The sequence below is a fragment of the Bubalus bubalis genome, chromosome 5 (assembly GCF_019923935.1).
Source record: "Bubalus bubalis isolate 160015118507 breed Murrah chromosome 5, NDDB_SH_1, whole genome shotgun sequence".
Lineage (NCBI taxonomy): Eukaryota > Metazoa > Chordata > Mammalia > Artiodactyla > Bovidae > Bubalus > Bubalus bubalis.
In genome coordinates this window covers 13,130,785-13,202,873 of record NC_059161.1, presented here as the reverse complement: position 1 = coordinate 13,202,873, position 72,089 = coordinate 13,130,785, and the positions used below count along the sequence as shown (strand labels likewise).

The 72,089-nt window shown below is 40.6% G+C and overlaps 1 pseudogene; it reads left to right on the top strand.

The window, feature by feature from the left end:
* Positions 1–44,607: 44,607 nt before the first annotated feature.
* On the top strand, positions 44,608–59,780 carry LOC123333602 (annotated as a pseudogene).
* The last annotated feature ends 12,309 nt before the right edge of the window (positions 59,781–72,089 follow it).

Sequence of the window (72,089 nt, the reverse complement as noted above, 5' to 3'; positions counted from 1 at the left end):
AAATCCAGGACAAGAACTTTAGGGGAGAAATAAATATGATTTGAGCATGCAAAGGTGAGAGCAGCTTAGACTAGCATATAGGCAAGAGTAGACTCACTAAGCAACAATCAATATCAAGCCTTCCAGGCTTTTGTGTCACACACAAGAATATAAATGATAACAAAAGGTTAATATCCTTAATATATATAGAATTCTTAAAGCTCAAAAAAGAAAAAAGATCAGCAATTCAATAAACATACAGACAAACACATTTCACAGAAGAAATACAAATGACCAATAAATATATGCAGCTCTTCAGTTAACTAGTATATGCAAATTACAAACCCAATGCTATATTATTTAGAGCCATCAGATTATCCAAAATTAAAGTCAGTATCTTGAGGGCAAGGATATAGAGCAAATCTGTTTGTGATGTCAACTACAAATTGGCACTTACCAAGAACATTGCCAACAACAAAGGCATTTGCCATCTGCCTCTAGGGAGACTGAAGCCCATGCTGCTATAGCTGCTGACCTCAGCGACCCCTGAGGGAGTTCAGGGTGGATTGAGGTGCCGTGTGCTCCAGGGAATCTGGTGGGACAGGTCTCTAGGTGAAAGTGAAGTTGCACAGTCATGTCTGACTCTTTGTGACCCCATGGACTGTAGCCCACCAGGCGCCTCCATCTATGGGATTTTCCAGGCGAGAATACTGGAGTGGGTTGCCATTTCCTTCTCCAGGAGATCTTCCCAACCCAGGGATTGAACCCGGGTCTCCTGCATTGTAGGCAGACACTTTACCATCTGAGCCACCAGGGAAGTCAGATCTTTAGGTAGTTGGGTGTTTTTAAGAACAGATGTTCGGAGAAGGCAATGGGGTCACTAAGAGTCGGACATGACTGAGCGACTTCACTTTCACTTTTCACTTTCATGCATTGGAGAAGGAAATGGCAACCCACTCCAGTGTTCTTGCCTGGAGAATCCCAGGGACGGAGGAGCCTGGTGGGCTGCCATCTATGGGGTCGCACAGAGTCATACACGACTGAAGCGACTTAGCAGCAGCAGCAGCAGCAAGAACAGATGTTATGATCTCAATCCTTGCATCTCCTCTAGAGAAGCATTAAATCCCTTCATGGTGACATCAGATCCTCATGTCTGATGAGTAAAATTTGTGCTTTTGTCAAATGAGTGCTTCATGATATTGAACTCCCCCTTCACCAAAATCCTATATATTGACTTTCCCCACTGCCTCTTTGGAGCAGTCTCTCAGAGCTATCTGAGATGCTGCCTCCTGGGCTGCAGTCCTCATTTTGTCCCCAAATAAAACTTAACTCACGACTCCCAGGGTGTACATCTTTTTTTAGTCCACAGTGAACTTATTTCCTTAATTTCAATAGAAACTACTGAAACATTGAAAGGTTACATAGACTTCCATAGACTCTTTGTGACTCCACGGACTGTAGCCTGCCACGTTCCTCTGTCCATGGGATTTCCCAGGCAAGAATACTGAAGTGGGTTGCCATTTCCTTCTCCAGAGGATCTTCCTAGCCCAGGGATTGAACCCAGGTCTCCCACATTGCAGGCAGACTCTTAACCATCTAGCCACCAGGGAATCCCCTACATAGACTTATTCTTGAAATTAAAAGACACTTACTCCTTGAAAGGAAAGTTATGACCAACCTAGACAGCATATTAAAAAGCAGAGACATTACTTTGCCAACAAAGGTCCATCTAGTCAAGGCTATGGTTTTTCCAGTGGTCATGTATGGATGTGAGAGTTGGACTATTAAGAAAGCTGAGCGCTGAAGAATTGATGCTTTTGAACTGTGGTGTTGGAGAAGACTCTTGAGAGTCCCTTGGACTGCAAGGAGATCCAACCAGTCCATCCTAAAGGGAGATCAGTCCTGTGTGTTCATTGGAAGGACTGCTGTTAAAGCTGAAATTCCAATACTTTGGCCACCTGATGCGAAGAGCTGATTCATTTGAAAAGGTCCTGATGCTGGGAGGGATTGAGGGCAGGAGGAGAAGGGGACAATAGAGGATGAGATGGTTGGATGGCATCACCGACTCAATGGACATGAGTTTGGGTAAACTCCGGGACTTGGTGATGGACAGGGTGGCCTGGCGTGCTGCAGTCCATGGGGTTGCAAAGAGTCGTACACGGCTGAGTGACTGAACTGACTGACTGACTGATACTTGAAATAAATAGCTTTGTAATCATACTGTTTCTGAGATACTTTAATCACAAGACTGTTTTTGCCACAAGAACAAGACGTAGGTCTATTTTATGTTTGTTTTTACTATTTTTTCATTAGCCTTTGGTACAATCCCTACCCACAGTGAGTGCTCAATAAATCTTTGTTGAATTATAATGAACAAAAATTAACTTCACGTGAAGGAAGCCCAACTTCATATATTTTGAGTGAGAATGTATTATTTCTGTGAAGGCATTTTTAATGAGTTTGTGTTTTTCCATTCTTTTTTGCCCATGGGAAGAACTTAAAAAGTGGAAAATTCCAAATCTTCAGAGACAGCATTTAAAAAAAACTACTTAATAAAACTGTGTGCTTTTAATAGTCTCAAAGATTTATTGCTACTGACATGCTCTAGTAGTTCTTACATTATAAGTAATGAAGGAAAATTTAAAGCTCAGCATAACATAGTGATTGTGGAAAGAAAATGATATTAATGAAGCTCTACATAATCTTTCCTTCTTGCAATATTTTGATTTTTTCAGTCTGGCATGGTAGATCATATATATCATGGTAGGTCATATCACTGAATCATATCTCTTTTGCCCCTGCCACCAGCTCCTGTGTAATTGTTTACTTAACTTCTCTGGGGTCTTTGTTTTCTTCTTCTTCTTTTTTTTTTTTTAACAAGCTTTCAAATCTCTGCAAATGCAAGAATTAGTTTATCTACAAGGATGTGTGGGTGGAAGAAAACTTGTTTATTATATGAACTGAATTGGATTGGGATTTTTCTTTCTGAGGCCCTTAAGATACCACCGCTGATGCTGGGAGGGATTGGGCCCAGGAGGAGACGGGATGACAGAGGATGAGATGGCTGGATGCCATCACTGGCTCTATGGACATGAGTTTGAGTGAACTCCAGGAGTTGGTGATGGACAAGGAGGCCTGGCGTGCTGTGATTCATGGGGTCACAAAGAGTCGGACATGACTGAGCGGCTGAACTGAACTGAACATACCATCGCAATAATCAAAGATGTCCCAAATCATAATTTAAATAGGAAAATTGTATTGTTAATTTTATCATTAATTTATTGTTAATGTATCTCATTCCTTCTCTTTATTCCTTCTCTGAGTTTCTATTTTGTTTCAGATCATCTAGGGCCATTGGAGAGGCATTTGATAGATTTTTCTTTCCTAATTCTTCTTGGAGGTTAAAAAAAAGAACAAAACTGTAATAAAAATCTTCTTAGGGACTTCCCTGGCTCTCCAGTGGGTAAGAAAGACTCTGTGCCTACAGGAGGTGTGGGTTAGATCCCTGGTCGGGGACTTAGGGTCCCACATGCAATGTGGCCAAAAACATTAAAAAAAAAAAAAAGTCTTACTAGAGTTACAGTGTAAATTTCCAGTTTATTTATTGGACTACGACACTTCGATGATACATTTACCTGACATTGTCCAGTAAACTTTCCCCCTACTCCCAACTATTCCAAATCTATTCATCCTTCAAAATTCAACTAAATGTTACATTATCCTGAAACACTGTTTCCTTTGCTTTCTGGTTTCTACTCTGCAGTTCTTCCATATGGTATCTTTCTTGTTAACTGAGTGTCGGCACGGCTGGAGTGTTAATCTCATGCAGGCAAATGAGGCATCTTATCTTGTTCACTATTCAACCCTCATATCAAATGACATTCGATACAAGCAATAAAAAATATTGACTGGATGAATAAATTAATGAAGGAAACAGGCAACTTGAATCTTTATTGTTTGAAGATGCTTTTCTTTGGTACCCCTGCCCCCCTTTCGAGATACTTAGCCAGTGTGCCCTTTATTCCTACTAGTCTCTGTGCCTACTGGAAAGACAATTCTGCTAAAACTGCAAGGTAATATTTATGCTCCAGCCCAATGCATTTATTGAATGAATGAATGAGAGAATGATGAAACAATCGATCAAATCTTTCCTTAAATGTTTAGAGACTTTTAAATTTCTTCTGTATTCTACTTGTAGTTCTTCTATTCAATTACATATACAAGCAAATGATGCTGAGATTAATACAGTCTGCTCTAAGTACAATGAGAGTTGTGAATTTGTAGTGTTAATAAAGGCTCTGAACTTAAGGGGGAGCTCAGGGAAACATGGGTCTCTAAGTCTGGAGTTTTGAGAGGTAGGTAGTAAGGGAATTACAAAGAGAAGTGAGTTGAAGGTCTTTTGTCCAAGTCTTTCTATTGCACTTCTGTCTCATGAAATTCTCATGGAATTGCAGGCAGTCAGAGGGTAGGCTCCTATTAAAAGAGTCATGATTCCTGTTTTTGAAAAACTAGGAAGGAAGAGAGTAGAGGCCAAGAGAAATACTGTGTAGACATGAGATAGTCTGGGTTAAATGGGACTAAACTACATTAGGGTTGCTTGAAATTGGGGCTTGGATCCAAGACTAGCACTAAAAACAGAGCGGAGAACTTCCCTGGTGGTCCAGTGGTTAAGAATCCACCTGCCAGGGGACATGGGTTTGATCCTTTCTCTGGGAAGATTCCACATGCTGCTGGGCATCTAAATCCATGTGCCACAAGTTCTGAGCCCATGTGCTGCAACTCCTGAAGCCCACGTGCCCTAGAGCGCATGCTCCGCAACAAGAGAAGCCACCACAATCAGAAGCCCCTGAACTGCAACTAGAGAGAAAGCCCTCCACAGCAATGAAGCCCCAGTACAAACGAAAATACATAAATAAACAGAGTGGAATACATTTTGTTGGTCTGTATTATGTATTTCTCAGGTATTTACCAAATGCTAGTCCAGAATTAGTGGCTTTATTCTTAATTACCTCTCCCAGGAGATAAAACTAATAATAGGATGCCTTAGGAATTCCCTGGTGGGCCAGTGGTTAGGACTCTGTGTCCTCAGTGCCAAGAGTCTGGTTCAATCCCTGGTCAGAAAACTAAAATCCCACAAGCTGTGTGATGCCTCCAAAAAACAAAACTAGGAGGCCTTGGTATTTGTTTTGGATTAAAGAATGATGTGATTAAAACAGTATGCTCTAAGATTAGTCTTGTAAGCAGTGTTCAGTTCATGGACAATTGGAAGAGGATAATACTAGAACTGGAAAATCAACCAAGAAGTTGTTTTGTTAATGCTGAATGTGCTCATGAGGAATCAAACCAGTGAGTTCATGGGAATAAAGATGAGAAAAATTAAACAGTGCACTGTGATTGTGAGAACACAGGGAAGACGAAGATTACTTGACGTAATTTACTAGTTGTGAGACAAACTAGATTCCAGACAAAAAATTCACTTTCAGCTTAAGAAAAAGTCTGAAGGAATTTCAAAATATATGCTATTTCTAAATCAATTGCACAACACACATTTTCTTAGTTTACTATGTTTCTTAATTTTAGTTCTTCTACATTTCTTTATTTCTTAATTCTCTTACCAAATTTTAAGATAAAAATACATGTCAATTTCATAAGAATTTTCAAGCAGCCACAGTGTAGCTTTGTAGTTGACAAATATTATTTCACCTCATGCTTCGTGCTTTATTTTTAAAGGGTTACAAACTTTTTTATATAAAAATCTTTATTTTAAGATCTATCTATTTATTTTTATTTTTTGGCTGTGCTGGATCTTTGTGGCTGCGCGTGGGCTTTCTCTAGTTGTGGTGAGCTGGGCTATGCTTTGTTGCGGTGCGTGGGCTTTCTCATTGCAATGGCTTCTCTTGTGGCACAGCATGGACTCTAGGTGTGAGGGCTCAGTAGTTGTAGTGCCCAGTATTTGTTAGTCCAGGCATGTGGGATCTTCCCAGAGCAGGGATTGAACCTGTGTGCCCTGCATTGGTAGATGAATTCTTAACCACTGCACCACCAGGGAAGCCCCTATAAAAAGTCTTTTTAAAAGTTAATTAATTTTGGACCCCCCTGCTCTTCACCACTGTGTGAGGGCTTTCTCTCCAATCGTGGTGAATGGACTTCTGCATGCTGACGGGTACAGGCTCCATTGGTTGTGCTGCACGGGTTTAGTTGCCCCATGGCATATGAAATCTTGCTTGCTCAGGGATCAAACACGTGTTTTCTGCATTGGCAGGCAGATTCTTTACCATTGAGCCATGCTTTGTGCCTTTTAAAGGCATTATTAAATTGGGACTTGTGGACTAGATCTGATAGATAGAGTGCCTGATGAACTATGGAAAGAGGTTCGTGACATTGTATAGGAGACAGGGATCAAGACCATCCCCATGGAAAAGAAATGCAAAAAAGCAAAATGGCTGTCTGGGGAGGCCTTACAAATAGCTGTGAAAGGAAGAGAAATGAAAAGCAAAGGAAAAAAGGAAAGATATAAGCATCTAAATGCAGAGTTCCAAAGAATAGCAAGAAAAGATAAGAAAGCCTTCTTCAGCGATCAATGCAAAGAAATAGAGGAAAACAACAGAATGGGAAAGAAGAGAGATCTCTTCAAGAAAATTAGAGATACCAAGGGAACATTTCATGCAAAGATGGGCTCGAAAAAGGACAGAAATGGTATGGACCTAACAGAAGCAGAAGATATTAAGAAGAGGTGGCAAGAATACACAGAAGAACTGTACAAAAAAGAGCTTCATGACCCAGATAATCACTATGGTGTGATCACTGACCTAGAGCCAGACATCCTGGAATGTGAAGTCAATTGGGCCTTAGAAAGCATCACTATGATCAAAGCTAGTGGAGGTGATAGAATTCCAGTTGAGCTATTTCAAATCCTGAAAGATGATGCTGTGAAAGTGCTGCACTCAATGTGCCAGCAAATTTGGAAAACTCAGCAGTGGCCACAGGACTGGAAAAGTCAGTTTTCATTCCAATCCCAAAGAAAGGCAATGCCAAAGAATGCTCAAACTACCGCACAATTGCACTCATCTCACACGCTAGTAAAGTAACACTCAAAATTCGCCAAGCGAGGCTTCAGGAATACGTGAACCGTGAACTTCCAGATGTTCAAGCTAGCTTTAGAAAAGGAGGAGGAACCAGAGATCAAATTGCCAACATCCGCTGGATCATCAAAAAAGCAAGAGAGTTCCAGAAAAACATCTATTTCTGCTTTATTGACTATACCAAAGCCTTTGACTGTGTGGATCACAACAAACTGTGGAAAATTCTGAAAGAGATGGGAATACCAGACCACCTGACCTGCCTCTTGAGAAACCTATATGCAGGTCAGGAACCAACAGTTAGAGCTGGACATGGAACAATAGGCTGGTTCCAAATAGGAAAAGGAGTACGTCAAGGCTGTGTATTGTCACCCTGCTTATTTAACTACTACACAGAGTACATCATGAGAAACGCTGGACTGGAAGAAGCACAAGCTGGAATCAAGATTGCTGGCAGAAATATCAATAACCTGAGATATGCAGATGACACCACCCTTATGGCAGAAAGTGAAGAGAAACTCAAAAGCCTCTTGATGAAAGTGAAAGAGGAGAGTGAAAAAGTTGGCTTTAAGCGCAACATTCAGAAAACGAAGATCATGGCATCTGGTCCCATCACTTCATGGCAGACAGATGGGGAAACAGTGGAAACAGTGTCAGACTTTATTTTTTTGGGCTCCAAAATCACTGTAGATGGTGATTACAGCCATGAAATTAAAAGATGCTTACTCCTTGGAAGAAAAGTTATGACCAAACTGCTGCTGCTGCTAAGTCGCTTCAGTCGTGTCCAACTCTGTGCGACCCCATAGACGACAGCCCACCAGGCCCCACTGTCCCTGGGATTCTCCAGGCAAGAACACTGGAGTGGGTTGCCATTTCCTTCTCCAATGCATGAAAATGAAAAATGAAAGTGAAGTTGCTCAGTCGTGTCCGACTCTAGCGACCCCATGGGCTGCAGCTTACCAGGCTCCTCCGTCCATGGGATTCTTCAGGCAAGAGTACTGTAGTGGGGTGCCATTGCCTTCTCCATGACCAACCTAGACAGCATATTAAAAAGCAGAGATATTACTTTGCCAACAAAGTCCCATCTAGTCAAGGGCTATGGTTTTTCCAGTGGTCATGTATGGATGTGAAAGTTGGACTGTGAGGAAAGCTGAGTGCTGAAGAATTGATGCTTTTGAACTGTGGTGTTGGAGAAGACTCTTGCCAGTCCCTTGGACTGCAAGGAGATCCAACCAGTCCATCCTAAAGGAGATCAGCCCTGGGTGTTCATTGGAGGGACTGATGCTGAAGTTGAAAGTCCAATACTTTGGCCACCTCATGCGAAGAGTTGACTCATTGGAAAAGACTCTGATGCTGGGAGGGATTGAGGGCAGGAGGAGAAGGGGATGACAGAGGATGAGATGGCTGGATGGTATCACCGACTTGATAGACGTGAGTTTGAGTGAACTCCGGGAGTTGGTGATGGACAGGGAGGCCTGGTAAGCTGTGATTCATGGGGTCGCAAAGAGTCAGACATGACTGAGTGACTGAACTGAACTGAACTGATGCCTCCATTTGGACTAGGATTTCAAGCAATAGGGAGAAGTTAATCCCTAATTTCTCCTTGAAGAATATTTGAAAAATATTTCTAAAGGGACTCTTTGGGTGAAGAATAGCTGTGCATTATTAGCTGAAGAGTGAAGTTTGAATCAAAGGCAGATACAACATTATAAGTCCACCAGAGTACTCAAGAGGAAAAAAGACCATTTGTAATTCTGGCATCAGACAGAAGAAACTAATAATAGATTATATTGGTGTCAGTTGAGTAAGGTTTTTCCTACTTCTTACTTCTGCTTTACATCCATCCTTTCTTCAACTTTGGAGGAATCAGAGGCAGTCTACTGAATAGAAAAGGAACAACAAACATTTGGGGAGGAATTTTCACTTTGAGGAATAACAGAGTAGGAAATTGAACCAGCTCATTCATCAAGAACAACCCAAAATCATGGCCAAAACACTTTTAAATGGCAAATGGCATGAGAAACCTAAGAAAGCATAAAAAATATGTAGGGCAAACATATGGGACAAGAAATCACAGAAAAATGACTCCAGCATTTGAGGCTTCTCTTAGGTCTACCAAGAAGAGGTGGCTCAGAGGATGAGAAGATGAAAAATAAATTTGGACAATCTATCTGGAAGATCTAGATCTAGTTACAAATAATGTCATTAAGTGGATAGTAGTTAAAAGTTTTGAATCTATAAGGGCGGACTGCCTGTGTTCTAATCCCAGTTCTGCCATTTACTCCGGATGTGATTTTGGGCAAATTTCTTAACCTCACTGTGCCGTAGATTCCAAATTTAAAATGAGATAATAACAACAGGATTTGGTTGAAGATTTTAAATAAGATAATATACAGAAAATGCTGCTGTACACTAAGCACTCAGCAATTAGTTATTATTAGTATTTGCTACCTATCTTACCTTGAGGAAATCCCTCTAAACCAATTTGTATAGCTCTCAATTGTTATTTTCCATGGCTACATAATAGACCATTGTATGGATGTACCATTTTGTGGAATACCCTCAACTGATGAAAATTTTCTATTATTTGCAATGAAAAACACACTGATCATGAGTTGCTGTGACTCATATACTGAATCATAGAGATGTGTTCTGTCAAGTAGTTATTGCAGTGATTTAGAATAATTTTAGTATGAATGTATTTCACGCAAGAAATAGGAGACTTATGATAGCCCTTCCCAACCACACCTTCAGCAGCATCCTTTGGGTAATTAGTGATGGCCACCATGTAGCTGTCTACTGCTTTGTAGGATAAAAGGCAAGGGGAGGGTGGGTGATGAGAGAAACTGTGTATCTTTAATGCCTATTTGCAAAGTAGAAAAATGAACAGTGTTTTTGGCATTGAACCCCACTTGTTTTCTTTGATTAAATTTTGAGGGATTTTTGTTCTTCTTCCCTTGTAATTTATTTTCTATTGTCTAGACTCAAAATTCTATTACTTAGTATTCAGATAATCAATTCTTTGGCTCATGCCTGTCTTCCAAATCTTCTATCATATATTACGCTCTTGTCACCCTGGAGTAGTTCATCTTTTCCCACCATGCTCTTTTCTCAGGTTGGGATATCCTTTCATCCACCTCCATTCAACATCAAGTTCATGGGCATCTTCTTCAAAGCCTTCTCTCTTTCTTGCTCCTTTTCAGTACAGATCTCCTCTCCTCTCATTTCATGTCATACACTAAATCTCTGTCATGACTTCTAGTATTTTCTATTTGATTTTGTGGCAATGTGTGTCATGACTTCTAGTGTTTTCTATTTGATTTTGTGGCAATGTGGCCTCTGTTAAAATACAAGCTTGTTGAAGACAAAGCATCTCTTAAATTTCCAATATTAGCATACTGCCTTGCATATATTTTATGCTTAGTAATATTTTTAAAACAAATGAATGGGGATTATAAGCTTAAAAAGTTGTAAAGTAGTTGTACTTTTAGGTAAATAATTAACAGGAATAGGAGGAACATTATCACCTTACCTAACTAATTGTTAATGCATAGCTAATTAGCTCTGGAATGTGAATGGCTATTTGAATTTCAGAAGCACCAAAAAAACACTCATTAATGAGTTCACTTAGAATATAAGACATAAAACTAAATGTATTTTGGTTAGATGAACAAATCCATTGAAATACTCCTTTATATTTAACATATTTTAGAAAACATTTCCAGGAATAGACTAGAATGTTAAGACCATGTGCAGCTGCTTTTTATCTTAAGGTCTGCCAAGACCAGTCATCTAATATTTTCTTTGCTTGCATATTTAACCTGTTCATTAGGCATCTTATATGTAAGAGATTTGCCTTGTATCTAAAATAATTCATGTGTATTATCCCCAGTGTATTCCTTTTGAGAAATGGAATGCAAATGTCTTTCAATAACTGAAAGACATTGAAAGAGTAACACACAATTTTTTTAAGACCCACATTCCACTTTCGCTTTTTCTTCTTTTATCTTCATTTTAGTAATGAAAAGAACAGAAGTTTCTGAGAATTCTGCTAATTAAACAAGTTCAGAGCAATGGATCATTTAAGAAGAAATTATTAATTAAATGGCTGGTGGCTCAGACGGTAAAGCGTCTGCCTGGAATGCGGGAGACCTGGGTTCAATCCCTGGGTTGGGAAGATCCTCTGGAGAAGGAAATGGCAGCCCACTCCAGTATGCTTGCCTGGAAAATTCCATGGACTGAGGAGCCTGGTGGGCTACAGTCCATGGGGTTGCAAAGAGTTGGACAAAACTGAGCGACTTCACTTTCACTGCCCAGTTAAAATCATTCATAACTAAACTGTGAGGTGCTGGACTGACTTGTGAATTGCTTGAAGACAAAGTTCATGACCACATTTGTCTGAATTCCTGGTACCTGATGAAAAATTGGTGTTCAATAAATACCTGCTGAATCAAAACATGAATGGATAAGTGAATGAATGAATGCTGTGCTTCCTGCAGCTTTAGAGTTGAAAGTGGCATACTTGGCAGCAGAATAAACCAATAAGTGTCTTCTCCAATTGTTAGGCTAAAATTGAATTCAAAAATGAAAGGGCTGACGTCAATGAACTGCCCAATGACATTTAATGAAGTATTAGTTTTACACAGGGAGAAATTTTACTTGTGTGTTTCATCCATCCTTCACTCCCACTTATCCAACTTGTTTAAAGATTTTTGTTTATATTTGGTCATAATTTGACTTTTGGTCATTGATGATTCATATGGGCATTCTTAAGTGATTCAGAAATGTGCTGCACCCAGGTGACCTATCACTTTTGGAATACCTTTTCTAGTTCTGACACTGCACAATTTTATCTAGAATGCAAATCTCATTCAGTCACAGCTACTGGCTGTGATACAGCTACTGGCCAGCTGTGGCCAGCTGTGGCCAGATACAGCTACTGGCCAGCAGGAAGTTATTTACTGCACATGTAAAATGGATTTGTAAAATACTAACCCTTTATATGGGCAACCCAGTGAAAGTAAAAGTCACTCAGTGAGTGTCAGACTCGTTTTGACCCCTTGCACTATACACTCCATGGAATTCTCCAGGCCAGGAGTGGGTAGCCATTTCCTTCTCCAGGGGTTCTTCCCAAGCCAGGGATCGAATCCAGGTCTCCCGCATTGCAGGCTGATGTTTTACCAGCTAAAACACCAGGGGAATCCAGAATGGTTGTTAAAAAATACGAAGGTCAGGATATTCCCTGGCAGTCCCATGGTTAGGACTTGGAGTTTCTGCTGCAGAGGGCACAGGTTCGATCCCTGGTCAGGGAACTAAGATCTCACAAGCTATGAAGTAAGGCCAATACACACACACACACACACACACACACACATGTATATATGTACTATATATATATATGAATACATGCACGTATATGAATAATGCATTCGTTCCTACATTATAAAGAAGGGTTATAAAACTTGCCATATTTTTACTCTAAAACCATCACTCATCACCGTCACTCATCAGTGATCCTTATTGGCCATTCACTAGTTACATAGTCCAGTATTAGGAACTGAAAAAAAGAAATCCTACATTTGAGGGGATTGCCAACATCTGCTGGATCATCGAAAAAGCAAGAGAGGTCCAGAAAAACATCTATTTCTGCTTTATTGACTATGCCAAAGCCTTTGACTGCGTGGATCACAATAAACTGTGGAAAATTCTGAAAGAGATGGGAATACCAGACCACCTGACCTGCCTCTTGAGAAACCTGTATGCAGGTCAGGAAGCAACAGTTAGAACTGGACATGGAACAATAGACTGGTTCCAAATAGGAAAAGAAGTACGTCAAGGCTGTATATTGTCAGCCTGATTATTTAACTTATATGCAGAGTACATCATGAGAAACACTGGGCTGGAAGAAGCACAAGCTGGAATCAAGATTGCTGGGAGAAATATCAGTAACCTCAGATATGCAGATGATATCACCCTTATGGCAGAAAGCAAAGAACTAAAGAGCCTCTTGATGAAAGTGAAAGAGGAGAGTGAAAAAGTTGGCCTAAAACTCAACATTCAGAAAACTAAAATCATGGCATCTGGTGCCATCACTTCATGGGAAACAGATGGGGAAACAGTGGCAGACTTTATTTTTTTGGGCTCCAAAATCACTGCAGATGGTGATTGCAGCCATGAAATTAAAAGACGCTTACTCCTTGGAAGGAAAGTTATGACCAACTTAGACAGCATATTCAAAAGCAGAGATATTACTTTGCCAACAAAGTTCCGTCTAGTCAAGGCTATGGTTTTTCCAGTGGTCATGTATGGATGCGAGAGTTGGACTGTGAAGAAACCTGAGGGCCGAAGAATTGATGCTTTTGAATTGTGGTGTTGGAGAAGACTCTTGAGAGTCTCTTGGACTGCAAGGAGATCCAACCAGTCCATCCTAAAGGAGACCAGTCCTGGGTGTTCATTGGAAGGACTGATGCTGAGGCTGAAACTCCAATACTTTGGCCACCTGATGCGGAGAGTTGACTCATTGGAAAAGACTCTGATGCTGGGAGGGATTGGGGGACAACAGAGGATAAAATGGTTGTATGGCATCTATGACTTGATGCACATGAGTTTGGGTGAACTCTGGGAGTTGGTGATAGACAGGGAAGCCTGGCGTGTTGTGATTCATGGGGTCACAAAGAGTCGGACAGAACTGAACAACTGAACTGAACTGAACTGAACATTTGAGGGGATTAAAATCTAATCAGAAACACACAACGCTATACAAAAAAGTGAAAATGACAAAGTATTTAAGTTCTAAATGAACATGTCTAAAGACTTACCTGTGATAAGGCAAGTGAAATCTGAGATGTTACATTCTACTGGAATAAGTCTTTTATCAGTGCTGTGGGCATTTTGTTTGTTTGTTTGTTTTGTTTTGTTTTTCTGAGCTCTTAGTTCCTTGATTAGAGATGCAACCCTGAGCCTCCAGGAACAGAATCCTAACTACTGGCCCGCCGTGGAATTTGCTGTGGGTGTTTTCTATGAGCAGTCTTAATAGGCTTCCACAGTATTTATTTACTTATTTCTGCACCAAGTCTAGGAAAACTCCTGCCACCTTAAAATCTACCATTTGGATGCAAGCATAGTCATTAAATAGGAGCTACTCCAAAGTCCTAATGTTATATTTCCAAGTTTTCTTTGTTTTATAAAAAGTATTTATTCATTTGACTGTGCCGGATCTTAGTTTCAGGATCTTTGATCTTCATTGCAGCATTTGGGACCTTTAGTTGTGGCATGTGGAATCTAGTTCCCTGACTAGGGATTGAACCTGGGCCCCTGCATTAGAAGCTCAGTCTTAGCCATTGGACCACCAGGGAGTGGTGGTCCCTATAGATTTTCTTAAGCCTACAGATTTATTCCTTTTTCCCTTCATGTCAATGGCAGAGTAACTACTTGACATTTAACTTCTGCCACTTGTACTTTAGATCCCAGTCTCTCTTGCAAGAGGCTCATTTCTCCTGCTTCCTTCTGTCAGTTCCTTCCTATCACCTTTTAGGTATACTCAAGTCAATTTCTCACCTCATCAAAATAAGAAAATTCCTCTGAACTTCTTAGCCCCAATATCTACTGCCCCCTTTCCCTTTTAGGCTCCACTTCAAAGAATAGTTTTATCTTCTTTATAGTCTCATCATTTATAAACGCACTCCAATCTGGTGTACCCCCAAATTCTTTTGCAAAGGTCACCAATGAAAGGTCCTTCTCACTCAATCCAATTAACACTTTTAAAGTCGTACCTAACCTCATCAGAACATTTCATCATAACATAATTTTTGAATATTCTGGACTTCCCTGATGGTGTAGTGGATAAGACTCTGCCTGCCAATGCAGGGGACACAGTTTCGATCCCTGATCCCAGAAGATTCCACGTGCTTTGGAGCAACTAAGCCCGGGCACCACAACTCCTGAGCCTGGGCTCTAGAGCCTGTGCTCTGAAACAAGAGATGACATGACAATGAGAAGCCCACACACCACAACAAGGAGTAGTCCCTGACTGCGGCAACTAGAGAAGGTCCACAGCAATGCAGACCCAGGGCAGCCAAAATATAAAATTAAAAATTTTTGAATAGTCCCTTCTTTTTAAAGCACAGTCTTCCTTAGTTTTCCATAATGATAGTGTCTCCTCAACACCTACCTCTTCTTTTTCGACAGGACCTGAAGTCTTCCTCAAATATCTGCTGATGCTGTATTCCAGCAGTTATCCCATTTTCTACTACCAGTAGGTTGATTTAGGAGAGTACAGATGACTTAATTATAGCTCACAAGGTATACGAACTCTGGCAGAGGGCTACTGGTCAGCCCTCTCAGCCCTTGAAGGAGTTGAAGTGATGTCTAAAGCTGTGATTTAGTCATCTTAGGTAAAAAGGAGAGTCAGTATAACGTAGTAGTTGACAGCATGAACTCTGGAGTCTGCTGTTCAAATATCAGCTCCCCAAGATGCTATTTTATAACCTGGGTAAAATACTTAATCTCTCTGTGCTGATCTTTTCCCATCTGTAAATTGGGAATGGAACTGCCTAAGAGGACTAAGGTGAGGCTTCAGTAAGTTATTTTTTATGAAACAGTGGGACTGGTACTGAAACTGTATAACTCAGACTGGGACCTGAGCTCAGCCTAAACACAGATTGGGACTTGACAGTCTTTTAACTGAGATCAGACATCTCATCTCAGGACTTAGTTAAGCTCAGCTTCTTGATGTCTCATCACAGAAAGAATTCAATGAGAGACAAGTTGATAGGTAAGAAGTGAATTTATTTAGAGAGAAACACGTTCCACAGAGAAACACACTCCACGGAGAAACACACTCCATGGAGAAACACACTCCACAGAGTGTGGGCCATCTCAGAAGGCAAGAGGCCTCAGGGTATGCAGGGTTGTCAGTTTTTATAGGGGTGGATAATTTCATAGGCTAATGAGTGAGAGGAGTATTCCAGCTATTTTGGGGAAGGGGTGGGGATTTCCAGAAACTGAACCACTACCCACTTTTTGACCATTTATGGTCAGTCTCGGACCAGTTGCGGCACCTGTGGGTGTGTCATTTAGCTAATGCATTACAATGAGCATATACTGAGGCCTGAGGTCTACTAGAAGTGGAATCTTCTGCCATATTGGATCTAGTTGGGCCTAACCTGTTTATGTCGTGTCCAATGGCTATGTCATTCTTTTGAAGGTTGTATCCTGCCTCCTTCCCTCCAGTTTCAGTATAGAGTATTTGTTTAAGGAAAAATAAAAAATACCTGAGGACAAAAGCCAATAGAGTGGAGAGTAGGCAGAGTGAGTGTGGATTCTGGAGGCCTCATGAGCCACTGAATTGCCCCCTTCCAGATAATAAGTTGTCTTGGTAAATAATAAATCCATATCTTTAAAGCTATGTTTGGTAGGATATTCTGTATCCTAAATGACACCTCTCACTCTCCTAGTTTTCTTTTATTGTATATTTAATTTCTTCTCTTTGTTGTATTTGAAAGTACCTCAAGCACAGTCTATCCCTTGGCTTATAGTGGATTCATAACCATTCCATTGCTAGGCCTGCTCCCCAGTCATCTCAGCAGGTTTCATGGCCCCAGTTACTATATAGTAATGACCTCAAAATAGAAATGTATGACACAGATCTCTCTTCTGAGCTCAACTCTTATGCAAAATTATTATTGTATCTCCATAGGTGTCTCAGAGGCAACTCAAATTCAGCATTTTCAAAAAGGGCTCATTCTCTCTCTTCCCATCAACTCAAAAGCCAGCCTTCCATCCATGCTCCCTTCCTTACTGAATGCATCACTATATCCCTAGAGGCCTAACCCACAAATTCAAGTCTTATCCTTAATTCCTTCTCTCCTTCAACCATCCAATATCCAAATCAACCATTAGATCTAATCAAGAAATTCCATAGCTGCAGCAAAGTGAGCAAAAGGGAGAGCCTAGGTGGAAATAAATTCAGAGAGATAAAGACCCTATGGCAAAGGCCCCTTGATTAAATGGGAAACCACAGGAAGGGCAGGAACCACAGGAACAAAGGCATAAAATGGGATCTGCTTTCTTTTAAAATAATAGGCTGAAGGGGGCCAAGGGAAAAAGCAGGCAAATTAGAAGTTATTAAAATAATGCAGATGAGCAATGAAAGTAGCTTTGCCTAGGATTGCTGTTATGATGTTGGTAATAAATGATTCCATTGTGGATGTATGTTTAAGGAAGAATCCATTTGATTTGTTAACAGATTTAAGTGAGGTTGAAAGAGAAAGGGATTAAAGATTACATTAAGGTTTTGGTCCTGAGTAACTTAAGTAACTTAACTTTTGACCTCTGGGTCAGAAAGATCCCCTGGAGAAGGAAATGACAACCTGCTCCACTATTCTTGCCTGGAAAATTCCATAGACAGAGGAGCCTGCCAGGCTACAGTCAATGGGGTAGCGCATACACACACACACACACACACACACAAGTATAGTGTTACCATTAAGTGACACAGGGGAAGATTACATAAAAAACAGATTTGGGGAGTGCTAGTGAGATGTCTGGAATTCCATCACCTCCACTAGCTTTGTTCGTAGTGATGCTTTCTAAGGCCCACTTGACTTCACATTCCAGGATGTCTGGCTCTAGGTCAGTGATCACACCATCGTGATTATCTGGGTCGTGAAGATCTTTTTTGTACAGTTCTTCTGTGTATTCTTGCCATCTTTTCTGAATATCTTCTGCTTCTGTTAGGTCCATACCATTTCTGTCCTTTATCGAGCCCATCTTTGCATGAAATGTTCCTTTGGTATCTCTGATTTTCTTGAAGAGATCTCTAGTCTTTCCCATTCTGTTGTTTTCCTCTATTTCTTTGCATTGATCGCTGAGGAAGGCTTTCTTATCTCTTCTTGCTATTTTTTGGAACTCTGCATTCAGATGCTTATATCTTTCCTTTTCTCCTTTGCTTTTCGCTTCTCTTCTTTTCACAGCTATTTGTAAGGCCTCCCCAGACAGCCATTTTGCTTTTTTGCATTTCTTTTCCACGGGGATGGTCTTGATCCCTGTCTCCTGTACAATGTCACAAACCTCATTCCATAGCTCATCAGGCACTCTATCTATCAGATCTAGGCCCTTAAATCTATTTCTCACTTCCACTGTATAATCATAAGGGATTTGATTTAGGTCATACCTGAATGGTCTATTGGTTTTCCCTACTTTCTTCAATTTCAGTCTGAATTTGGCAATAAGGAGTTCATGGTCTGAGTCACAGTCAGCTCCTTGGTCTTGTTTTTGCTGAGTGTGTAGAGCTTCTCCATCTTTGGCTGCAAAGAATATAATCAATCTGATTTTGGTGTTGACCATCTGGTGATGTCCATGTATAGAGCCTTCTCTTGTGTTGTTAGAAGAGGGTGTTTGTTATGACCAGTGCATTTTCTTGGCAAAACTCTATTAGTCTTTGCCCTGCTTCATTCTGTGTTCCAAGGCCAAATTTGCCTGTTACTCCAGGTGTTTCTTGACTTCCTACTTTGGCATTCAGTCCCCTATAATGAAAAGGACATCTTTTTTGGGTGTTCATTCTAAAAGGTCTTGTAGGTCTTCATAGAACCATTCAACTTCAGCTTCTTCAGCATTACTGGTTGGGGCATAGACTTGGATTACTGTGATATTCAATGGTTTGCCTTGGAAACGAACAGAGATCATTCTGTCCTTTTTGAGATTGCATCCAAGTACTGCATTTTGGACTCTTTTGTTGACCATGATGGCCATTCCATTTCTTCTGAGGGATTCCTGCCCACAGTAGTAGATATAATGGTCATCTGAGTTAAATTCACCCATTCCAGTCCATTTCAGTTCGCTGATTCCTAGAAGGTCGACATTCACTCTTGCCATCTCTTGTTTGACCACTTCCAATTTGCCTTGATTCATGGACCTGACATTCCAGTTTCCTATGCAATATTACTCTTTACAGCATCGGACCTTGCTTCTATCACCAGTCACATCCACAGCTGGGTATTGTTTTTGCTTTGGCTCCATCCCTTCATTCTTTCTGGAGTTATTTCTCCACTGATCTCCAGTAGCATATTGGGCACCTACTGACCTGGGGAGTTCCTCTTTCAGTATCCTATCATTTTGCCTTTTCGTACTGTTCATGGGGTTCTCAAGGCAAGAATACTGAAGTGGTTTGCCATTCCCTTCTCCAGTGGACCACATTCTGTCAGATCTCTCCACCATGACCCACCCATCTTGGGTTGCCCCACGGGCATGGCTTAGTTTCATTGAGTTAGGCAAGGCTGTGGTCCTAGTGTGATTAGATTGACTAGTTTTCTGTGAGTATGGTTTCAGTGTGTTTGCCCTCTGATGCCCTCTTGCAACACCTACTGTCTTACTTGGGTTTCTCTTACCTTGGGCGTGGGGTATCTCTTCACAGCTGTTCCAGCAAAGCGCAGCCATTGCTCCTTACCTTAGACAAGGGGTATCTCCTCACTGCCACCCTTCCTGACCTTCAACGTGGCATAGCTCCTCTGGGCCCTCCTGCGCCCGCACAGCCATGGCTCCTTGGATGTGGGGTTGAGCTATTTCAAATCTTGAAAGATGATGCTGTGAAAGTGCTGCACTCAATATGCCAGCACATTTAGAAAACTCAGCAGTGGCCACAGGACTGGAAAAAGTCAGTTTTCATTCCAATCCCAAAGAAAGGCAATGCCAAAGAATGCTCAAACTACCACACAATTGCACTCATCTCACACGCTAGTAAAGTAATGCTCAAAATTCTCCAAGCCAGGCTTCAGCAATATGTGAACCATGAACTTCCTGATGTTCAAGCTGGTTTTAGAAAAGGCAGAGGAACCAGAGATCAAATTGCCAACATCTGCTGGATCATAGAAAAAGCAAGACAGTTACAGAAAAGCATCTATTTCTGCTTTATTGACTATGCCAAAGCCTTTGACTGTGTGGATCACAATAAACTGTGGAAAATTCTGAACGAGATGGGAATACCAGACCACCTAATCTGCCTCTTGAGAAATTTGTATGCAGGTCAGGAAGCAACAGTTAGAACTGGACATGGAACAACAGACTGGTTCCAAATAGGAAAAGGAGTACGTCAAGGCTGTATATTGTCACCCTGTTTATTTAACTTATATGCAGAGTACATCATGAGAAACGCTGGGCTGGAAGAAGCACAAGCTGGAATCAAGATTGCCGGGAGAAATATCAATAACCTCAGCTATGCAGATGACACCACCTTTATGGCAGAAAGTGAAGAGGAACTCAAAAGCCTCTTGATGAAAGTGAAAGAGGAGAGTGAAAAAGTTGGCTTAAAGCTCAATATTCAGAAAACAAAGATCATGGCATCCGGTCCCATCACTTCATGGCAAATAGATGGGGAAACAGTGGAAACAGTGTCAGACTTTATTTTTTTGGGCTCCAAAATCACTACAGATGGTGATTGCAGCCATGAAATTAAAAGACGCTTACTCCTTGGAAGGAAAGTTATGACCAACCTAGATAGCATATTCAAAAGCAGAGACATTACTTTGCCAACAAAGGTTCATCTAGTCCAGGCTATGGTTTTTCCTGTGGTCATGTATGGATGTGAGAGTTGGACTGTGAAGAAGGCTGAGCCCCGAAGAATTGATGCTTTTGAACTGTGGTGTTGGAGAAGACTCTTGCCAGTCCCTTGGACTGCAAGGAGATCCAACCAGTCCATTCTGAAGGAGATCAGCCCTGGGATTTCTTTGGAAGGAATGATGCTAAAGGTGAAACTCCAGTACTTTGGTCACCTTATGCGAAGAGTTGACTCATTGGAAAAGACTCTGATGCTGGGAGGGATTGGGGGCAAGAGGAGAATGGGATGACAGAGGATGAGATGGCTGGATGGCATCACCGACTCGATGGACGTGAGTCTGAGTGAACTCCGGGAGTTGGTGATGGACAGGGAGGTCTGGTGTGCTGCGATTCATGGGGTCGCAGAGTCGGACACGACTGAGCAACTGATCTGATCTTATCTGATCTGAGTGAGATGTCTGTTATTAATATGTTAAGTTCAGGATGTCCTTTTGTTATTGTCTAGTTGTTAAGTCCTGCCTGACTCTTTGCTACCCCAAGGACTGCAGCACGCCAGGCTCCCCTGTTCCTCCACTATCTCCCAGAGTTTGCTCAAATTCATCTCCATTGAGTCAGTGATGCTGTCTCATCATCTCATCCTCCACTGCCCCTTTCTTCTATTGCCTTCAATTTTTCCCAGTAACAGGGTCTTTTTCAATGAGTCATCTCTTCACATCAGGTGGCCAAAATATTGGAGCTTCAGCATCAGTCCTTCCAAAGAAGTATTCAGGGTTGATTTCCTTTAGGTTTGCCTGCTTTGATTTCCTAGCTGTCCTAGGGACTCTCAAGAGTCTTCGTGTAGCATTTAAGTAGACTGTTCAGGATACAAGTCTGGATTCGGATGAAACTGGATATATAATCAAGAAATTTAGTGAAGAGATAAAAGTCTGAGGACTGAGCCTTGGAGCACCCGTATTCTTCAGAGCTTCTAAGGAACAAAGGAGATGACTCAGTAAGATAAGATAGCAGGAAAGCCAGGAGATCAGGATGTAAAAGTGAAGCGAAGAAAGGTTTACAAAGATAGGGAAACAAGGTTACTGATAGGCCAAGGAAGATTAAGAAGGAAAACTAGTTACCTTCAGGTTTAGCGGGATACCTGGGTTCGATCCCTGGGTTGGGAAGATCCCCTGGAGAAGGAAATGGCCACCCACTCCAGTATTCTTGCTTGGAGAATCCAATGGATGGAGGAGCCTGGTAGGCTACAGTCCATGGGGTCACAAAGAGTCAGACACGACTGAGCTACTTAACTTTCTTTCTTTTCAGGTTTAGCACCATGGAGGACAATGGCAGTCAGTTCAGTCTCTCAGTTGTGTCCCACTCTGCGACCCCATGGACTGCAGCATGCCATCCAACCATCTCGTCCTCTGTCGTCCCCTTCTCCTCCCACCTTCAATCTTTCCCAGCATCAGGGTCTTTTCAAATGAGTAAGTTCTTCACATCATGTGGCCAAAGTATTGGAGTTTCAGCTTCAGCAAAGTATCGGAGTTTCAGGACAATGGCGATCCTGCCTAAATTCTACTTACTTTAAGGTTTCATTTTAGACTTTACCTGGGGAAGTCTTCCATGACTCTGCAAAACTGGATTAAGGATCCCTAATGTATGCTATATCACACCTGTAATTTTACACTTAGTCTAAAGTTTTGAAGTTGCCCTTTTATTTATCAATCTTTGTCTCTAAACCATGTGTGCCTCAAAGGCAAAAACTTGTGATCACTGCTGTGCCTTGCACAATGACTGGCAAGGAGCAGGGACAATACTTGCCAAATGAATTTTTAAAGAAATGTTTATTTACTTATTTTTGGCTGCGCTGGTGTGTGTGGGCTTCCTCTAGTTGGGATAAGTGCAGATACAGTTGGTTGCAGTACTTGGGCTTCTCATTTTGGTGGCTTCTCTTATTGGGGAGCAGGGATCTAGGGCACTCCTGCTTCAGTAGGTGGAGTGCGTGGGCTTAGCTGCCCCGTGGCATGTGGAATCTTCCCAGCCTAGTGATTGAACTGATGTCTCCTGCATTGGCAGGTGTATTCTTTACCACTGTGCCACCTGGGAATCCCAGACCACCAGGGAAGTCCTGCCCAGTGAAATTTAATTGAATTGCCAGAAGGCCAGGTGAAGGGAAAAAAAAAGGGGGGATAGGATATAATAGGGAGTAGCCAGATATAGCAAGCACGAATGACACATCCCTGGATGACAAAGATCCTCATTTAGGTTACTTCCGATTCAGAGAAGCTTGTTAGGACAACCCAAAATGAGCTTCTAGTAGAATATTTAGGTGTGTCCGTTCCCTGAAGGCAGAAGAACAGCCCAAAACCAGCTAAGCAAATTAAGTGGGTAGCTGTCATTAGTCAGCCCTGCCCACTTCAACAATACCTTATCAATGGACAGCTTGTAATTCTCCTAAAGTTTTCATCAAGAAGAAAAGGAAGGCAATGAAAAGGGTACAGTTCAATTCTACACATCTACTAATTGAAAAGTTGGCCAGGCTTCACTGAAACCAAATGCTTTTTTGGAAATCAAGAAGTGTGAATTGGTTTCCTTACCGTTTTTAAAAATGTATACAATTTTTTCTCATATGTCCTTGTAGGGTGGTAATATTTCTAAAAATAAGCTGTAGGACTACAGTAATATTGATTAAATTAACAATTACATAGTGTGTGCACGTGTGTATGTGTGTGCGCACACTCAGTTACTCAGTTGTGTCCGACTCTTTGTGACCCCACTGACTGCAGCCCACCCATCTCCTGTGTCCATGGAATTTTCCAAGCAAGAATACTGGGGCAGGTTGCCATTTCCTAATCCAGGCAATCTTCCTGACCCAGGGATCAAATCCACATCTCTTGTGTCTCCTGCATTAGCAGGTGGGTTCTTTACCATTGCACCACTTGGGAAACCCAGTTACAAAGTAATATTATTCATAATTACAAGATTAAATGGTCATTATAGTAGGTCACTTCAATTTTAAGAGAATAAATGGTATATAGTAATAATGAAAATGATTCTAACCCTACATGTCTTGTTTATAGGATTTATGGGAAATTGGTTAAGTTCATTTCTACAGGCAAAAACAGACCTTTAATTTTGAAATTTTATATACGAAGTCAATTTTTAAAGGATTGCCTTTACTGAATTACCAAGTCACTCTCTTAAAAAGCATCTTCAACATATTAAAGTTTAATTATATATCTGTGCAACTACACCAATATCTCTCAGATTATATATCTATATATGTATATATGTCACATGTATTTGACAAGACTTAACCTATATAATTCTCCTTGGAGTAGAAATGGCAACCCAATCCTATATTGTTGCCTGAAAAATTCCATGGACAGACAGGCCTGGTGGGCTACAGTCCATGGGGTCACAAAGAGTTGGACAGGACTGAGGGACTGAGCATGTACATGCATACTTACCCCATATAATTCTAGGAACAGCACTGAGACAATTACAGCTGGAGCAGAGTAGAGAGATTGCATCAAAGGAGAGAGACTAGCTAGAGACTGTGTGTATATATAGAAATAGAAATTGAGTTAAAGATAATAAATTTATATATAATAAATTTATTATACATAATAACTTTTTATCTATATAAAATAAATGTATATATATAAATTAAAGTCATAAGTACTCTTTCTAGATTGAACAAAACCATTCAGTATGACATAAATAAAATATAAAAGCAAAGGTCTCAATTTTTTTTTTTTGGCCTCAGGATCTTAGTTCCCTGATCAGGGATTGAATACTGGTCTCAGCAGTGAAAGCACCAAAAGTCCTAACCACTGGGCAGTCAGGGAATTCCCCCAAATTTCCTAGCAGTGGTTATAGAAGAATATGAAGAGTGACTACAAAGTAAGATGACTCATTTTTAAATATCAGATTATCAGAAATCATTCATCTGAATGCATATCAGTCCCTTCAAAGAAGTAAATTTGGTGGTTATCAGCACTGAGCTCTGAATTGATTTATCCAATGCTTGTTCAAATTTTTCTGTCCTCTTTGGGAATTTTGAGTAGTACAGTATAATTTCAGTAAATGTTTTATATGCTGAGGGGATCAAAGTACCAGAAAATGTTCATTTGGGTGCATTGGTACTAGTGTTAAAAATCCTTTTACCCCTATACGGTTATGTAGACTTTATAGAGAAGGCAATGGCACCCCACTCCAGTACTCTTGCCATGAAAATCCCAGGGACGGGGGAGCCTGGTGGGCTGCCGTCTATGGGGTCGCACAGAGTCGGACACGACTGAAGCAACTTAGCAGCAGCAGCAGCAGACTTCTTTAAATATCTGTGTAGTGGTGTCCCGGTTTGAGAACATAATCTGATCATTTCATTTGAGAAACCTTGTAACAGAAGTCATTTTCGCATCCATTCTGCTTGCATTGCTTTTTCCTACTGCTCTCCCCTCTTTTCTAGAACTTGTGCCACAGCATAGTAAAGTGGAAAAGACTGACCACATCTGAAAACTAAAACACCAGCACAAACAATACAGGCTGTGATCTTATTATCAGAATCTAAATCGCTCAACATAAAGTAGCCTCTCCCTGAACCGTCTCTGCTTTCTGATCTCTGGAGTTCTTTTTCAGACTTGTCTCCATCACATTAGCTCATTTGTTTGCTTGCTTGTTTATTGTCTGTCTCTGTGGTCCTCCTATTTTTCTTTTTCCCAAGCATTGTTGCTTCCTGAAAGCAACAAATTTTTATAGAGATGTGACTCCTTGTTCACTCCTGTATGCTCTGTGCCCAGAAGAATGCTTAATATACATTGAGTGTTCAGTAAATATGAATTGAATGAATAAGGATATGAATGAATACTCAAATATTAGATAAAATAAAATGCTGCATACATTATTGTTTCTTTCAAAATGCTATTGGCTTCTGAAATAATACTAGAGAGCAATAAAATTTTGTAGTTATGTAGTAATCTGAAGAATTTTTTCACTTTTCCCTATCTTCTTTCCCAAACGCATCTCCAATTCCATTTTAAACACACTCCCTAATAAAAGCATCTCCAGGATACTGAGGTTTGCATGACATAGCTGTAAATTAGGCCAATATTTCAATTTTATTTCCCTCTTTCTCTTTCCTTTCTCCCTTCCTTCCATGTTTACCTCATTTTGAATCAATCCATCTCTCTTCAAAATCAGGTAGCAAGTAAATGTTTTATCAGAATAGAGGAAGACTATTCAAACTTCTTAATTAGAGACAAAGATTAGTAACTTAGTTTCTCTTGCCTGTGCTTGCTACAGGAAGATTAGACAAATATATCTGGATAAGTTTTTCAAAAAAGTGCTGAATCTACCCACCTCTACTTTTCTCCTTGGGTGTGAGCTGCACTTAGAGACTTACTTCCAAAGAATAGAATATGGGAATGGGGAAAAGTAACTTTAGAGTGGAAAAAATTCACAGATACTATCTTTTGTACCACACTGCTTGCATGGGTTCCCTGACAGGGTTCAAACCTGGATCTGGGTAGTGAAAGCACAGAATCCTAACCACTGGACTGCTAGGGAATTCCCTATGAACTTGTATTCTTAAAGGAATAGTTTTTGATGTTGATTTTTAAATTAATTAACTAATTAATTGACTGAGTCAAGTGTTAATTGCAGCACCCAGGATCTTCTACCTTCCTTATGGCACGTGAATCCTTAATTATGGCATGCAGGATCTTTAGCTGTGGCATGCGGGATCGAATTCCCTGACCAGGGATTGAACCTGAGCCCCCTATGTTGGAAGCGTGGAGTCTTAGCCACTGAACCACTAGGGAAGTCCAGGAATAATTTTAATTCAGAAAAATAATAAATAAATAATAAGAAATGATTATAGAAATATCAAGAACACCATCCTATTGATGGACATTTTACTATAGTCTATTTTTTAGGAAATCATATAAGGAATAAATATTGTAGGTAGAAAATAACCATTTATAAGTTGCATTTATAAAGCTCCATCTGTGAATTAATTGAAGAGCTTTATAGTGTCCTGGGATGGTACAAGCTAGAAAGATTTAGAACTTCAGTTTTAACCTTAAGCTAATAAGTAATATTTTTGCCATGTTCTTTTTTATTTAAATTTTTAAAAAATTTTTCCATTAGAAGGAACTTTCAGAGAAACAATTATTTATGGTTTTGAAAATTGCTGGTTTGCAATCTGGATTCATTAACTACTAAACGCTCAGGGAGTATGCGCCTCAGGGAACTGGGGTAATTGTCCATGCTAACCAAGTACAGTGATAAAATGTTTAACAAATAAAATTTTCCACTTCTACTTCCCTTGTAGGAAGTTTATTAGCATTTACAAGCACTATGATATTAGGAACCAACATTTATTAAAAACTGCTTTGTGTAGAAATACTGCCAACTTCATGCTAACTCTTGAAGCTGAAGGGACCCATTGCACTAAGCATGAATGGACTTTGCTCTCAGCTGGAGTTACCCAGACTTTAATTCAGGAGTGACTATAGCAACTGGTAGTTCATGAGACAGCTAAGGGCAGCCAGTATCTTCTAAACATTTCAGGAATGTTTGAGAATCTTGGTGAAAGGTTTTTCTTGCTGCAAGGTATTTCAGAAAGAAAGTGAGAGGTATTGACTATATAATAAAGTGGCCAGGCTTTGACCTGAAAGCAGATGGTATTGTGTTTCTTATAACAGAGAAATTAAAATATGGTGCCTTATCTGTTATAAAGCTGTTGTGTAATTATAAATATGAACAACTGCAGCTGAGTTTGAAGATGATGAAAATTTGGGAAAGTCATTGAAGCTTCCTAAGTCTCATTTGCTTACCTCTAATAAATGGGGAAAAATACAAATAAATGTTTATTAAAATGCCTTTTAAAATGTAAAGCACAAGTTGGGTCTTCTTCCTTATTACCTGATAGATACAGAAGGATGAAGAAATTGGCTTTTCATCTTCTTTTTTGACTATTGCCACCTAACCCATATGAGTACAATACCAAAAAGAAAGATTGTTGAATTGTATTAATTATGAATAAAACCATCCATGTTAATTTCTTTCAAGAAACCTGAAACAAATGACTCAGTAGAAATCTCTATATTTTCAATATTTGGTATTCAATTGCTTTGCTATTTAAAAACTGTAGGTTTGCAAAGACACAGGATTCTAAATATTAACCAGGAATTTGAATTAGTTTTTACATTCAAACACTTCTGTATATTTAGTGCCAAACTGGAATTTTTATTACACATTCACTTCTTCATTTGGATCTCAGAACATAAACCAAAACGTCTCTTTTAGATGTGTTTGTGCATGTCTGTGTTTGTCTGTGTGGGTTTGAGTGTTTTACAAATATTTGGTACTTAGCAGAATTTTTTCCAAGCAGATGTTCATCAACCCCTTCCAAGAATTTGTGCTTATCACGATTAAACTAACTTGAAGAACAACATTTATTAATGGAAAACAGGTATCTTTACTGTAAAAAGAAATGTCTCACTGAATTAGTCTTGAAAAGACAAAATTTCTTTGGTTTTGGTGAGAACTTACAGATACTGCATAAGTTTATGAAAGTCACCATTTCTAGTGACTTTATTTAACAAGAGTTTCAGGTAAGTAAACTTTTTGAATGCCGAAATTAACTCAGATTTTGCATCTGCATTATGCATTTCTAAATGTGTGACTTTTCCCCTTCAAGAGTCAGATACTATTCGTTCATCACAGATGGACCAAATCCCCATATTAATTTTATCTGCTTTTTGCCTCTCCAATACAGATGAGGCACATGCATTTTTGCTAGTTGAGAAACCACATATTTGTTATATGTTTATTTCTAAATTTAAAAATGGACAAAAGAAATTTCAAAACAGGAGAGTCCTACAAAATATAGAGCTGAAATATGTATATAAAATCCTGCACTGAAACAGTTCACAGCCATTAATAAATGTATATTCTTTAACTGCTAAGTTACCAAATTCATACCACTCAGCCACACAGTACTGCTGAGTAATAAAAAAAATCAGCATTTTTAATAAGCGTTATGGTATTCTCTGATTTGGTCATGAAAATAATCAGGTGTTCACATGCCCAAGGTGAGTGCTAGAAGGTGCCTCCCAAATTCTTACACCACCTCTACTTCCCCTGGGAAAATATGAGTTAAGAGTTAGAAATACCAAGGATAGCAATGTAACTTGAATTTTGAATCTCTTTGCCTTGCTCCTTCATAAACTGAAATCAGTCTATTGATCCTTGTTTGATAACTTGAATGAGTGCCTTTCAAGGAGCTGTCCATCAGTGTGGTGTCAGATTCGTTATAATTTAAATCAAAGCTGTTTATAAACTAGGGACAAGTTGTGAAAATTAACTGGTAAGTACAACACATTGAAAATATCAAGCAATGTATTGATTGCCTAAGATCTACTGAGTAGTATGTGGCAAGCTTGGCTTATGAAACATGATGCTGCTGCTACTGCTGCTAAGTCGCTTCAGTCGTGTCCGACTCTGTGCGACCCCATAGACAGCAGCCCACCAGGCTCCCCCGTCCCTGGGATTCTCCAGGCAAGAACACTGGAATGGGTTGCCATTTCCTTCTCCAATGCATGAAAGTGAAAAGTGAAAGGGAAGTCGCTCAGTCGTGTCTGACTCTTAGCAACCCCATGGACTGCAGCCTACCAGCCTCCTCTGCCCATGGGATTTTCCAGGCAAGAGTACTGGAGTGGGTTGCCTATTCCCACATAAAATCCCTGTATACCTGCCTTTTGTCACCAAGTATTAGAATTCAGGCTTAGCACCTTTCTTATATCTCCCAGGAAAGCAATGCTATACAAAGCGTGAGTGGAGTGAAAGTGAAAGTCTCTCAGTCGTGTCTGACTCTTTGCGACCCTCTGGACTGTACAGCCCATGGAATTCTCCAGCCCAAAATACTGGAGTGTGTAGTCTTTCCCTACTCCAGGGGATCTTCCCAACCCAGGGATCAAACCCAGGTTTCCCGCATTGCAGGCGGATTCTTTACCAGCTGAGCCACAAGGGAAGCCCATAAAGAGGAATAGAATACCATTAGATGGTATTAAGAAAATAATGAAGATGGAAATGTATTTTTCTCTTAAGAACCAGAATTTAAGAGATTGAAAGATATATGTGACAGAGTATCAGATAAAGTTTCCTGAGAAAGTTGGATTTTTAAAGAGGGTCCTAAAGAGTGAGTAAATCTTAGTCAGTGATTCTCAACCCTGGCTGTGCATTCAAATTGCCTAAGGATTTTTTAAAAACTCCCTGTGCCCCACCCTCAGAAATCCTGAGTTAATTGGCCTGGGGTGGGGCCCATGATAGTTTGACAAAGCTCTCAGGTGATTTTAATGTGCAGGTAGGGTTGAGAACAGTTGTAGTAAGACAATGAAGAAGAATAATGGAAGAGAGAAAGTAACAGTTTAAGAGCATGTGCCAATTCATTCACCCATTTACTCATTCCATAAAAACCTTTATTGAGTGTCTACTGGATGCTAGTCATTGAACTAGCTGGTGGGTCAAATTAAAATGATTGAGAAATCATGCTTGGAGTTTTCCATCTAAAGAGACTCATGTGTAAACAAGCTATGACAAAGCAATGTGATACATACATACATGTATAGAGCACATCGCAGGACAATGATTATCATTTTCTGTTACTCAGAACACTGGTTCACAAACCTGTATGCAAACTGGAATCACTGAGAAGCATTATAAATTATAGCTTTCTGGGTCCCACACCCAGAGATTCCAATATGATTGGTTTGGGAGCCAGAATTTAAAACGAAACAAAATAAAAAAAAAAATACCTCTGGAGGTTACTTCAGTTCACAGTGTCGGACTAATGAGAGTGTGGTCTGATGAAGTAAGAGGTAAATTTAGAAGTCAGGTTGAACTGTCGAGCAAAACAAGGCTCAGTGTAGCCATGAGTTCAAGGCAAAGGTTCTGAGATTGCAACATTGAAAGGTTCTCTGTCATCCAATGAAAGGGAAAATTTTAGATGTATTTTTGGCAATGAAATACTTTTAGAAGTATTTTTAGGAGTATGGGAGAGGATACCTGAAGGGATTTATCACTAGACACAGTGCTTAGGGTCCCAGGAAAATGTTTCAATTTGCTCTAAAATCAGAAAATAAAAATGAACTTTTAGGAAACAATGTTTTAATGTGTAATATTAACATCTGGATCGTTTTACCAGCACTCTTGCATTATTATTTTTAGTACTTTTTTAATGGAGGAAGGAGTCCACAGAGGCAAGTGCTTAGGACCAACAGAAGTCATAATGCAGTCCTGGGTAAAAGGAGCACCCAGACTCAACTGATTTTAATTTCTATTAGATAAATGATGTGTAACATGCAAGCATTTATTTGCTTTTCTACTCCCTAGAGTTGTTTCCATCTTGGTCTTGCAGAACTGGAATGCGAGGGCGAAGTATTTTATCTTATCAGAATACCTAGTTCCGTACTGGGGAGAGCCCGTTGAGTGATTCAAGAAGTTTGATTCAAAACAATCCTCTGCTTTCGTAGGATGCATGGTTTCCCTCCATCTGAAATGTTCTTAGCCCATTTATCTAACTGGAGAGCTCTGAGTTATCCTTCAAAACTTACCTAAAACAATTCAGTCTTATGTGCAACTTTCTCTAGCCTCCCCTGCCTCTGCCTAAAGTAATCACTGTGATATATCAATCCATTGTCTTCATCCCTTGACACTGCACACTCACCATACATTGCTGTCTGCAGTTATAAGTGTGGCTAGGTCTCTTCCAACATGACCTCTACATCCTGGATTATCCAATCCTGTGTTCTTAGGTTCTAGAATTATTCCTAATCATAATAGGTGCCACCAAAGATATGGCCATTAATGTACTAGATCAATATATTAATAAATTTAATCTTTCACAAATTTGGACTATGCTTTGGAAAAGAGTCTAGCAAAAGAGTTAAAGTTCAAGATAACAACACTGTTTTAATGAAATGAAGTTAAATTACTTCTCAAGAAATTCACACTGCGCCTGAGCGAAGACAAAAATAGGCGAAGACTGTTAATTAAAACCTTATAGTTCTTGATGGAACTCAAAGACTTTTTCTTAACAGCCATCACTGTGGGTTCCAAAATAGAAAGGCTTCAGCAAGAAACCATCATTTTTTTAACTTTTATTTTGAACAAATTTTGGATGTTACGGCACATGCTGCACTTATTTTTCTGCCAGAGTTAGAGTAACCAGGCATTGGCCACACATCTGAAGAAACTTGAAAAATGTAAACTAATCATTCTAAAGTCTTTGATAGCCTTCGTTCATGAATATTTTGTTAACAGAGCCATCTGTTCACGTTTAAATATGCTTCCTTTATCTCAAGTATGATCAGACTGAGGATATGTTCAATTGAATTTTCCAGGAAGCATCAAGTTCCAAAGCACTGTTTCAGCTGGGGCTCTTGTGTAAAGACTGACTCTAATAAAGAAAGAGATGTATTTGACTTATTTTAATCAATGAATTAGTTATTTTTAGTCTCATCCCTAAAGAGCAATTGCATTCATTGTAAATAACCCGCCACACTTGAATCTTATGGTCAATCATGCTGGTTTCACCTCCCCAGAAACTATGCTATTGGTTCCTACAATGTATGGATAGTTTGGGTCAAAGATGGTTGCCTCAAAAAAAATCAGTTGCTCCACCGAGACTGAGAAGGCAGGAAAATTTGTTTACCTGAGTGGAGAATCTTATAGGTTATAGTAGAAAGGTCTGGGGGAGGAAATAAGGGAAGAATGGAGCAGGTGGAAAGGCGTTAGAAAAGGAAGAGATAAAGTAAACAGGAAAAATTTGGATATTCCAAAATGACTACATTTGAACACTGACTAAGTATCACAGACATTTGTGTCATCATGGAATGAGTAGACCTTTAAATTACAGTGGAAATTTGGTATCATGTCAGCTCTAGCTCTGAGAATGGTAAGGTTTTTAGGAAGAGTTGAGGTAAGTGCCTGAGGACATTTCCACAGTGAGTTTTGGAGAAGATAAACAGCTCATGACCACAGAAATTCACAATCTAGGACTTGCCTGGTAGCACAGTGGTTAAGAATCTGCCTGCCAATGCAAGAGGACATGGGTTTGATTCCTGGTCTGAGAAGATTCCACATGCAGCAAGACAACTAAGCCTGTGTGAAACCCTACTAAGCCTGCACTCTAGAAACCACGAGCTGCACCTACCAAAGCCAGCACCCTAGGGCCCATGCTCCACGACAAGAAGAGCCACCTCAGTGAGAAGCCTGCACACCACATCTGGAGTAGCTCCAGATCGCCACAACTAGACAAAGCCTGTGTGCAACAACGAAGACCCAGCACAGCCACAAGAATGAAAGAAGAAATAAAGAGAGAAACAAAGGGATTCACAGTCTAGTAGTAGTAAGTTCAAGTGCAAAATACCACAATGTAAAGGATGACCTCAACAGAAGGAGGGGAAGAGTAGAGGCCAAAACACTCATTGGCACAGGGTTGTGTGTTGGTGATGTGAGAAGTTAATGTTCATGTTAAAGAGAAATTATCAACCTTCTGTGGAGGGAATGAAACAGATTCAGAGGCACAGAAAATTCAACCTAAAAGAGACTTTGGAAGATCAGTACACCAACCATCGCCCTGTCCAGGAGAAAAAAAACAGCCTGGGGCAGTGGTTATGAATACAAACTCAAGTGTCAGATTCAGTTCAGTTCAGTCAGTTCAGTCGCTCAGTCATGTCCGACTCTTTGCGACCCCATGGACTGCAGCACACCAGGCCTCCCTGTCCATCACCAATTCCCGGAGTCTACACAAACCCATGTCCATTGAGTCAGTGATGCCATCCAACCATCTCATCCTCTATCGTCCCCTTCTCCTCCTGCCCTCAATCTTTCCCAGCATCAGGGTCTTTTCAAATGGGTCAGCTCTTCGCATCAGGTGGCCAAAGTATTGGAGTTTCAGCTTCAACAGCAGTCCTTCCAATGAACACCTAGGACTGATCTCCTTTAGGATGAACTGGTTGGATCTCCTTCCAGTCAAGGTACTCTCAAGAGTCTTTTCCAACACCACAGTTCAAAAGCATCAATTATTCTGCGCTCAGCTTTCTTCACAGTCCAACTCTCACATCCATACATGACCACTGGAAAAACCATAGCCTTGACTAGACGGACCTTTGTTGGCAAAGTAATATCTCTGCTTTTTAATATGCTGTCTAGGTTGGTCATAACTTTCCCTCCAAGGAGTAAGTGTCTTTTAATTTCATTGCTGCAGTCACCATTGGGAAGTGTCTAAAAAATATTTTAAGTCTAGTTGGAATTTAGATGGTCTATGTCAAGTAATCTAATGCTGTGGTGGGAAATTAAACACTTGTTATTTAGTGATGCTCCACCTAAAACACAGTTACATAGAGCCATGTTAGATCATGCAAAAGCTAAAGCAAAGCCATAAAAATGTCACCCTCTCATATTAAAGTCAGTGAGAGGAAAAATGAAAATGAAAGAGCTTACTGGAGGGATGATTTGCAAACATGTTGGGCATGTAGTTTCCGAATTCAGAGTGAAATACTGTATCTTCAGGAAAAAGTGTAATTTAAATTGTGCAAAAAAAAAAAAAAAAAAGCCCCTTAATTGGATTGAAGTACTCTTATGGCAGAAAGTGAAGAGGAACTCAAAAGCCTTTTGATGAAAGTGAAAGTAGAGAGTGAAAAGGTTGGCTTCAAGCTCAACATTCAGAAAATGAAGATCATGGCATCTGGTCCCATCACTTCATGGGAAATAGATGGGGAAACAGTGGAAACAGTGTCAGACTTTATTTTTTTGGGCTCCAAAATCACTGCAGATGATGACTGCAGCCATGAAATTAAAAGGCTCCTTGGAAGGAAAGTTATGACCAACCTAGATAGCATATTCAAAAGCAGAGACATTACTTTGCCAACAAAGGTCCATCAAGGCTATGGTTTTTCCAGTGGTCATGTATGGATGTGAGAGTTGGACTATAAAGAAAGCTGAGCACCAAAGAATTGATGCTTTTGAACTGTGGTGTTGGAGAAGACTCTTGAGAGTCCCTTGGACTGCAAGGAGATCCAACCAGTCCATTCTGAAGGAGATCAGTCCTGGGTGTTCATTGGAAGGACTGCTGTTGAAGCTGAAACTCCAATACTTTGGCCACCTGATGCGAAGAACTGACTCATTGGATAAGACTCATGCTGGGAGGGATTGGGGGCAGGAGGAGAAGGGGACAAGAGAGGATGAGATGGCTGGATGGCATCACTGACTCGATGGACATGGGTTTGTGTAGACTCTGGGAGTTGGTGATGGACAGAGAGGCTGGGCATGCTGTGGTTCATGGGGTTGCAAAGAGTTGAACATGACTGAGCGACTGAACTGACTGTCTGATTAGTTTCAATATGTATTTGGACCAGGTATTCGGACTACTTACCATAAGCCAGCCACTATTCTATGCTCTTTGAGCAAGTTGATTTATTTTTCCAACAATTCTGAGTTTTTCCATTTCACCAAAGAAGAAACTGAGTCATAGTAATACAATGACTTGTACAACAGGCTGCTGGAAATTCACCTGGCAATTTGCAGAGTTGGATTTGAGTGTAGATTTATCAGATGCCAAGTCCCTTGATCTCACTGGAAACAGACACTGCTACTGGAAAGAGGGTGCTCTGGGATGATGGAAAGTCATATCTTCAATGAAACAAATAGTTTTACCTTCTGCTTTATATGTCTTGTGTGAGTCTTGATGGTTCGTGTAGTGTACCCTTTGTCTTTTTATGTATTATTTATTTGATTGCACTGAGTCTTATTGTGACATGCAGGGTGTTCAGCTGCAGCATGCAAACTCTTAGTTGTAGCATGTGGGATATAGTTCCCAGACCAGGGATCGAACCCTGGCCCTCCTCATTGGGAGCATGGACTCTTAGCTACTGGACCATCAGGGAAGTACCCCACCTTGTCTTTTCAGATGCAAAAAAGAAAAGAAAATTAGAAAAAAAATTATTATACATATATTGCTGGCATGATTTATATAGCTATTAATGGGGTGCTTAAATGAATTCCCATGAATTACTAGAAATCTCTTTTCATTTTGTATACTAAACATCCCACAAACGGTCTCAGTTTACTTTGTGCACTCCCTGAATCTGATGTTATGTCTCAGATCATACGCTGCCAGTATACTGTGTGCACCTCTCACCATTACGAATAATCACTGCCCTGGTCTTCAGTATCTTAAAGGAAAATATTTAATTCTACATATGTGTCCATTGAGAGATGACAGGATAGAAGATATGGTGTGTGTATATATACATATGTGCATATACATATACACATGTGCATATATACAGGTGCATGCTTACTCAGTCATGTCCGACTCTTTGTAACCCCATGGACTGTAGCCCACCAGGCTCCTCTGTCCATGTCCACTTCAGGAAAGAATACTGGAGTGCGTTGCCATTCCCTTCTCCAGGGGATCTTCCTAATCCAGGGATCAGACCTGGGTCTGCACTGCAGATAGATTCTTTACCATCTGAGAAACTAGGGAAGCTCCCCCCGCGCCCCCCACCAACACACACACACACAATGAAATATTGTGTGCATGCGTGCTGAGTTGCTTCAGTTGTGTCTGACTCTTTGCGACCCTATGGACCGTAGCCCACCAGGCTCCTCTGTCCAAGGAATTCTCCAGGCAAGAATACTGGTGTTGCCATGCACTCCTCCAGGATATCTTCCTAACCCAGGATCAAATCTGTGTTTCCTGCATTACAGGTGGATTCTTTACTGCTGAGCCACCAGAAAAGCTCCAATGGAATATTACTCAGCCATTAAAAATACGAAAATTTTGCCATTTACAACAACATGGCTGGGCCTAGACAATATTAAGCTAAGTGAAATAAACTCAGACAAATACTGCATGATTTAATGTATTTGTGGAATTTAAAAAGAAGAATGACTGAATAATCATAACAAAGCAGAATCAGACTTGTAGGTACAGCAAGCAAACGGGTTGGTAGCCAGAGGCAAGAGGAGTGGGTGGATGGGTGAAATACGGGAAGGGGATTAGGAGGTATAAGCCTCCATTTATAGAATAAATAAGTCAGAGGGATGTAATGTACAACATAAAGAATATAGTCACTAACAGTGTAATAACCTTGTATGGTGACAGTTGGTAATAGGACTTATTTTGGTGATCACAATGTAGATAATATATAAAATACAGAAGAATGTATGAAATATAGAATCACTGTGTTGTATGCTTGAAACTAAAATAATATTGCAAGCCAATTATACTGTAATCAAAAAATAATTGTGTCAGGACCGCAAAACACTTGGATTCATGTAAATGAAATATGCAACATGTACTCGAATCTGTTCTTGCTCTGGTCTTAATCATCTCATTTTACTCAAATATGAAAATTCATATAACCCTAATAACAAGCCCTAATAACAAGCCCGGCTCACTTGGTGTTATTCTTGCTGGGTCGTGTATCATGTATCAAAATCAGTAGCCAATAATTCTACATAAACAGATTTCATTACTCCAACATTCTCAAATTTAATGAGCCATTAATTTTTAAAAATATGACTAATATTTATTCCTGTGCTGTTTTTACAGAACTCTTATGAGATCTTATTCCATTTGGACTTGACAATTTGATCAGCGTGATGTCTCCCTCTCGCCGTGAGATTAAAATATCTTGACCATTCTATGAATGTCTGAAAATAGACCCTATATACCAGAATTTACCTTTTGCCTTGAAACATTCTGTAAAACTTTATGATGTACCAAAAAATATAAGTGGAAGGGTGAAGATAGAGAAATCGGTTATTTTGTAAATCAATGTGCAGTAGAAAAACTGCCAAGGACCTACTGTATAGGACAGGGAACTATACTCAATATTTTGTAATAACCTATAAGGGAAAAGCACCTGAAAAAGAATGTATATATTATTCTTATATACATATATGTATATATATATCTAATTGAATCACTTTGCTGTACACCTGAAACTTACATAACATCATAGAACAATTATACTTAAAAAATAATAAATTTTAAGAAGATGCAAAGAGCATAATAAAAAAATAAAAATTGCTGTACAGTATTTTTCATTCATGTTTAATCATATTGAAAATCAATTTAGACTAGCTTGGATACCAAGGAAATTCATAGATTTGCTGTTCTATAGCAACCCAGTATTAGAGAAAATATTGAAACTGAGAAGCTTGGGCCCACGAATAACCTTGCTTCCTCCGTTGGGAATGCTACAAAATCCCAGAAACATGAGCTGATATTTTAGTAACTATAACAACATTATCAAATACAAACATACAAGGCGTTCTTTTCCAAAGTGAGTCTACAAACACTGGGGTTTCCTCCTAAGGCTGTTTTCATTGGAGAGGGCTTCAACAGGGTGAAAAGTTTAGACAGTAAGAAGCAGCACAGAGTAGAATTCTGAAGTCTTAGTATCACAGTCTCAATGTCACAAAGTTTTTCTTTTCTTACTTAACTTATTTATGTAGTAACTGACTTATTTTATGATGTAGTGACTCATTCGGCCTCTTCATGCCTCAGAAGGCAATACTTTTGTTGATTTTGAGTTCTATCTTTGTTTATTTTTGAGGTTCACTACCAGAGGCAAAGTACTAAAAAAAGCCACATTGAATAAGATATGAATTTGTTGTTGTTGTTCTATTTATGGGAAAACTTTGAGTAAGTGAGTGAGTGAGAGTTGCTCAGTCATGTCCAACTCTTTGTGACCCCATGGGCAGTAGCCTGCAAGGCTCCTCTGTCCATGGGATTCTCCAGGCAAGAATACTGGAATAGGTTGTCATTTCCTTCTCTAGGGAATCTTTCCAAACCAGGGATTGAACCCTGGTCTCCTGCATTTTATAAGAAACCTTTAGAAAAGCAAAACTGTGGAGACAGAAAGCACCTTAGTAACCCCTGGGGTTGGGGGTAGACCAAGAGTTACTGAAAAAGGGAAGCAGGGACCTTTCTTCAGGGATGGAAGCGTTCCCAGGAAGGTGATGAGTGTGCTGCACAGCTGCATAACTGCACTGAAGTCCACTGAACCCTATCCTAAGAATGCGATCTAAATTATGCCTTGATGAAGAAAGAATCAATCCTCTTGTGTTACCCCTCCCTCATTGTCAAGGCAAAATCTTCACCATGGTCCCCAAGTCCTGGCATGATCTGGTCCCCTTCCTGCCTCTCTGAGCTCTCTCCTCTTTCCTCACTCACCCACTCCCTATTCCACAGACCTCCTCACTGTTCCTTCATCATCCCAGGTACCTCCCTGCTCCAAGCCTTTGCACTGGTTGTTCCTTTCACCTGGAACACTCTTCCCTGTGTATCTGCTCCTTCTCTCACATCCTTCAGGTCTTTGTTAAGATGTCACCCCTTCAGAGAAGTCCTTCCAGACCATCCTACATTGTTACTTTACTTTTTAAAAAAATTATTTGGCCTTGCCATTCACATAGAGGGAGGCTTCCCTGGTAGCTCAAAGGTTAAGGAAACTACCTGCAATGTAGAAGACTTGGGTTCGATCCCTGGGTTGGGATCGATCCCCTGGAGAAGGGAATGGCAACCACTTCAGTATTCTTACCTGGGAAATCCCATGGACAGAGGAGCCTGGCGGGGTACATTCCATGGGGTTGCCAAGAGTCAGACACGACTGAGCGGCTAACGCTTTCACTTTCATTCACATATGGATTCTTAGTTCCCTGACCAGGGATGGAACCTGTGCCCCCTGCAGTAGAATCACAGAGCCCTAAGCACTGGACTGCCAGGGAATTCCCTAGACTACCCTATTTAAACTACAACCTCATACTCAATCTCCCTCATTTATTGTCCCCTTACTGAAAAGTATTTCTTTCCATGGCCTTATTGCTGTCTGACCTGCTATATATTTTTATTTACTTTGCTCACGATGTCTCTGCTTTCACTGGTGGCTCAGATGGTAAAGAATCTGCCTGCAATGCGAGAGACCTGGGTTCTATCCCTCAGTTGGGAAGATCCCCTGAAGAGAATGGATACCCACTCCAGTATTCTGGCCTGGAGAATCCCATGGACAGAGGAGCCTGGTGGGCTACAGTCCATGGGGTTGCAGAGTCGGACACGACTGTGTGACTAACACTTTCACACTTGCTCTTTGTTCACCGTGTGTGCTCGTCCCTCCTTCCCCTGCCTCACCCCTGCCTTCAACTAGAGCAGAACTCCAAAATTCTGTCATAGCTGTGTCCTCAGCATTAGCACAGAGCCTTGCCTGAGGCAGTGGCTCCAGACACATTAGCTGAAGGAATGAACGGCAGGCCTCTGGGCCCTGTATCTGGGCCTCTGGCTACAGGAGGAGAGGGTGGTGCTGACTGTGGACAGACTGGTGACGAAAACAGCGTTCTTGCTTTTGGATCTGTATGTCCAGTATCAAACAATCCCCAGGAACCTCTGCTCAGGGACCCACGAGGGCTAAGAAGCAGCTGAGAAACCGGAGGGCTAGGCAGGTGGCCAGAAGACGGCCTGACTTTCCAGCACGTCCTCACAGTGCCAGACAGAGGCCAGGAGGCAGGCAGACTTTCCAGCAGGTCCCAGCTGGCTTCCAGCATCCACCCTCAATTAGCATCAGGGAATTCCAGCTCAGCCCAGCCTCTTGCTTTCCACAAACACTGAGCTCTTGCTTTGCACACAACCCTGAGCTAGGTAGCGCTGGGGACACAGTGCTGACAAAGATGGCCTTCCTGGGGCACCCAGTCCAGTGGGAAGGCAAACTGGTGCCCGCCAGTGGTAATGCCAGGTGGGCTGGGCTGGGTCAGAGGAGCCGGGCAGGCTGTGGGAGCCCAGAGTTGGCACTTGACCCAGTCTGAAGGGCTCAGCTAGGGCTTCCAGGGGAGAGGACGTCTGACATCTGTAGTTATCAGCCAGGTAGAGGGGAGATGCTGGGAAAGACTGAAGGCAGGAGGAGAAGGGAATGACAGAAGACAGGATGGTTGGATGGCATCACTGACTCGATGGACATGAGTTTGAACAAGTTCTGGGAGATGGTGAAGGACAGGGAGGCCTAGCGTGCTGCAGTCCATGGGGTTGCAAAGAGTCAGACACAACTGAGTGACTGAACAAGAGGGGAGAAATGTGAAAGGGTATTATGAGGAAAGAGATATTAAACCACATTCCTGGAAATAAAAAAGGTCCAGAGTGGCTGATCCTCGTCTAGTCCAGTGGTTCTCAAACAGGAGTGATTTTGACCCACAGAGAACACTTGGCAATGTCTGGAGACATTTTCAGTTATCACAAGTGGGGAGAGGTTATGTGTGCTGCTGACGTCTAGTAAGCACAGGCCAATGATGCACCCCAGCATCCTGCAACTCACAGGACAGCCCCCCATTCCCTAAACAAAGAACCCAGGTCTCCCTCATTGCAGGTGGATTCTTTACCAGCTGAGCCACAAGGGAAGCCCAAACAAAGAACTATCCAACCCCAAATATCAATAGGACCAAGGTTAAGAAAGCCTAGCCTAATCTCAAGAGGAGTCCTATTGTGCAAGGCACGTGCTGTTGTTGTGCTGAAGAATTTGTACTTTATCCTGAAGGCAGATACGCTTGAGAGGTTTTAAGCAAAGATAGGGCAAGAAAAGATCTAGGTGTGTGTGGACACTCAGGGCCATCAGGGCAGCCTGAACCCTAGGCTCTCTGACCCTACCAGTCCCCACCCCCCGCCAAGCTCCTACAATAAACAACAGAAATTCAGAGAAAGAAAGACATTCTTTGCATGACCAGGAAGCTCCTGAAGACAGGGATAAGCACCAAGGCGATAAAACATTTCTTGGGTTGCTTTCAGGCCAGGCCCAGGGACCAGGTATGCTAGGCTCTTTCACTCCAGTCTCATCCCAGGTGATGTTGTTTTTCCTTCCTCTGGGCTTTCACAGGCTTTGGTCACCACCCTAGTCATCTAGGACTGTGAGTCTGTTTATACCTGTCTCTTCTACGGCACTGAAGGTAGGGACAAAGCCGGAGCCATCTTTGTGGCCCATCATAGGGCTGGACTTCCTGTCCAACCCCTCCACTTACCACTAGAGATGCGAATTCCCAAAGAGGGAAGACGTGCCCAGAGTCACATACAGTTGGCTTCCTCATCATCCCTGGGCTGCCTCCCCTGTGGCAATGACATCCTAGAGAATGGTCCTGTTATTCCACTGATTCTAGGTGCCTGAAAGGTGGCTACCTGAACTGCCTCGTGTGCTCTGCAGCCTCAGTTTGGTTGGGGAGGTGCTGCTCAGAAGTCATCAACCCCTGAACTAACGTCCCCAGAAGACTGCTGCTGCTGCTGCTAAGTTGCTTCAGTCATGACCAACTCTGTGTGACCCCATAGATGGCAGCCCACCAGGCTCCTCCATCCCTGGGATTCTCCAGGCAAGAACACTGAAGTGGGTTGCCATTTCCTTCTCTAATGCATGAAAGAGGAAAGTGAAAATGAAGCTGCTCAGTGGTGTCCGACTCTTAGTGACCCCATGGACCGCAGCCCATCAGGCTCCTCCATCTGTGGGATTTTCCAGGCACGAGTACTGGAGTGGGGTGCCATTTTCTTCTCCACCCCATAAGACTAGTTTATGCTAAAAGCATACACAGCCCTGAGCACCTTGGGTTGGGGATGTCTGGTAACTTGCACAAGGGATGGACCCCACACCTAACCTAGGTGGCTTTCTGTAAGCACCTCCTCTTGGTCTCACTGTTCCTTGGCTTCCTGTCTATAACATGGGGCTACTGGCCTTCACCACCCGTTTTCTTCCCCATGATAATTACCTGACGTCCCCAGAGCTAGAAAACTCCTGCTTAATCATTGCCCACACCTCTGGCACCGCAAGCAAAATCCTGGATGCCAGACTGCTCAAAGAATGGTCTTGGAACTTGGAATCTCTGAGTCAAGACCCAGGATGCCTGGGTACAAATCTTGTCCCCTCTGCACCAGTCTCCTCACTCAATAAAGAGCTGAGTCACGGGCATGAGTGTGCAGGGGGCTCCAGAGCATGCAGGGCCCTGCTCCCTTCCCTGCCAGCCTTCTAGGCCCAGAGCCCTGCCTGGGTTTGGTATGCAAATTCCCTCCGAACAAGATGACCCACTGCCCTGGTATTCTGTGCAAAGGGGCAGGACACACCTGTGGGAGGCCCCAGGTAGGGAAGAATCCCTCAGGCCCACCTCTGCCTTTGAACTGCCTTAACTTGCCCAGTTAGACAACTTTCATATTGTGTTGTTGTTTAGTCACTAAGTTGTGTTTGACTCTTAGTGACTGCAGTACTCCAGGCTTCCCTGTCCTTCACCATCTCCCAGAGTTTGCTCAAATCCATGTACATGGAGTTGGTGATGCTATCCAAAAATTTCATCTTCTGCCACCGCTCCCTTCTCTGTATTATGTACATTGAATTTTAAAAAAAATAATCTACATTGAGAATAAAGCTGTTGGATTGTTTGTTAGATTTCTGAGGTGCCATTCATTAAAAATAAGTCATCCTCTCTAAATTTTAAAATAAAGAGACTTTTCCTTGAGCAGCCGTTGATAACAGAAACTCTTCAGTCCTAGCCAGTAACCTATTCTAAATTTTAACTTTTTGTTATTTACTATTAATAAAGCACCTAAGAAATAATTCTCATTGGAACCTTACACGGTTCCACAGAATGTCAGGATGGACAATGTCATTTTTCTCATTTGAAAAACCAAGGATTTGAAGCTCATGAAATTTTGCAGGTTCAAACAACTCATAATGATGGAGTCATGACTACGGTCTAGATTCCTAACCTTTAAGTACTCATAAAATAACAAAGATCTTGAATTCTGCAGTCAGAGAAAATGAGTTAGAATACTGGCTGTGTTTTACTTGCTGGCAGACCCTGGACAAGTTATTTTACCTCTTCTCCAGTAATTTTTTTTTTTTTATCTTTAAAATAAGGATAATAGGGTCCACTTCATACCATGGACATAAGAATTAAATGAATGCTTACATAATGCTTGGCTTGTAACAAGTACTCAATAAATGCTTGTTAATGTAATAAGCCCTGTCCTACCCTATGGAGGCAGCTTCAGTAAAGTGGCCAAAGCTTGGCTTTGGAATGAACCAGATGATTTCTGTTTTATCACATGACCTTTATGTGAGTTCCTTCCCTGTAGACTCTTCTGGCCAGTTTTTTTTTTATATGTAAAACTGTAACGGATACTCTGAAAATTAAAGTCTTGGTCTGTAGAAGAGAAGGCTTAAAAATTTATTTTATTCCACCTTGAACCTCTGCCAAAAAGTTTACTTATCAAGTATTTATTCCTTTACTCTGCATTTTGCCCCTTGTTTATACTTGCTATTGTTGTTCAGTTGCTCAGTTGCATCTGACTCTTTGCAAGCTCATGAAATGCAGCACACCAGGCTTCCCTGTCCCTCACTATCTCCTGGAGTTTGCTCACACTCAGGTCCATTGAGTTGGTGATGCTATCCAACCATTTCAACTTCTTTCACCCCCTTCTTCTGCCCTCAGTCTTTCCCAGCATCAGGGTCTTTTCCAATGAGTCAGCTCTTTACATCAGATGGCTGAAGTATTGGAGCTTCAGCTTCAGTATTGGTCCTTCCAATGAATATTCAGGGTTGATTTCCTTTAGGATTGACTGGTTTGAGCTCCTTGCAGTCCAAGGGACTCTCAAGAGTTTTCTCTAGCACCACAGTTGGAAAATGTTATTGTTTATATAAGCCGTATTATTCAACAAAATATTACCAGAACCTAGTACAGTGCCTGCATCTTATTAGGCATCCAATAAATTCATGTTGAGCTATGTAGCTCATGCTGTAGGAAAGAGAATTCTCTGCAGCTCATGATGACCAGAGAAGACTTCAAGAAGGAGATGATAGGATTTAACTGCATGTTGAGTAATGTTTGGAAAAGATGGTCACCCCTGTGTGAATGGAGAATGAAATTCAGGAGACCTGCTCATGATGACAAGCAGCCCATAGAAACTAACCTTCAAATATGGGCGAAAATGATGAATCTTGCAGAAGATCTAGAGGCAGTATTCTTCAAATCTGACCCAAGAGATATTGAGAGGTCCAAGACAGAAGTGATACATGGGGCTTCCCTGGTGGTATGGTGGATAAGAATCCACCTGCCAATGCAGGGGACACGGGTTTGACCCTTAATTCATGAAGATTCCACATGCTGCAGAGCAACTAAGCCCTCATACACAACTTCTGAAGACCTAGAGCGTATGCTCTGCAACAAGAGAAGCCACCACAATGAGAAGCTTGACACACTGCAACTAGTAGCTCCTGCTCTCTGCAACTAGAGAAAGCCCGTGCATAACAACAAAGAGCCAGAGCAACCAAAGTACTAGTAATAACAGTCAAATACATTTTAAAAATAAAAGAAATGATCCAAATCCTGGAAGGAACACAGGGAAAAGGGAGTTTCTAGTGGCAGTTTTAGAAATGGGAAAAAGCAAAAGTTATCTTTTTCATGTTTTGAAGGTGGTGGAAGAATGGGTTATTAGATTGCATTCATAATTCTGATTTCTGATATAATAAAATTTGATCAAAGCCAGTTTTTCTTCCATATGTTTTCCTTACTTTGATGTTAACTTTTCTGTGTGCATTAGAATCATTCCACCGATGTCAACATTATTCCATACATGTGTAGAAAGAAGACTTGGAAACATTGCTCTCTTATAACTATAGGCAGCAGCACCTCCAGGAGACAGCCTTTTTAACAACAGGAAAAAGCACAAAGGTGTTGGTATTCTCCTAGATGGTTATGTTGTCACTGGAGGTGTCAACAGGTGGGGATCTTAGTTGGGGTGATAGACAAACAGCTTCAGATATTTCACTGAGCTTTCAACTCTGCTGGACTCCTTGTCTACAGGTACAGCTACCTTATTGCTAAGCGAAGGCTACGTTTGGCAGGAGTAAAGTGCTAAAGACATGGAAACTGTGGATGCTGCCAGAGGTTTCTCAAGGGTGTGGGTCCATGGGTCCTGATTTTGAAATATCCTTCTGAGGCTCCCTCCTACAGTGTGAGAGGACAATGATTGCTTTCTCTGTTTGTGCTCATGCTTGAACTAGAAAGGGATGAGATTGATCTGAGAGTTTCAGGTGCCATTTTAACTACTTGCTTAAAAGGACTCTCTCTATTCATACACTCTCTTCTTTATTTCTTTTGTAAAAGCAACTCATTTCCAATGATCACCCTCTAGACCTTGTCACCATGAAGAACTTGAAATCTTCAGCCCAGTCATCCTACTCTCTGGCGACAATGTCTTTGTCATTTAAACTTCCATTTTCCATTCTGGGATCTTCAGAGAACTTGGGATTCCAGGACACTTTTCCTTTATCTTCACCTATCAGTTTTTCTCCCAGTAATTCAACCTTCCCCTCCATCTGATTACATGTTTCACATTCTAACGTTTCTTTTACTAATAATCTACATCCCAATCTACTGTTACCCCTGCCTGTGAAATTCCAAGCATGGATGAATATCACGTTTCCAGCACTGCACCAGCAAAGTAAACTTCTACTCAATGCCTCCCGAACTTCCTCCTTATACTTAGAACATTTTAATGCCTAATTCTGAAGGAAATATATGCCATCAAATAAGAGACCTCTTAACATCGTGTTTAAGTCTAAAGATTCATCTGCATCCATACTCACTTTTCTCTTTTTCCTCTCTTTTAAAGAAATGGTGTTCCTCTTTTTAAAATTCATCTTTGTACCTGAGAGGCCTGTGCTTCTTCACCTGTTAATGAGCCACCTCCCTCCTATCACATTTTCATTCTGTCCTTCCTATCAGTTTTAATATTGCTTCAAGCTCTCCTGTTTTAAGATCAACAAAATCTTCTACTCTTATCTTTCTTTCCTATTAAGTACATCTCTTTGAATGAGTGATCTATTCTCACCACTTTCAACAACCCCTTAGTCTTCATACTTTTCTATATGGCTTCTGCCTTTACAAGTCTATTATAATAAATTCGTTCTAAGAATTAGTGATTTCTTATAGTTAAATTCAATGGATAATTTCTATTCTATATAATTTTCAGTAGCATTGAACATTGCTCCTTGTTCCTTTCTCTTGGAATCTTTCTTTCCTAGATACTGTGATATTACATTCTCCTGTTTTCTCTTTTTTTCTCTATTATTTTCCTTGCTGATTCTTCTTAAGCAGTCTGTTTTGCCAGCTTGCCATCTGTTGCCTAATTCTTAAATGTTGGTGTCTCCATGGGCTTTATCCTTAGTTTTCTTTATTACAGATACTCTTGCCAGTCAATCTCACTAAGGTCCATGGTTCGATTTTCCATCCGTATGCTGATGACTCCCAAATCCACAGGTCTATTCCAGCAGCTCTTCTGAGTAACAGATTCATGCACACAGCTCCTCTTGTATTTCCACAGGGACGTATTTGCCTTAGTCTGCTCAGGCTATCATAGCAAAATACCATTGAATAGCTGCTTTTAAACAATAGACATTTATTTTCTTATAGTAGCAGAGGCTAGAAGTCTGTGCCTACATGATTGGGTTCCAGTGGGCTCATCTGCTGACGTCTTTTCACTATGTCCTGGGTGGTCTGTGATGGTCTGGGGAATCTTTTTCTTCCTTTTCTTATAAAGCCACAGTCTTTCAGATTAGGATCCTACCCTTATATTCTCATTTAATCTTAAACATCTCCACAAAGGAAAGGCCCTATCTCCAGATACAGCCACTCTGGAGGTTGAGCTTTAACATATGAATCTGGGTGTGGGGGAGAGGGGGATAATCCAGTCCAAAACAATGTCCAAGACTGAACTCATCAGTTTCATAATAAAATCTGATCCATTTCCTATGTTCTCAATTTTAGTGAATTGCACCAGAGATGGTATAATGTAGAAACAAAGAAGTGCTAGATAATAATAGTAGTGGAAACAAAGGTGCTAGAGTCAGTCTTCTTGGGCTCAAATCCAGGTTCTTATCTTTTACTAACAAAATTGCCTTTGGGCCTCATTTTTTTTCATCCATAAATGGGATTATTTTATAGTATCTGTCTTATAGGAGTATGATGAGCATTAAGTGAGTTATAATTGCTCACTTGTAGCATTAAGTGAGTTGATATAATCCTTGAAACAGTGCCAGGCACCTGGATATAATTACAAAATAGCACCCAGGGCTTCCCAGGTCGCTCAGTGGTGAAGAATCTGCCAGCCAATGCAGGAGATATGGGTTCAATCCCTGGTGTGGGAGGATTCCACATGCTGCAGAGCAATTAAGCCCATGTGCCACAACTGTTGAGCCTGTCCTCTGGAGCCTGGGAGCTGCAACTGCTGAACTCACGTGCCACAACTACTGAAGTCTGCATGCCCTGGAACCCTGCCCTGCAACTAGACAAGCCTCCACAATGAGAAAGAAGCCAGTGCCCCGCAACTAGAGAGCAGCCATGCTCTCTGCAGCTAGAGAAACAGCTCATGCAGCAACGAAGACCCAGCACAACCAAAAATGAATAAATAAAATTTAAAAGTGCTTGGTAAACATCCACTACTATTATTATCATCTACCTAATGGATTAAACCTTTACCCCTCCTTTCTCTCTGCTGTTCAGTGGCTAAGTCGTGTCTAGCTCTTGGCAACCCCATGGACTGCAGCACACCAGGCTTCCTTGTCCTTCACTATCTCCTGGACTTTGCTCAAACTCATGTCCATTGAGTGGATGATGCTATCCAACTTTCTCATTCTCTGTCGCCCCTTCCCCTCCTGCCCTCAATCTTTCCCTTCTCTAGTATTTATTTTCTCTCTAGCATTTCCTTAATTTCTGGGTTCTATAGTTTCTATCTCCTTAACATCCTAGAACTAATTCACATTCTTCATCAACTTACCTTTTTCCCTGTGTGGGAACCACTACTCTTTCCTGAGTTGCTATGATAGCATATTGACTAATCTTCCTTGGCTGACCTTCCAGTCTAGCCTCTCACAGCATACAGAGTGTTTTTGCAAAAAATGCAAATCTCTTCATGTTAGTTCTTTGCCTACATCTATTAAATGATTCCCCCCAAATCTTTCTCATGATTTACAGATCTTTCATGTTTCTGTGCTTTACCATTGGTGTCCTCATTTCTCTCTGCTCATTAATTTTTACTCCACATGCTAGCTACAACTTAAACTATTTATTTTAAGGCAATACTTCCCAAGAAATTTTATAATACGCAGATAATGATATTGTATGTATGGCACATTGTGTGAACCGACACGCTTACTTGTGTCTTAGGACAACTGGGCTGAGATCTCATCTAGAACCCTCAAGGGCAAGGGAATCAGGATTTAAACCTATCTGTAACTCTTTCACAATGTAGCAACATAACTAGGGTACATTAGCTTGAAAGCCGGGTCTAATTACAGATTGCCACACCAGGGCCATGAATTCCACTGTCCCTTCCTAGAATCCAGTGTGTGTGTGTGTGTGTGCACGCATGTGTGTGTGCTTAGTTGCTCAGTCATATTTGACTCTTCATGACCCCATGGACTGTAGCCCTCCAGGCTCCTCTGTCCGTGGAATTTTCCAGGCAAGAATACTGGAGTGGGCTGCCATTTCCTCCTCCAGGGGATCTTCCTGACCCAAGGAATGAACCCTTGTCTCCTGGATTGGCAGGTGGATTCTTTACTGCTGAGCCATCAGGGAAGCCCCTCCTAGAGCCTAGAGCCACTACCCAAACTCCTCTTAAGTGCAAACTAGTCTTCCCATCCCTCTTTAGAGGGCCTTTCCTCTTGGAGCCCTCACTTGCCCTTCCTGTTGGTTTTTGTTTTTTTGTTTTTCTTCCTGCTCCAAATAGCAGCTATGTATTCTCTTCCATACGGCTGCTGCTGTTGTTCAGTCATTAAGCTGTGTCTGACTCTTTTGTAGCCCCATGGAGCCCACCAGGCTTCTCTGTCCATGGAATTTCCCAGGCAAGAATACTGAATCGAGTTGCCCTTTCTTCCTCCAAGGGATCTTCCCAACCTAAGGATCAAACCTGCATCTCTTATGTCCCCTGCATTGGCAAGAGGATTGTTTATCACTGAGCCACCTGGGAAGCCCATCCCCTTTTGTAGCTTGTACAAAAACATGTTCTTGAGGAACTTCCAACATATAGTAATAATTCAATAACAGATAAATGCGTAGGATCCAGTGGGAACATAGAAAAAACTGCAGAGAGTTTGTAAGAATCTGATAGTAGCATAAAATTAATTCTCAACAGTGCCTAAAAATTCTTACCAATGCTGTTACTTCTTGTACTTAATTAGGTAGATTCTTCACTGACATGATAAAACAAACACTTTTTACATAACAAAATAATTCCCATTTTAGCCAATGCAATTGCCTACCGTAGGTACCAGCATAAACAAGCAAGATAATTGATTTCCTGAAATAAGGCAGATGTAGCTCTGGCTAAGCCTGGTTTTTGGCAGCAGCACCAAAGTGAATCTAACTAAAAGGTAGATATTTACACTGTAGGTTCATTTTGGGGGAAAAATCTAAATGATTCAAAGCATCAGAATCTCTATATACAAATATAAATTCCACGATTATCTTCCAGAAATAAAGATGTCTTAAATGCATGATTCTTTTATTGTTTTAGGTTCTTGACTCAAGCCTATGTCAAACTCTGTGAATAACTGAGAATTAACTTGACATTTTAACATGTCTGTTCTTGGAAATAACAATGGTTCCACTAGTTCCAAAATGCTTTTTAGAGATAACTCAGTTTCTTTAAATTTCATATCTTGTTGCATCTTTGGGACTAATAATATAAATATGCAAATGTAAATGAATCGCTGTTCTTCCTTTAAGCTAATTTACCTGATATTTGATTTACAACCTATTTTAAAATAAAACTTGAACTTAAGAGGAACATCTGTGGTAGGAGAAAAGTGGTTATGGGAACTTAAGATTAGAAAGATAAATTCTTCAAAATGAGATAGTTTGGGCTTTCTACTAATATATATCAAAATAATTTCTTTAATGGACACAAATTACACAAGTAACAGCACAGGAAAATTTAAGAAAACTTATTAGGTAGAAAATTAAAGCCAACTAACTAGTTAACAAAGTAGATTTGAAGCCTTCATTTCCCTTATTGGCTGCACCACACAGCTTGTGGGAATCTCAGTTCCCCAGGGAACTGAACCTGGGACTTGAACCTGGGCCATGACAGTGAAAGTTGAATCCTAACCACTAGGCCACCAGGGAATTCCCCGAACCTATTATTGCTTTAAGAGTGATTTGGGAGTTTCCTGGTGGTCCAATGGTTGGGACTTGGAGCTGTCATTGCCATGGACCCTGTTTTGATCCCTGATCTGGGAACTAAGAGCAGGTAAGCCGTGTGGAACAGCAAAAACAAACAAACAAACAAACAAAAAAATGGTACTTCCCTAGTAGCTCAGTCAGTAAAGAATCTGCTTGCAATGCAGGAGACCTGAATTTGATCCCTGGGTTGGGAAAATCCCCTGAGGAAGGAAATGGCAACCCACTCCAGTATTCCTGCCTGGAAAATCCCATGGATGGAGGAACCTGGCTGGCTACAGTCCATGAGGTCACAAAGAGTTGGACACAAATGATGGACTAACACTGATCCTTGAAAAACAATATTGACCAGATGACATTTTGAGTCTCTCCTAGAGTTGTTCTCTTGGTGTCCATCTCCCTTTAGGAAACTTTTCTCTTCACTTATCCTTCTTGACACCATATTTGCCTGTTTTCTGACTTTCCCCTTAGCTGCTAACATATGCAAGTGACCTAATCATCAAATAACAACAAAGAAACATTCCTGGTCCCTACTTTCTGTTCTGGTCACCAACCTATTTCCCTTTTCTCCTGAGCCCCACTTACTAAAATGGCAACATTTCTCAGTCTTCTTTATCTCCTCAAATTTTCTTTAATTTTCCACATGCAACAGTCTGCCTTTCACCTATTTTTTCTGCTGAAACTGTGGTCAGTAAATTTAAATGGATATCTTTTATTGCTACTTAGTTCAGTTCAGTTCACTTGCTCAGTCGTGTCCAACTCTTTGCAACCCCATGGAGTGCAGCACGCCAGGCCTCCCTGTCCATCACCAACTCCCGGAGTTCACTCAAACTCATGTCCATTGAGTTGGTGATGCCATCCAACCATCTCATCCTCTGTCGTCCCCTTCGCCTCCTGCCTTCAATCTTTCCCAGCATCAGGGTCTTTTCCAGTGAGTCAGGAAATTTATCTGAATCCTCTTCTGCCCTCCTCAGCCCTTGATACTGTGAATAACATTCCTACTTCTTGATTTTGGCCCTTAAAGGGTTAAAAGGCAATGCATCTGGATTCAGGCCTGTTAGAAATGGTAGGACAAACAGTTGCTGATAAAATACCACACTCAACTGGATGGAGGACTGCAGTGCCATCTGTTCTGGGGCATCCAAGCCATCCCTCTCATTCTCCAATTGATTGCAAGTTCCTAAAGGAGAGAACATGGGAAAGAGAAAAGAGACCCTGGCAGAGGGAAAGGAATCAAGAAACTGTCTGTGTGTGTGATTTGTGAGATCATTTTCTGTTCTATTTATTTATGGGTTTCCCTGATGGCTCAGATGGTAAAGAATCCACCTGCAATGCAGGAGACCTGGTTTCAATCCCTGGGTTGGGAAGACACTCTGGAGAAGGGAATAGCTATCCACTCTGGCATTCTTGCCTGGAGAATTCCATGGACAGCAAAGTCTGGTGGGCTATGGTCCATGGAGTCACAAAGACTGGGACATGACTGAGCGATTAACACTTTCACTTTCCACTTTGTATTCTATCTATTAGACTAGACTGAGCCAAGGGCGCACTCAGGTGCCGGTAGAATGCCCCAGGGCCACAACAGATGCTTCTATGGCCCCCATTGCAAAATCATGGAAACTACATAAAATACTACCTATGACCAAAGACATTGGATTAATCTTCTTTAGTAAATTTACTGCCACTGCTGAAGACCTCCTTCTGTCCAAGAATCTCATATGATTTATTCAAGCCTGCGTCATTTTTGACACCTCACTTAAATATTTCTTGTAAATTGAAGGGCTTGACTTTACATTTGAAACTGACAATGATTGCAACCTATTTCTCCCAGTACTTTCACATACTCCTTTTTTTTTTTTTAATTGGAGGAAAATTGCTTTAAGATGTGCTTATTTCTGCTGTACAACAACATGAATCAGTCATTATTATATATATATATAAAAATATATATATAGCCTCCCTCCTGAGCCTCCCTGTCCTTCCCTTCCCTCATCCTACCACTATTCTTTCTAGATCAGATCAGATCAGTTGCTCAGTCGTGTCCGACTCTTTGCAACCCCATAAATTGCAGCACGCCAGGCCTCCCTGTCCATCACCAACTCCCGGAGTTCACTCAGACTCACGTCCATCGAGTCAGTGATGCCATCCAGCCATCTCATCCTCTGTCATCCCCTTCTCCTCCTGCCCCCAATCCCTCCCAGCATCAGAGTCTTTTCCAATGAGTCAACTCTTCGCATGAGGTGGCCAAAGTATTGGAGTTTGAGCTTTACCATCATTCCTTCCAAAGAAATCCCAGGGCTGATCTCCTTCAGAATGGACTGGTTGGATCTCCTTGCAGTCCAAGGGACCCTCAAGAGTCTTCTTCAGTACTACAGTTCAAAAGCATCAATTTTTCAGCGCTCAGCCTTCTTCACAGTCCAACTCTCACATCCATACATGACCACAGGAAAAACCATAGCCTTGACTAGACGAACCTTTATTGGCAAAGTAATGTCTCTGATTTTGAATATGCTATCTAGGTTGGTCATAACTTTCCTTCCAAGGAGTAAGCGTCTTTTAATAACCTCAGATATGCAGATGACACCACCCTTATGGCAGAAAGTGAAGAGGAACTCAAAAGCCTCTTGATGAAAGTGAAAGTGGAGAGTGAAAAAGTTGGCTTAAAGCTCAACATTCAGAAAACGAAGATCATGACATCCAGTCCCACCACTTCATGGGAAATAGATGGGGAAACAGTGGAAACAGTGTCAGACTTTATTTTTCTGGGCTCCAAAATCACTACAGATGGTGACTGCAGCCATGAAATTAAAAGACGCTTGCTATTCTTTTTAACTTTTCCTTAAAGTGTTAGTTGCTCACTCATATCTGACTCTGCAACCCCATGAACTATAGCCCAGCAGGCTCCTCTGTCCACGGAATTCTCCAGGCAAGAATGCTGGAGTGGGCAGTATTTCTCCAAGGGATCTCACAAATCACACACAGACAGTTTCTCAATTCCTTTCCCTCTGCCATGGTCTCTTTTCTCTTTCCCATGTAACTGAGCAGTATTTCTCCAACGGATCTTCCTGACCCTGAGGTTGAGCCTGGGTCTCCTGCATTGCAGGTGGATTTTTATCATCTGAGCCATCTGAGGGGAGCCCAACTTTTCCTTAATCATCCTTTATTTTTCTACTCATTAAATATTAGTGTTTTTCTCAAAGTTCCTATTATTTTCATCTTTTCCTTTTCTTTCTTTGTATCATCAATCCAGGTAAACTCATTGTTTTTATTCTGATTTTATGGATCCATCCCAGATCTGTCTTTCAAACTTCAGGCCCATATAGCCCACTAAATATTAAACATATCCACTGTATGTCCAATGGAGCCCTCAAGTAAACATAGCCAAAAGAGACATCCTGTGTTTTTGTCTCTGATTACACAGCAGACTGAGTTAGTAGGAAACCCTCTTAATTAAAAAAAAAAAGTATGGTATAGAATATAAAAAATACATCAACATACTCTATACGTGACTGCTCAAAACAAATACAAAGAAAATTCAAGAAATAAAAAGAGCATTCACCATCAGTAATAACAAGCTCATGCCTTTTCCACTATGTCCTTAGAAGATCTTGAATCTGAATATTTGCTTAATGTCTAACTAGCTGTGATTTTAATGTCTATGAAGAAAGCAGGGAATTCCCTGGCAGTCCAGTGGTTAGAACTCTGTGCTTCCACTGCAGGGGGCCTAGGATTGACCCCTGGTCTGGGCACTAAGATCCTGCATGCCCAGTGGTATAGCCAAAAGAAAAAAGAAAGGAGGAAAGAAATAAAGAAAGCCTTGAACCTGCATGAGGCAAGCAAACAGTTGAAAATGAGATGTCTGCCTATAAGCAGGACACTGGTAAGAGCACCGTCTTGATGAGAGAGGGAACAGAGCAGGAAAAACACAGACACACATGGGAATTGTAAACTCGCCATGTGGAACACAGATGGTGCAGTAGTACCTCAGCTGAGAAATAGTAAAAACTGGTTCCAGAACAGTAAAATAAGGAAAATATTGCAACATTTCAAAAACTAGGGGTACCTTGGATTCCTTAGAAAACAATTCCTACTAAAGACAATTTCACTATAAAAGTAACAAACCACAAACTGGTGACTCAGGGATTCAAGATTCATCTATCTGGAAACACTACCATCCTAAGAGTCTTTGAACTGGATGGACAAAAACTGGAGTGGAGAAAGTATTTGTTGCGGTTTTTTAGTTGCTAAGTCATGTCCACTTCTTTTGCAACCCCAGGGACTACAGCCTGCCAGGCTCCTCTTCCCATGAGAATTTCCCAGGCAAGAATACTGGAGTGGGTTGCCGTTTCCTTCTCCAGGGGATCTTCCCAACCCAGAGATCAAACCCACAACTCCTGCATTGGCGTGCGGATTTTTTACCTCTGAACCACCATTAATAACTCTTAATTACCTTGGACTAGACTGACACATAACTTTTACTTATATTCCACCATAAAAATTCATCATTACTACACCACATGATACTTGTACCAATGCTTAGCAGTGTGCCCAGAAGAACGTAATGGTTTGGTAAACATATAGCAATGATCTCAGCAGTGGCCACAGGACTGGAAAAGGTCAGTTTTCATTACAATTCCAAAGAAAGGCAATGACAAAGAATGCTCTAACTACCGCACAATTGCAGTCATCTCACACGCTAGTAAAGGGCTTCCCTGGTGGCTCAGAGGTTAAAGCGTCTGCCCGCAATGCGGGAAACCTGGGTTCGATCCCTGGGTCGGGAAGATCCCCTGGAGAAGGAAACGGCAACCCACTCCAGTATTCTTGCCCAGAGAATCCCATGGACGGAGGAGCCTTGTGGGCTACAGTCCATGGGGTGGCAAAGAGTCGGACACAGCTGAGCGACTTCACTTCAGTTCTTCACTTCACACGCTAGTAAAGTAATGCTAAAAATTCTCCAAGCCAGGCTTCAGCAGAGAAAGCAATGGCACCCCACTCCAGTACTCTTGCCTGGAAAATCCCATGGATGGAGAAGTCTGGTGGGCTGCAGTCCATGGGGTCACTAAGAGTCGGACACGACTGAGCGACTTCTTTTTCACTTTTCACTTTCATGCATTGGAGAAGGAAATGGCAACCCACTCCAGTGTTCTTGCCTGGAGAATCCCAGGGACCGTGGAACCTGGTGGGCTGCCGTCTCTGGGGTTGCACAGAGTCGGACACGACTGAGCGACTTAGCAGCAGCAGCAGCAGGCTTCAGCAATATGTGAACCGTGAACTTCCAGATGTTCAAGCTGGTTTTACTTTTTATTTTTTTTAATGTGTGTTTTTTTAAATATAAATTTATTTACTTTAATTGGAGGTTAATTACTTTGCAATATTGTATTGGTTTTGACGGCAGAGGAACCCGAGATCAAATTGCCAACATCCACTGGATCATCAAAAAAGCAAGAGAGTTCCATAAAAACATCTATTTCTGCTTTATTGACTATATATAAATATATATAAATATATATATTTATATATATTGACTATATATATATATTGACTATATTTATTGCCAAAGCCTTTGACTGTGTGGATCACAATCAACTGTGGAAAATTCTGAAAGAGATGGGAATATCAGACCACCTGACCTGCCTCTTGAGAAACCTATATGCAGGTCAGGAAGCAACAGTTAGAACTGGACATGGAACAACAGACTGGTTCCAAATAGGAAAAGGAGTACATCAAGGCTGTATATTGTCACCCTGCTTATTTAACTTATATGCAGAGTACATCATGAGAAACGCTGGGCTGGACGAAGCACAAGCTGGAAGAAGCACAAGCTGGAATCAAGATTGCCGGCAGAAATATCAATCACCTCAGATATGAAGACACCACCACCCTAATGGCAGAAAGTGAAGAGGAACTAAAAAGCCTCTTGATGAAAGTGAAAGAGGAAAGTGAAAAAGTTGGCTTAAAGCTCAACATTCAGAAAACAAAGATCATGGCATCCGGTCCCATCACTTCATGGGAAATAGATGGGGAAACAGTGGAAACAGTGTCAGACTTTATTTTTGGGGCTCCAAAAGTCACTGCAGATGGTGATTGCAGCCATGAAATTAAAAGATGCTTACTCCTTGGAAGGAAAGTTATGGCCAACCTAGATAGTATATTGAAAGGCAGAGATATTGCTTTGTCAACAAAGGTCCGTCTAGTCAAGGCTATGGTTTTTCCAGTGGTCATGTATGGATGTGAGAGTTGGAGTCTGAAGAAAGCTGAGCACCGAAGAATTGATGCTTTTGAACTGTGGTGCTGGAGAAGACTCTTGTGAGTCCCTTGGACTGCAAGGAGATCCAACCAGTCCATCCTAAAGGAGACCAGTCCTGGGTGTTCACTGGAAGGACTGATGCTGAGGCTGAAACTCCAATACTTTGGCCACTCATGCGAAGAGTTGACTCATTGGAAAAGACTCTGATGCTGGGAGGGATTGGGGGCAGGAGGAGAAGGGGATGACAGAGGATGAGATGGCTGGATGGCATCACCGACTCAATGGGTAATGAGTTTGAGTGAACTCTGGGAGTTGGTGATGGACAGGGAGGCCTGGCATGCTGTGGTTCAGGGGGTCGCAAAGCTTCAGACACGACTGAGCTACTGAACTGAACTGAACTGAGCAATTATCTTTGCCACATTGTCCTATCAAATAGATCAGTAAGAGTTATTGATTCTGCCTTGGATATCAGTAACTGATCCATCTTCTTTTCCTTCTCAGTGTTTTCAAGCTTGTTTAGGCTGTCATCCCCTTTCACTTGGAATACTGCAATAACCTGACTTGTCCTAAGACCTGTTTCTCCCTATCACTGTTAGAATACTGTGGCTGTAAATAATACGAGCTCTAGGTAACTTTGGAAAAATTGGGAACTTATTATACAGGCTCTTTATTATCTTATGGACCCTGAAGCAATAATAAAGCTAGGTCCAGGAAAGTTCTGGGAAAAGAAATTGAAAGGGTGTCAGTATTGCAACCAATAGTCAGGCATTCCCTGTCGACCTCTATTTTATTTGGCTTCTCTTTAAGAGAACATTTTTCTCCCAATTCACAGTGGGGTTTCCTATCTTTTTTGGGGGCCACACCACGAGGCATGTGGGATCCCTGTTTCCTGACCAGGGGTCAAACCCATACCCTCTGAGTTGGAAACACAGACCCTTAACCACTGGACTAGCAGGGAAGTCTGTCTTAACATGGCAAAAAAATATTCAGTGTCTTTTCCATCCTCCTTTATGGCTCAGCTGGTAAAGAATCTGCCTGCAATGCGGGAGACCTGGGTTCCATCCCTGGGTTGGGGAGATCTCCTGGAGAAGGGAAAGGCTCCCCACTCCAGTATTCTGGCCTGGAGAATTCCGTGGACTGTGTAGTCCATGGGGTCACAAAGAGTCGGACATGATGGAGCGACTTTCACTTTCACTTTTCCTTCAATATGCTACCATTCATAGACAGCTTTGGGATGAAAGTATTTTTTTACGTCTATCTTCTGTCTACAAGGGCTAGGACCAATCAAAGTCATCTACTTCTTTTTATCGCCCATGGATCTGACCCTCATGTTTTATACAATCCAGGCAGAGTGATTGTTCAATAAATATTCAACAAATCAGTGAATGACCAACAACATTATTCTATTTTATTCCACTCAACATATTGTTAGCCACCTGTAATCTAAGAATTCTTGTTCTGATTCAGTCAAATTTTTCATCCTTCAATAAAAATTTGTCATGATGACTAAGCCTCAAAAGAAGGACAATTGCTCCTTTATTTTCTTGATTTTATGATTCAGGACTTGTCTTATCTGGCTGTGGCATCATAAATCGTCTCCATCTCGTCCTGTGTTCAACTTCACAGACAGGTTCTGTGTATTTGTCTTTCTTGTAGATCTTTATTAACTTGGAGCTTACTAAATACTTTCGCTCCACATGCACATTTTAATTATTTTGATTTTCAAAATTTTCTTGTAAAAAAAGGTACAATATAAATAAAATTCAGCTTATAGATGATTGTATAGTGTCTTAGGAACTATTTTATTTGCATTAATACCATGCATTTGTTCTCTGTTTGTTTTGGTTTTACAAAACAGCCCCATAAATAACTAAGGATGGAACTTTTCCCCAAAGCGTTTTCTCATTAGTGTTATCTCAAAGCTCAAATCTGATTTTGTTACCAAATCCCACATGATTTGGTTATCAGATCCCACAGGAGATGATTGTCTCACGTAGCATTCAGTGAAACAGTTCTCTTGGAAGCAAAAACAAACGTCAAGAAGCAAATGGACTGCAGGCAAACCCCTGGCCATTGAAAACTGGCAACTGCTGCGGAGCCGAGGCCATTTCAAAGGACACCCTGGGAAAAAGAAAAGTATCGCGGCATTTAAGGGCGAGGATTTGAGCTGAACTTTTCAATGCCCTTGCTGATAAAGGGGAACCCTGACCATCATTGTCTCATGAAAACCTTCTCATTAATGAGTCAATTCGGGAGTATTTGGAATTCAATATGAGTATATGAGTCTGTCCCTCAGGAGATTCTGGTCAACCTGTGGTTCAATTGGACAGTTTCTCATCTGTCAACTAAGTGATTTTTGAAGAATCAAAGGATAATACAATACCGCTTTTATATCGAATTTTAGCTCATTTCTTGCATGAAACTAAGGATAATATCTGAAATACACTTCTAAAAGGGTCTTCAGTTGCCAAATGCAAATCTTGGCAGACAATTTAGTGGAAGAAAGCAAATGGTCCCCCCACTAGGGACTGAACCCAAACCCTCACAGTGGAGGTGCAAAGCCTGACCAGTGGACTGCCAGGGAATTCCCAGAATGAATGTAAATCTTGACTGTTGTAATAAACTTTTAAGAAACATAAAAAACAACAACAAAATAAAAATGGATTGTAAATAAATCGTATGCCAGTTTTTATAAAAAGAAAAAAAATGGAGCATGGTTTACAGGCAACATCAGCTGGTGGTAACAGTTCTGAGGCTAAAACCAGACTGGTAAATTTATCTATAAAAATGGATATAATAATAGTACCTACTTCAGAGTTTCACAGTTTGTTAAAAGGATTAAAATAAGTAATGGATGAACAGTATTTGGCAAAGTGTTTAAGTTCACAGTACTCTCTTATGCCCACTGGAAAGGCTGAATGGGGATTGGTATAGAGCCCAACTCTGGACCCATGCCACCAGGGTTCAAGTCCCAGCTCTACCTTTTACTGTCTATGCACCTTGGGCAACTTCCTTAAATTCTCTGTGCTTTAGTTTTCTCATCTATTAAAATTGGGACCACACTAGTATCTACCTTATACAAGTGTTGTATAGAATAAATGAATTAATGCCTGTAAAATGCTCGGTAAATTTATTATAACTGAAAATTGCTTCTTGTTTGGGGAGACGCTCAAGATATTTTCTGGGGTTGAGTACACATACAGTTAAGCCTGACCAGTTTTATTGCTGTTTTCTTTGCAGTTGGCAAGTTGCTATGTGTGTATTTAAATAAACTCCAATGTTTTCAAATAAATTTATCATTTTTATTGTTGACATTTATTAAACTCCAATTAAAGTTATTGACCTTACTCTAAGCAAAAAGAAGCCAACAAAAGGAATCATCAATGACTAAAGTAGCATTGCATATAGAGCTACTCACCTACTCAGTAGGAGTGGCTTTTGTTACTAGAAACCAACATTTTCCTATTCTTGAAACTAATACTTTGAGCTGGGGTATCAGACAGGTGCAGGTTGCTGCATCCCAGATTCACTCAAACCACTCCAGATCTGATGCTTCTGTCCTTATATCATCTGCAGTGTGCTAGGTAGGTGGACAGATGTTTGTTGCCCTGGGGGATTAAATATAAATAGATAGGTGATAGCTAGATGGATTTTCAGCTCTGCTATTTTATTTTAAATTTTTGGGTGTGCTGGTCCTTCACTGCTGTGTGCAGTCTTTAGTTGTGGTGAGTGGGGCCTACTCCCTTGTTGAGCTGCTGCTTTGGGGGAAGTAATCCTTCCAGAGATTAAGGGTAATGTAAATTAAGTTTGCAGTTATGTAAATCATTTTTGAGATAAGGTCTTTCCTTCTATTGTTCTTCCTCTCTTTTCCCCTTTCTCTTTCCCTCTTTCCTTCCTTCAATCTCCACTCAAGTCACACTAACCTCTTTCCTCTTCCTGGAGCACACTAGACATGCCCACTTGGTTATCTATTTGGTTAACTCCCTCACAACTAAGACCTGGCACATCCAAAGAAATAAACTAAATAAATGTTTTTTCAAAATGTATTATTTTCTTTTCTATCTTTGCATAATCAAAAATAAGGCAGAGACTAGGCAATAAAATTCCTGGTAATGAAAAAGGCGTCCTTGCTAACAAATGCAGTTCCTGACTTGGAAAGGTAGTGGGAAGTTGGTTGTTTCTTGCTGCTTATGTAAGACTCAAAACTCAGCATTCAAAAAACTGAGATGTGGGGTGTCTGGTCTTATCACTTCATGGCAAATAGATGGGGAAAAACTGGAAGCAGTGATAGATTTTATTTTCTTGGGCTCCAAAATCACTGTGGAATGTGACTACAGCCATGAAATTAAAAGACACTTGTTTCTTAGAAGGAAAGCTATGACAAAGCTAGACAGCATATTAAAAAGCAGAGGCATCGCTTTGCTGACCAAGATCTGTATGGTTAAAGCTATGGTTTTTCCAGTTGTCATGTATGGATGTGAGGGTTGGACCATAAAAAAGGCTAAACACTGAAAAATTGATACTTTTGAACTGTGGTGCTGGATAAAAGCCTCTTGAGAGTCCCTTGGACTGCAAGGAGATCAAACCAGTCAATCCCAAAGGAAATCGGTCTTGAATATTCATTGGAAGGACTGAAGCTGAAGCTGAAGCTGAAGTTCCAATACTGTGGCCACCTGATGTGAAGAGCTGACTCACTGGAAAAGCCCCCAGTGCTGGGAATAATTGAAGGCAGGAAGAAGAGTTGGACGTGACTCAGCAACTGAACAACAACAAAAGGCTTATTGCAGCCAGACTCTGACCTGAAGGACTGTATCTTTTCCTGTCTTGCTCTCTGGGCTCTACTGTGGCAAGCCATCTATCCTGAGGGATCTTAAGAACCACATACAATGACGAAAAACAGTCCGGACTTTCAGCACAGAGCAAGTACTGTGAGATCTTGCACTCTGAAGCTTGAAAGGAATCTTAGAGTAATTTAGTAAAAGTCTCCATTTTTCAGATAAGGAAACTGAGATCCAGAGAAGGTAATGAGTTGCCCTCGGCCACATGGAAAGTATGTGGGCTGACATGAGCCTAGAGGCCAGTTTTGTTCTCTGGAAGTTAGTCTTCTCCTCGTTTGCCATTTTCGGTTTACTCATCTTCTGTAAGGATCTATTGGCTGGTTTCATAATTGTGGAAGACTGAGCTCTGAGATCAGCAATCATTCTTGTATCTGTTGGAAATTCAGATCTTTAGCCAGGCTGGCATAGTGGAAACTATGGATTCTAGAGTGAAATTCTAGTGCTGCTGCTTGCTAGCTGTGTGAGTTAGGGTAAATAACTTTATCTCTTTAGATTCAGTTTCATCATATATAAAATATAAGCATCTGAGTTATTGTTTCCACCAATCCTGAATATTCAGTGTGATTTGGTTCCTTCCTTTGCTTTGTTTCCCTCCATGAAGTTCCAAGTCTTTTGTCACAACTTCTTGAAACAAAACAAGTTAATGTTATGAATATACTACTTTAAATGGTTGCCCTTGGGTGTAAATCTAAGGGGAACTATACTTATAAATAATCATTTAATAATTAATGCACATTTTCCTTTTAGACAAGGCGGAAAGAAAACTATTTTTTGCTTGAGTTTGTAGTATTAGTGACCCCAAGTCTAGTTATAAAAGGCAACTGGAATGGTTTAATTATTCAGGTATAAATGCAAGACATTGTCTGCTGCTGCTGCTGCTAAGTCGCTTCAGTCATGTCCGACTCTGTGCGACCCCATAGACGGCAGCCCACCAGGCTCCCCCGTCCCTGGGATTCTCCAGGCAAGAACACTGGAATGGGTTGCCATTTCCTTCTCCAATGCATGAGAATGAAAAGTGAAAGTGAAGTTGCTCAGTCGTGTCCCATTCTTAGAAACCCCATGGACTGTAGCCCCACCAGGCTCCTCTGTCCATGGGATTTGCCAGGCAAGAGTACTGGAGTGGGGTGCCATTGCTTTCTCCAAGACATAGTCTAGATTTTTCTAATTCCTTTAATAGGCTCCTATGTTTTAGGAAATTGTGTTATTTTTCTCAGAAAAAATGCCAACATTAAGCAAGTTGAAACTTTAGGCATACGTTGTTTTATTACACTTCCCTTTATTGTATTTTTTTTTTTAAATAAATCATAGGTTTCTAGCAACCCAGAGTTCAGGATGTCTATCAGTACAATTTTTCCCACAGCATTTATTCATTTCATGTCTCTGTCATATTTTGGTAATTTTCAAACTATTTCAAACTTTTAAATTATTGCTATATTTGTTATGGTGATCTGCGGTTAGTGATATTTGATGTTAATGTCATCAAAGGGACATCACATACTACACCCAATTAGTATTGGGTACTACACCCAATTAGTATTGGGTGCTCCACCCAATTAACTATTCCCGCATCTCTCTCCCTCTCCTCAGGCCTCCCTATTCTCTGAGACACAACAATATTGAAATTAGGCCAGTTAATAACCCTATGATAGCATCCAGGTGTTTAAGTGAAGGCAGGAGTCATATGTCTTCCACTTTAAATCAAAAGCTAGAAATACAATTAAGCTTAGTGAAGAAGCTGTATCAAAAGCCTAGCTGGCTGAAAGCCAGGCCTCTTGGGCCAAACAGGCAGCCAAGTTTTAAATGCAAAGGAAAAGTTCTTTAAAGGAGATTGAAAGTGCTACTCTAGTGAACTCATGGATGATAAGAAAATGAAGTCATCTTACTGCTGATATGGAGAAAGTTTCAGTGGTCTGGATGGAAGATCAAACCAGTCACAACATTCCCTTAAGACAAAGCTTAATTCCAAGCAAGGCCCTAAATTTCTTCAATTCTGCAAAGACAGAGAGAGGTGAGAAAGCTGCAGAAGGAGTTTGAAGGTGGCAGACTGGTTTATGAGGTTTCAAGGAAGAAGCCAATTCCATGACATAAAAGTTCGAGGTGAAGTAGCAACCTATTGCAGAAGCTGCAACAAGTTATCCAGAAGATCTGACATCCTTAATGAAGAGGGTACACTGAACAGATTTTTCAATGTAGGTAGAACAGGTTTTCTTGGAAGAACATGTTGTCTAGGACTTTCATAGCCAGAGAGGAGAAGTCAGTGCTTGGCTTCAAAAAATTTCAAAAACTAGGCTGACTCTTGTTTGGGGTGAATGTACCTGATGACTTGAAGTTGAAGCCAATCCTCATTTACCTTTCTGAAAATCCTAGGGCCCTTAAGAATTATGCTAAATCTACCCTGCCTGTGCTCTATAAATGTAACAACAAAGCCTGGATGGCAGCACGCATGCTTACAACATGACTTACTATTTTAAGCCCACTGTTGAGACCTACTACTCAGAAAAAAAGAGGTTCTTATCAAAATACTTCTCATTGACAAGGCACCTGATCACCCAAGAACTCTGACAGAGATGTACAATGAGATTAACATTGTTTTCATGTCTGCTGACACAAAGTCCATTCTGTAACCCAAGACCAAGGAGTTATTTCAATATTCAGGTCTTTTAATTAAAGAAATACACTTTATTAGGCTATCGCTGCCATAGGTGGTGATTTCTCTGATAGATCTGGGCAAGTTCAGTGGAAAACCTTCTGGAAAGGAGCCACCTCTTTAGATGCCATGAAGGTCATTTGTGATTCATGGGAAAAGGTCACCATATCAACATTGACAGACGTTTATAAGAAGCTGATTCCAACCCTCTTGGATTGGGTTCAAGATTTGAAGGGTTTAAGATTTCGGTGGAGGAAGTAACTGTAAATGTGGTAGAAATAACAGGAGACTTAGAGGTACAGCCTGAAGATGTGACTGAATTGCTGCAATCTCATAATAAAATTTGAATGGATGAGAAGCTGCTCCTTATGGATGAGCAGAGAAAGCAGTTTCTTGAAGTAGAATTTACTGCTGGCGGAGGTGCTATGAAGATTTTTGAAATGACAATGAAAGATTTAGAATATTACATACACTTAAAGCAGAAGCAGTAGTTTGAGAGGCTTGACTCCTATTTTGAAAGAAGTTCTACTGTGGGTAAAATGATCTCAGACAGCATTGCGTGCTATAGAGGAATTGCTCATGAAAGAAAGAGTCAATCAGTGTGGCAAACTTCATTGTTGTCTGATTATAAGGAACTGTAACGGCCACCCCAACCTTTAGCAAACACCACCTTGATCAGTCAGCAGCTGTCAACATTAAGGCAACACCTTCCACCAGGCAAAAGATTATGACTTGCTCAAAGCTCAGATGATGGTTAGCTTTTTTTTTTATAACAGAATATTTTTTAATTAGGTATGTACATTGTTTTTTAGATGTAATGCTATTGCATACTTAATAGACTACAATGCAGTTAAACATAAACTTTTACGTGCACGGGGAAGCCGAAGAGTTCCTGTGATTCACTTCACTGCAATAACCATTTCAGGGCGGTGGTCTGACACTGACCCCACAATATCCCCAAGGGATGCCTGAAGGTCTTGCGTGCCTCTTTGATTGTAAACATTGGGTGCTGATTTATTGTTTCTTGATTTGAAAGGAATGTACAGAATGCAATCCTTACGTGTTTCCACTCAGTTTCTGTTTCTTAAAAGATACTGTCACTTATGTCTTAAGGCTTTCCTGTCTGGCTCCATCAGCTGGCCTTTATGTTTTCATCTTCTTTCTTCCCCTTTGCCAAGGAACAGGTTAACTTTTCTTTTAATCGAAGCGAAAATAAAATTAAGCCTTCTCTTTTCTTTCACACACCATTCATACATCATCTTTTTCATGTCCTTCCCTTGTTTTTCCTACTCTGAAGTCCATTAATACTCTAATCTCAGCCTCAAACCCTCCACTAAACTCTGCTTGTTAGGTATTGAAGACGTTGCTATTGTCAACGAGTCTCTCCAGTCCAGTTACAGGTTGGTTTCTCCTTGTGCATTTGACGCTCTTCCCTTTCTCTTAATTTTTTTTTTTTAGAAAGTTTTTCTTTAAAACAAAACCCCAAATCTCATTTTAGAAAATATAAAGAGGCAAAAAGAAACAAAGATCACCAACATTCCATTACCTAGGACAAACTAGCCAAAGCAGTTCACTATGAGCATACACGCACAGACACAGCACACCTCCCCCTCGTACGTTCTTCTCCTCCTCCCATGAGAACATGCTATTTATTATATTTGGTATTGTTTTTTTCATTAATGTATTGCAAACTTTGTTCCATGTCAAAAGACCTAATTATAATGTTATCAAAGTTTTAGAAGTTATTTTAAACTTTTGTTTATTTGTTTAGTTTTGGCTGTGCTGAGTCTTCGCTGCTGCTGGAAGGCTTTCTCTAGCTGCGGCAATCAGGGGCCGCTTTGTAGACGTGGTGCTCAGACTTTTAGTGAACTTGTTGTAAATACTTCATGTAGTTGTGGTATGTGGGCTCGGTTATTACAGCTCTGGGCTATGGAGCACAGGCTCAGTAGTTGTGACGCACACACGGCTTAGTTGCTCTGTGGTATGTGGGATCTTCCCAGATTTGTGATTGAACCCACGTCTCCTGCATTGGCAGGTGGATTCTTTACCGCTTAACCATCAGGGAAGCCCCTAGAAGTTATTTTAAAATGAACCAAATAAATCTAATGAGTAGTTTCTTACACATTTTTTAGCTGATTGCATACAATGATATGCAAACAACAACACAATAAAACACATATAGCTACATTAATATTACATCAGATAAAATTCTATGATAAAATACTACTAGAGATTAAAGTTCATTTTATAATGATTAGAATTAATTTCTTGATTTAATCCCTCAGAAAAATGTATTAATATTTAATTTTCATGCTGAGCAAACTGTAACCTCAGCAATAGAAAAAGCAAAGTCAAAACTCCAAGGAGACAGAAAAATCCACAACCACAGGAAGACATTTCTCATAGTATTTTGTAAAACAGGCACATACAAAAAATCAGTATGGAAATATAAGATTTGAACAATAAAAGTTAAAAATTACCTACTGAACATATATGGAACACTGCACACAAGTGCAGAATAATGTATGTTTTGTAAGTACACATAAAGTATTTACAAAAAGTTCACTATATTCTAGGTCATAAAAGAATCTCAAAATTTCAAATAATAAAATATATCCTCTGACCTCATATTAAGCTATTGATATAGTTAATAATAACTATTTTGTAATCCCTACATGTTTGGAAATTAACTTATAAATCAAGCATGAGTCAAAGGCAACTGCAAAATAATCACAATAAGCCTAGCTACCGTTTATCACCAGACTTCCCAGGTGGTGCTAGCGGTAATGCAGGAGCCCAAGAGATAGGGGTTCCATCCCTGGGTCAGGAAGATCCCCTGGAGGAGGGCATGGCAACAGGCTCCAGTATTCTTGCCTGGACAGAGAAACCTGGTGGGCTACAGTCTGTAGGATCGGGTCACAAAGAGTCAGAGAATTGAAGAAACTTGGCATGCGCATAACACTCATCATAAAGTGAGAGTGACTGCTAGTCACTCAGTTGTGTCTGACTCTTTGCAACCCTGTGGATTGTAGCCCTCCAGGTTCCTCTGTCCATGGGATTCTCCAGGCAAGGATATGGTTACAATTTTTCATTTCTCTTGTGATAAAGACTTTTAAGATTTATTCTCCTGGCAACTTTCAAATATGCTGAACAGTATTATTAACTCTGGTCACCATCCCCCTCACCGTAAAAATGGGAAGAGGAACAGGAGGAGGGAGGGGAGTAGGGGGAGGGAGGAGGTAGGGGAAGAAGGAGCGGGGGAGGAGAAAAGGGGAACTGACAAGCTGATTTGATTTCCCAGAGTTTCCCAGGCTGGCTCTCCTGTTGGACTTCTCAGCTCTATAACTCAATAAATCCCCTTTTAAACTGATGCCAGTTGAGCCAGATTTCTGTCACTTGCAAACAAAAAGAGCCTTGACCCACACAAGGGTTAAAGGCACGAAGCAGGAAGTGAATAAGAACTCTGTGCTTTCCAGCCTCACGTCTTATGTCTCTCTTCTGTTTCCTGCATTGGCAGGTGGATTCTTTACCACTAGAGCCACCTGGGAAGCTGTATTATTTTTATAGTGATTATTGCAAAAAATAAACAAAGCTTGGTATACATAGATATGGAAGTGTACTGCCACAAAAGATCCAGTGTCTCAAAGCAACAAAAAGAGCATAGATTCTCTCTTGTCTTTGCAGTCTGATAGAGGGAGGGAAAATGATTTATTTTATAATCACATGATAACTTAATCTTCTTGAAGAACTTATCAATCTTTTGAAAAAAATTCCTGTTAATACCTTTTACCCATAGTTTTATTGAGTGCTTGTCTTTGTTATTAAATGAATTCGTTATGTATTCAGTATTAAAGATAACAATCTTTTATATTGCATGTTGTAAATATTTTAATTGTCATTGCTACTTTTGATGTACAATTATTTTGATGTGTAATGTTAATTACTCATTTGTGTGTGTGGATTTCTGCAGTGTCGTGACAATGCAGCATTTTAGAAGTAGATTAAGAATATTAAGCAAATATGCCAAAGCATAGATTGAGATTGGATATGAAAAGGTAGAATATGTAATAGATAAAGTGCTCTGCCAGTTGAGTGCTTTAGGCATTCCATCGATGATTCTAAATAGGGAGATGCTGCATGTGTAAGAGCATTGAATTTAGAGTCAGAACTGAGTCTTAGGTCTGCAATATGCTTGCTGTGTAACTTGGCTTGATCAGTGCCTCTGCCCAGTGGCTTGAAAATTGCTACTTACATACAGTTAGGGGCCTCCCTGGGCCTCCAGTGGTTAAGACTTTGCCTTCCATCCTTGGTGGGGGAACTAACATCCCACATGCCTCCTGGCCTAAAACAGACAAAAAAATCAGAAGCAATATTGTTACAAATTGAATAATAGACTTTAGAAATGGTCTACTTTAAAAAAAAAACCTTAAAAAAATATAACTAAAGTCTCTAGTTTATGTGGTCTTTTACCTCTTTAGAAAATAATTGCACTTGAGATTCAATCTGTAGAAAACTCAGAGATGTCAATATTACCAGTTGCAATGCAATCTTAATTTCTCACCTGTGTAAACAATAACTGTCTGGAGCATTCCTTTCACTAGATGGAAAATTCTTTCTGTATAACTTAGCTTTCCCTCAGTATCTACACAACTTACTTTTCAGGAAGAAGATAGGAGAGCTAAAACAATGGCTATTATACCAGCAGAAGTAAGCCATTTCAAAAATTATGGTCTTACACAATCTATTAATATCTGTCTGCATGTATGTGTGTGTTCTGGTGCACACACACGTGCATTGTTGCTTTTATTTTTTTAATAAAATTAACTTTGTTTCTTTCTTTACTTTTGGCAGCTAGACAGGAACTTGAACCCTGGGACCTCAAATTAAAAGTCTGGTGCACTGCCTGCTAGAGCTAGCCAGGCTATGATGCTCATTTTAGATGTGTGGCAGGATTTAGAATTTCACCTAAATGTGAAACACAGACACACACACACATCTGTCAAATAATAGAGGTTTAAAGAGTTTAAAGAGTCTTTTTAAAAAATGTATACATGCAAGACATGTTTCCTTGTACAACTCAAAGACCTAACTGCCATAAACCAGAGCTAGAGCTAGAATTCTTAGGTGCAAAGTTAGAGGGTTTTTGTAAAGTACTAACTAAAAACAGGAAAGGAAAAAAATACAGAAAAAATAAGAAAAATATTACTAATATCACATGAATTCTTTCAGATAATAAAAGATAATAGAGGTAGTGTTTCCTAGCTAATTTTGTGAACTCTGTGTAATTCTGATACCAAAAGTGTTGAAGACATTACAAGAAAAGAAAAATTATATATTAACATTTCTTATAAATATACAAACAATTCTTAACAGAATGTAAGCAAATCAAATAGAGTGACAGAGAAAAGGCATAATACATTGTTGGTTTAACATAAAAGTTCAACAATGTGATTATAAATGTTAATTAAGAAGAAAAGTTATATAATTCAACAGATGAAGAAAAAGCATTTGTCAAATTTCAGCTCTAAATTATGATAAAAACTCTCTTCAAAATAAGAATAGATGAAAAAATTCTCAGAAAGGCATATATAAAAGTTTCTAATATCATTCTTACTGATGAAATACTGGATGCTCTTCCTCAAACATAGGGAAAAGGCATGGGTGGCCACCTTTTTTTTTTTTTAATAAGGTAGTTTTGCTGCTGCGTCGCTTCAGTCGTGTCCGACTCTGTGCCATCCCATAGACGGCAGCCCACCAGGCTCCTCCATCTCCGGGATTCTCCAGGCAAGAACACTGGACTGGGTTGCCATTTCCTTCTCCAATGCATGAAAGCGAAAAGTGAAAGTGAAGTCGCCCAGTCGTGCCCGACCCTCAGCGACCCCATGGACTGCAGCCTTCCAGGCTCCTCCGTCCATGGGATTTTCCAGGCAAGAGTACTGGAGTGGGGTGCCACTGCCCTCTCCGAAGGTAGTTTTAGGCTTACAGAAAAATTGAGGAAGCTACAGAGACTCATATACCCCTGGTGCTGACTATGCACAGCCTCCCCTATTATCAATACCTCCCTCCAGAAAGGTTTATCTGTTACAATCCATAGACCTACAATGACACATCATATCACCCAAAGCCCATGCTTTACATTCTATAGATTTCGATGGAAGTATAATCACAGGTATCCATCACTGTAGCCTTGTACAGAATAGTTTCTTTGCTAAATATTCTCTGTACTCTGCCTATTCATCCTTCCTCCTTTCCTAAACTCCTGGCAACCACCGGTCCTTTCAATGTGTTGTCCACATTCTCTCCAGAATGTAACATAGTCTGAAGCATATACTATGCAGCCCTTTCAGATTGTCTTCTTTTGTTTACCAATATGCATTTTAGATTCCTCTATGTCTTTTCATGGCTTGAGCATATTTCTCTTTTGCACTGAATAATATTCAATTGCACAATAATATTCAACATTCAATATATCACAGTTTATTTATACACTCATCTACTGAAGGACAAGGGCATCTTGGTTTCTTCCAAGTTTTGGCAATTATGAATAAAACTGCTATAAACATTCTTGTGCAGGTTTTCATGTGGACATAATTCTCAACTCACTTTGGTGAATGCCTCGGAGTGCAATTACTGGATCATATTAGTTTTGTAAGAAACTGCCAAACTATCTTCCAAAGTGACTGTACCACGTTGTATTCCCACCAGCAGTGAATGTGAGTTCCCATGGCTGCGCATCCTCAGCAGCATTTGGATTGTCAGTGTTTGGGGTTCTAGTAGGTATAATAGGTTATAATAGCTATAATATGCCTATAGGTATAATTGTTTTAATTTGTAATTCCTTAATGCCATTTGATGTTAAGTTTCTTTTCATATGCATATTTTCCATCCGTATATCTTCTTTGGTGAGGTGTCAGTTGAGGTTTTTTGTTTATTTTTAAAGTGAGGTTTTCATTTCCTTATTGTTGAGTTTCATGATTTCTTTGTATATTCTGAATAATAGTCCTTTATCACATACATCTTTTTCAAATTTTTCTCCCAGTCTGTAATCTGCCTTCTTAGTCTCTTGCAGGATGTCCACTTTTATAACTTTTATTTAAAGTTGTAATAAAGGTCCTATCTAGCACAAGAAAAAGAGATAAAAGATATACAGATACAAAAGGAAACAATAAAGCCATCTCTCTGGGTGACATGATTGAACTTGTAGAAATTCCTATGTAATCTATACAAAATCTACTAGAACTTACAGGTAAATTTAACAATATTTTAGTATCAAAGCCAATATGCAAAATGAAATTGTATTTTTATGTTTCTAACACTGGAGAGTAAAATTTAAGATAGCATTTATAATAACTCAAAATTATAAATACTTAGGAATAATGAATTGTAAGACTCAACATGATTAAAAGTATAGTTGTCCTCAAATTGTTCTACTGATTTTTTTTTTTTTGACAAGTATACACTGCGTTATTTATCCGTGGTTGCACTGGGTCGTTGTTCCT